Source organism: Schistocerca nitens, chromosome 1 (genome assembly GCF_023898315.1).
Source record: "Schistocerca nitens isolate TAMUIC-IGC-003100 chromosome 1, iqSchNite1.1, whole genome shotgun sequence".
Classification (NCBI taxonomy): Eukaryota; Metazoa; Arthropoda; class Insecta; order Orthoptera; family Acrididae; genus Schistocerca; species Schistocerca nitens.
Window position 1 is genome coordinate 910,321,060 of NC_064614.1, and position 72,089 is coordinate 910,393,148.

Sequence of the window (72,089 nt, forward strand, 5' to 3'; positions counted from 1 at the left end):
TCTTGAAGCAAACAGAGGATTAAAGAGCTTGGCAGCGTCTCGAACAAAGAAACATTTTCAAAGTTCCTCTGGATGTAGAAAATTTTCTCTAATACGTACTGCGCACGTCATATCTTGGGTCTGTTATGTGAGCACTGAACATGTCGGACTTATGCTGTAGTATTCAGTCCACCGACTGGACTGATGCTGCCTTCCACGCTAGCCTATCACGTACAAACCTTTTCACATCTGCATAAATTTTGCAGCATACATCCATTTGAGCCTGGTCGCTGTATTCAGGCTTTGGTCTCCCTCTACGTCTCCCACTCCCGCCCTCCCTACCCCTGACCCCCGCTTCCCACCTTCAGTTTACAACTGAATGATTCCTTGACGCCCCAGGTTGCTTCTTAATAACTGATCTCTTCTTTTGGTCAAGTTGTAACGTAATTTTCTTTTCTCTCCGATTCTATCCAGCATTTCTTCACTAGTTATCTGTTCGAGCCATCTAATCTTCAGCATTATTCTGTAGAACCGCGTTCCTATTCTATATGTGGGTCATTAGGAAGATAATACTAACTATGTTTGTACGAAAATAGGCGATGAAGAGGCATTAGACGAAGTCATCTATACATGTGACAATAGAGATTTAGTAATTAAACAGATAATCAAAATATACATGCAAGAATCTTAACTTGGTTCATTCCCATCTCCTATAATCGGCAACAGCTCCAAAACCAAACCAACGATGGTTGTATTTTGTTTGCTAAAAGTGTCTTGTCCATCATGTGAAAGGGGCATTTTCGAATCAGTTCTGTTAGACAGCCGAAATATTTGAGCAGTGTATTGCCTAGTCTTATGGTTCTGTTAAATACTTAATTGCAATCGAGAAGTTTCATATTTTCTCATAAAACCAATGGTAAGTTAATAATGTAAAATAGATAAATCTCCACAGCAGTTTTAAAATAAGGAAACCGTTAGGTAGGAGAAATTCTAGAAAACTAATCTGTCGAGAAAAATAAACAGGCTCAAGATTCTTGCATACTGAAGTGTGAAAAATATCTCTATAAGCCAATATAAGAGATTAACATGCTACTGGAATCGTGCAGTAACACAAACCTCTCTTAGAGTCAACGGACCCTGTTTAACCTGACAGGTTGCCCTGTGTTTCCCATGTATCAGTGTTTTTCTGTTAGGTTTCGATGAGTACGCGTCAGCGTATAAGGCGCTACATTCGAACTAAGCTTCTACAGCCACAGTTATTCTTGAAAGATTTATACAGGGTCGTACACAGAAGACTCAAGAGTGACACATGTCGCAAATGCCTCGGTGGGCAAGCTATTATTACCTTAGCTAACGAAGTCTCGTAAAACGGAGTCATTAAGTGCTAAGGTTACTTGCCCATCACACGAGCAAGCGTACACCTATCTGTCCTGCGAATATACTGCCTGTGCGCACACTGAACGCTAGTTTTACGACAAGAATAAGTACGTAAAGTTAACAGGAGACTGTACAACTGTGTTTTTAGTAAACCATAAACAATACATTACATCTCTGACATACTCCTTGCTCTACACCTATATCTATATTCCGCAAGCCGCAATAACGTGTAAGACGCAGAGTAGTTGGTGTACCACTGTTAGTTTTCCCCTTTCCTGCTGCATGGAATGCCTGATGGTAGTTTCTGTACAACAACGACTGAGATTTACTTGTCTGGGTGTGTTATGAACATACCGGTGTCCACATAACGTTCAGTATTTTTCAGTTTTCCTGAAGTAAGTGCGCCATCAATTTACTTTTTGCGTCTCAATAAGAGGACAATGGCATGTTGCAGTATCAATGTTTCGTTAATGTGCTCCATTATCGTATACATGTCTTATACACAGAAATAATTATTTACGTTATCGTCATTTGTTTTCTTTACACTGCATGAGATTTTCACTCTTTCGCGTTTTACAATTCCAGCAGAATAAAAATATGCCAAGTGGATTTACAGTTGAAGAAATTCTCAATAAAGTGTAGAGAATTTTTAATATGACTCTCAGTTTTGCCTATGTAAGGTTGAAACAAAGAGGCAAGGTGTCTGGCCAGTTCTTGGGTAGGAGCTCCAATTGCTCTGACTATTGGTCTCAAAGGAACATAAGGTTTATGTATCTTTGGTAATCCATATAATCTCGGAGGATAAGCCTCCGTTTTACAAAGATACTTTTTAACTTCTGTAGGAATGGAAGACTGTTTTATCCGACGATTGGTGGCATTCAGCACATTCGTTGTGGAATTCTTTTTCAACTTCTTGTATGTGCTGGGTTCCAGGAGATCACTGATCTTCTTGTGATAATCCTCAGTATTCATTAAAAGAACTAGCCAGACACCTTGCCTGAGGGAAATTACTGTCGGTCCTAATGACATTCTTGTCAGTTTTGATATAGTGTCTTTGTTCACGATGGTTCCAGTTGATGAAGCTCTCTCCCATATTGCCGATATGTTCCCTACTGATATAGTAGCCTTGTTCCAAAACTGTCTATCCTCGACCTGTTTTCAGTACAATGGTGAATTTTATGAACAGATCGATGGGGTAGCCATGGGAAGCCCCCTAAGTCCCGCAATTGCGAATTTATTCATGGAATACTTTGAACATCAAGCACTGCAGTCGGCCAAACAAAAACCCTCGAAGTGGTATCGGTATGTGGATGATACCTTTGTAATATGGAATCATGAGGAAGAAGACTTGAATGATTTCCTGGTACACTTAAATAGCATCAACCCAAAGATTAAATTTACTATGGAAAAGGAGAAGAATGGACAACTTAACTTCTTGGATGTATCAGTTATCAAACGGGCGGATGGGACCTTAGGCCATAAGGTCTACAGGAAAGGTACACATACTGATCGCTACCTCCATAAGAACTCTAACCACCACCCTAGGCAAAAGAGGGGGGTCATAAAAACACTAGTGTATAGGGCCAATAATATTTGTGAACCAGGCTACTTACAAGAAGAACTAAATCATTTACGAATGGCCTTTGCGAAAAATGGTTATACGAAAAACGAGATTAACCGAGCACTTCACCCAAATAGAAAAATGCCTAAAAATAGGAGACAGCAACAACCATCATCTGGAAAAGTATTTCTTCCGTTCATCCATAATATCACGGATCGCATTGGGAAGGTACTAGCCAAGTTTCAGGTAGAGACCATTTTTAGACCTACTAAGAAAATTAGTGAATGCCTAAGATCAACAAAAGATGCTCGTCACCCCCTAGCCACCCCAGGGGTATATGAAATTCCGTGTAGTTGTGGCAGGGTTTACATAGGAACTACAAAAAGAAGCATCAATACACGGTTGACGGAGCACAAAAGAAACTGTCGCTTGGGACATATCGACAAATCGGCAGTAGCGGAATATGTTTTTAAGGATGGAGATCACGAAATAAAATTTGGTGAAACAAGTGTGCTAGCGAGGACGTCGCACTATTATACACGTATGTATAGAGAGGCAATTGAAATCCACAAACATCAATACAATTTTAATCGTAAAGAAGAAGGATTAAAAATGGATACGATATGGCGGTCGACGTTGCATCAATCACGTGACAATCGATTGCCTGCAATCGAGAGAACAGACGATAGCCAGAGATAGCTGCACATCGACGCCACGTGACGTGTGGTGGCGCCCCCTACGATATCCATATAAGCGGCGGCCCCAGCTCCTAGCAGCCAGTCGTTGACTCACCTCGGAAGATGTTCTCCGTAGTTGAGAACGAAACGTCAGGGGGAAGAAGTTCTACAGATCGACCACGGCAACTTAGCCCGGAGGTGTTTACTGATGAAGATGCCGGCCGTGAAAGCCTACATGGAATGAATAACTCTGCTGTACATGATGTAACCGGTACGTTAGAACTTGTAACCAGCAGGGATGAAGCTAACGTTATCGATTTACCTTCGAAACCATAGACAAGAAAAGCATTAGGAGAGGGAGTGGAAAGTGGTGCGCTATCCACAAAAATACATAAACGTAAGTAGTATAAACGTGGACCAACGTATTCAAACACTAATGAACGAGGTAAGAGCAATGAAAATTATGTTGCAAAATGTCTAGCAAATAATACAGCGCCCTAGGTGTTTTAGGACTTTTTTCTGAGAAACTGGTGAATACTATTATTGAGCGAAGCAAAATCTACACCTGCCAATACAGAACTAAAATTCTTTGTTGGCAAACTTCTGAATGGATATCATAATATTCCCCACGAGAGTACTGGGAACGGGTTCCAGATGTTGATGTTCCTGTAATCTTCAACTCCATGCCAAGAAATAGCTTTCGGGAAATAAAAAGATTTATCCATCTGAATGACAACTCCAGAATAACTCAAAATGGCAAGACGTACAAACTGAGGTTGTACTTAAAGAATGGTGAAAAAGGAACTTGGTAAATTTGGCGTATTTCATTCAGAGATCTTCTTTGATGAAATGATGGTACGTTATTATGGCAAACATTCAGCTAAAATGTTTTTCAGGGGAAAGTCTATCGAACTTGGATATAAAATTTGGTGTCTTACGAGTTCCAATAGCTTTCTTCATAATTTTTCACCATACTGTGGCAGGACTGCAAGAAACAGGAGAATTTAAGTGCATAGGTAATAAATGGACTAAGCTGCATGATTCCAGAATCAGAGTATCCGAATCAGAAGCTTTTCTCTGATAACTTTCTAGCAGTGTTGACACACTCATCACATTGGGAAAGAAAAAAATGGAAGTTACTGGAATAAGAGGGATACAAACTAATGCAGGTCTCTTGTTTGACACGAAAAAAGTGCGAAAGAAAATGAACGAGGATTCTATGACTATACGTTTGACAAAGAGACTGAAGTTCTGGTAGCGAAATGGAGGGCAACAAACCAGTGTATGTAGCCACGAATTACGGCACTATTGCTCCTCTGAGTTCTGCCGAAAGATACTCACGGGTAAAGAAAAAGGAAATATCTGTTACAGTGTCACATTTGCTCGAAGAATAGAATGCCCATATGGATGGCGCTGATCTTCTGGCCAAGGAGATGTCACTTTATAGGACGAGGGTAAGATCAAAGAAGTGGTGGTAGCTGGTGCTGGCGGCTCCTCGGATTTTTCGTGGTGTAAATAAGCCGAAACCGGTTAATAAAGAACTATTATTGCGATGTCGACTGCTCATTTTTAAACAAAGTTTAGAACAATTTCACATCATTTCCTGTTCCTGCTTCCGCCTTAATGAGTCTCTCTGTCTATAGCTGGTAATCTGAAATCTTCATGTAATACTATAACATGGCCTGGAAATTTATGCAAAGTATCGTTCAAGCTTCAACTGAAATGTACAGTTATTACTGCTGCTAAGGCAAGAGGTCTATAAAAGCATCCGTTGACTTTGATTGATCCACATTTATAATTCATTATAACTTTGTACATTTTCAGGAAAGTATATCAGTTTCGTCACGTTGCGAGATTAAGACATACACTGAAGATCCAAAGAAACTGGTACACCTGTCTAATATCGGGTAGAGTCCCCGCGAGCACGCGGAAGTGCCGCAACATGATGAGACATAGAGTCAACTAATGTCTGAAGTAGAGATGGAGGGAATTGACACCATGAATCCTGCAGGGTTGTCCATAAATCCGTAAGAGTGCGAAGGGGTGGAGATCTCTTCTAAACAGCACGCTGCTAGGCAAATCAGATATGCTCAATAATGTTCATATCTGGGGAGTTCGGTGGCCAGAGAAAGTGTTTAAACTCAGAAGAGTTTTCCTGGAACCAGTCTGTAGCAGTTCTGGACGTGTGAGATGTCGCATTGTCCGTCGGAATGCAATATTAGACAGGATGCTTAAGCACGTATCACCTGTCAGACTCGTATCTAGACGTATCAGGGGTCCCATAGCACTGCAACTGCACACGCTCCACACCATTACAGAGCCTCCACCAATCTGATGAGTTCCCTGCTGACATGCAAGGTCCATGGTTTCCTCTATAGCCGTACACGTCCATCCTCTCGATACAATTTGAAAAGAGACTTACCCGACCAGGCAACATATTTCCAGTCACCAGCAGTCCAATGTCGGCGTCGACGGGCTCAGACGAGACGTAAAATTTTGTGTCGTGCAGTCATCAAGGGTACACTAGTGGGCCTTCGGCTCCGAAAGTCCATATCGATAATGTTTCGTTGAATAGTTCGCTCACTGACACTTGTTGACGGCCCAGCATTGAAATCTGCAGCAATTTGTGGAACGGTTGCACTTTTGTTACGTTGAACGATTCTCTTTTGTCGTCGATGGTCGAGTTCTTGTAGGATCTTTTTCCGGCTGCAGATATGTCGGAGACTTGATGTTTTACCGTATTCCTGAAATTCACGGTACACTCGTGAAATTTTTGTACGGGAAAATCCCGACTCCACCGCTACATCGGAGGTGCTGTGTCCCATCGCGGTACGCAGACTACAACACCACGTTCAAACTCGTTTAAATCTTGATAACCTGCCATTTTTACCGACTGCAGCGCCGTATTCTGCCTGTTCACACAGCTCTGTGTTTGAATACGCATACCTATACCAGTTTCTGTGGCACTTCAGTATATATTTGTAAGCCTCATCGACTTGTCGTCGAGTGACCTGGTGTAATGGTTCAACATTGGACTCACACTCGGGAGGACAGCAGTTGGTCCTTCTCCGCCCATAAATACTTAGATTTTCCATCGTTTCCTCGTATCACTTGCGACAAATGCCCAGTGTTTTCCCTTCCTTATTCTCGCCAATCCAAGTTTCTCCTCAGTTTCAGGTGATTTAGTCGTCGATGTGGCGTTAAACCCTAATCTTCCATTTCGTCAGTTTGAGCTAGACTTTAAGGCTCATCGTTGATAGGTTACCACAGTGAAACTAAATGTGTATGTTATTGTCTCGAAACGCTTTAGCTTATCTGTCGTGATGATATCCTACAACTGTATCACGACATTATCAAGCATCAGTTGTCCAAATGTGTGATTTGGTTACTACAGAAACGCAGCGTATTTCGGGAAGACAGGACCCCGTTATCAAGTTCTATAAACAAGGAAGTACCTGACAACCAACAAAAACTTTAATTTAAAACAAATGTAACAAACCTTTATTGAATTTGTGATTTACGAAACTTCACAAGTCATAGCAAAAATCTTAACACTTCAGCGGCTTTACCAAGCTATGTTGAAAACTTGAAATCAATAAGCATAACAGGAGAGACGTTAATCTGAAATCTTACGGAATCCTGACATAAGTAGTGAAGGCAGTTCGGTCTTCACCTCCACCCATGTGCACAAATGATTAGCTGCAGTTCTCTAAAACAAGGAAGAGATAACATTGTAAAACGATCACAAAATGCAGACAACATGGAGAAAAACCATCCTAAAACAAATCTAATGAGTTAAAAAAACATAGTAATAATCAGTAGGTGACTAATCATAAACCTTGAAAGAAATAGGTGAAAACGTTAGGGAACTGAAACCACTGTAGATGAGTAGCAGAACTGTTAAAACATTGACAATAAAAGTAGTAAAACTAAGTGATAGTCGAAGGTACAGATCTGACTTATACATTCTTTGGTCGGCCGGTGTGGCCGAGTGGTTCTAGGCGCTTCAGTCTGGAACCGCGCGACCGCTACGGTCGCAGGTTCGAATTCTGCCTCGGGCATGGATGTGTGTGATGTCCTTAGGTTAGTTAGATTTAAGTAGTTGTAAGTTCTCGGGGACTGATGACCTGAGATGTTAAATCCCATAGTGCTGAGAGCCATTTGAACCATATACATTCTTTCTGTTAGCACAACTGGGAACACAACAGGCAACGTAAAAGCTGTTGACTGTGCAATAGACGATTTACAAAAATTTTCAGCCTTATGACTTCTTGTAAAAGAAATCCTGTCAGAGAAACACGTTAAAGCAATCTTGATCAGCAAAGCATTAACCTTCAGTTATAGTACTAACACGGCGATACATCGAACGCAGGCGATGCTGACCTTTCATAAGAGCAGCGGAGCGACTTCTTCAACATGCTTAGATCAGTTCCAAAGCCCGTGCCAGTTATTAACGGCCAACATTCCGAAGATTGCAAATGGCGTCAAGTCACTTCGCACAGAACCGGAAACGCCCGTGAAGGTAATAGCGTAAAGAACTTGACCACGGTATCAGACAGACGTGTGGCAATGCGAATCAAAATCGTCACTACGCCACTTGCAGACAGGCAGTGTCGGTGCGGCACCGCTAAACACCCACTGACATTCGATAACAGTCTTAAGTCATGGGGGGTTAGGCACCCATAACTGACTGCGGGCGGGTGTCAGAGAGACCACCAGATGCCGCCCGTAAAACGCTGAGTCGTCTCTCAGCGTCACCGCCACGCCTCCTAGGTGGGCGCTGCAACGGGTGTTGGCCGGTGACAAAGTGCAGAACTGGTGAAAATCTATCCATCGCACTGGAGACAGTACCAGACTGGCTCATTATCGACGTAGTATTGCGTGTCTTTAAAGTGTTATGCCACTATGCGCAGTGGCAAATAAACGAGCAGCGCCGGCCGCTGCGGCCGAGCGGCTATAGGCGCTTCAGTCCGGAACCGCGCTGCTGCTACGGTCGCAAGTTCGAATCCTGCCTCGGGCATGGATGTGTGTGATGTCCTTAGGTTAGTTAGGTTTAAGTAGTTGTAAATTCTAGGGGACTGATGACCTCAGATGTTAAGTCCCATAGTGCTTGGAGACATTTGATTTTGAAACAAGCGGCAAACATGCATTGTCAAACACATAAGATTCCCCATTATCGTAATACTAATATCTGAACAAGAAATTAAAGTACAGATTTCTAACATTAATCATGAAAGAGGCCGATGAAACTTATATAATTCGAAAAGTACTTTGCCATAGATGTGCACAAAGAAAAAAAATCATGTGTTTATGTAGCCGTTAAGAGTGGTAAAAAGAAGTAGTGTTTCTCTGATGATACCTTCTGTATCACGCATTAAAATCTGCAGTTCGTGAGCATCGAAAATTTAAGCGCTACCAACTTCTGCCCTACATACTTATTAGGTGCTATGGTAGAAATGACACCCGAAAGTAACTAAATTTTGTGAAATCACTTTCTAGGAACGTTCATGTTCAAATGGTTCATTTGCTATAACACACGCATACAAGGTAGCTACAATCCGACAAGTGCAAGGTCGATGGTACTGTCAGCAGTGGAACTGAAAATATTGTAGTAACGAAGTCTCTAAACAACGTTGTATATTGGCGTTTTTATTTCGCTTACTTTTCTGTAAGAGTAACTATGTGATCACTCAACGCTGTTACCAGAAAATTTGAAATAAGTTCCTAATTTTTAATTTCTTAATTCTGAATAACGACAACTTCCGACTACCCTTATTGTATGGAAACTATTGCCTAGAAGGAGAATGCTGATTGCTCGAACTGAAAGGCAAAGAGTCAGAGAGAGAGAGAGAGAGAGCGAGAGAGAGAGAGAGAGAGAGAATTTTTGCGTAGATGAAGTAACAGTAATAGTTTTGGCATTGATAATGATAATTCTATTGTTGTTTTGAAAGATACATTTAAATGTTCACTGACCGTAATTGCAAATAATTTTGAGACTCTTAAATGCAGTTTGGCGTATTTGCGGTGTAGGTTTTGCAATGCAAAACAATTTGCATCTGGGGTTACTTTACGTGATACAACAGTATTCACAAAGTATTGTCATAAGGGAACAGTTTAGGTGTAGCCGTTGACCAAAATTTTTCAGCGGACTGTATCAAAGACTCACCAGAAATGATGGAACAATTAAAGAGAAACCAAAGAATTATTTCAATAATATTTGTAGGTACAATGTAGCAACAGCTATGGGCAGTTCTAAGGCTAAAATTCCAGACAAATTTTACATGAGTGTGTCACAACATTTTTTATCACAGACCAGGTCCAAATACTTCTGCATATGATTGTTCACCATATTATGTGCAGTTATATTTTTATGACATTGACACTCCTTGATCTTCGCCCTTTTCTTACTCTTTTCCTTATAGCGTTGAGGTAAGAACTAAAAATCGCATAAAGTCCAGTTAATTACATAAAGAAATCAGACATTCGTCGCGTTATAAACACAACTGATCGAATTTCGACCACAGGCGATACTAGAACATATCATTGCAGGACGTTCATGATATATCAGTCAGTAATATGTTCTGTCTAATCTTAACAGACGCAAACATTGTAACATAGGCGTAAGATCCTTCTAGGTTTTAATATGACGTAGATATAAAGACGTTCAAAGGTATCTGGGTCGACAGCTGTATCACTGATGGCACTGATACGTACGTAGCAAGATATTACAATCTTACGGTAGATGATTGACAGTTAACGATAGGTAGCCAGTAAACGGAGCTACCGTTAATTACAAATGGCAGCTCTCCTCCACTGTGTCTCGCTGAGCACACTCTTGGACGACCACTTGGTTGTATGAAACCTGTTGACAATCATAAACCAACTCGTGATGGTTGGCTCGCTGGACATAGCGCTAATACCGTCTATTACCGATAAATAAGAGGAGCAGTGTTCAAAAATGGTTCAAATGGCTCTGAGCACTATGGGACTTAACATCTGAGGTCATCAGTCCCCTACAACTTAGAACTACTTAAACCTAACTAACCTAAGGACATCACACACATCAATGCCCGAGGCAGGATTCGAACCTGCGACCGTTGCGGTCGCGGGGTTCCAGACTGAAGCGCCTAGAACCAGGAGCAGTGTTCCTGCCAGCGCCACGTGCCGGAGGCCCAGTCGGGTGCGCTGTCCAGACAGTACTTAAACAGATGCAGAGCTCGCCTTCTTTAGGTCAAGGTTGCGAGAAACGTGGCTTTCATACTAGCTTAAGAGCTGCATCTAGCCGTCGCCATGTTCATGCGCTACTGAATCCCCTAAGAGAACAGAACGTATTGTGAGTTGTGTGTGTGGTATAGGAAGTGAACGACTCCCATGAGCAGTGAATAGAAAAGTCCTGTTGTTTTACGCTAAGCATTAATTGTGCACTTGTATGCTACAGATTGTAAATAGGAACGCAGTCACACCTGAAATACACTACTGGACATTAAAATAGCTACACCAAGAAGAAATGCAGATGATAAACGGGTATTCATTGGACAAATATATTATACTAGAACTGACATGTAATTACATTTTCAGGCAATTTGGGTGCATAGATCCTGAGAAATCAGTACCAAGAACAACCACCTCCGGCCGTAATAACGGCCTTGATACGCCTGGGCATTGAGTCAAACAGAGCTTGGATGGCGTGTACAGGTACAGCTGCCCATGCAGCTTCAACACGATACCACAGTTCATCAAGAGTAGTGACTGGCGTATTGTGACGAGCCAGTTGTTCGGCCACCATTGACCAGACGTTTTCAATTGGTGAGAGATCTGGAGAATGTGCTGGCCAGGGCAGCAGTCGAACATTTTCTGTATCCAGAAAGGCCCGTACAGGACCTGCAACATGCGGTCGTGCATTATCCTGCTGAAATGTAGGGTTTCGCAGGGCTCGAATGAAGGGTAGAGCCACGGGTCGTAACACATCTGAAATGTAAAGTCCACTGTTCAAAGTGCCTTCAATGTGAACAAGAGGTGACCGATACGTGTAACCAATGGCACCCCATAGCATCACGCACGGTGATACGCCAGTGACGAATACACGCTGTCAATGTGCGTTCACCGCGATGTCGCCAAACATGGATGCGACCATCATGATGCTGTAAACAGAACCTGGATTCATCCGAAAAAATTACGTTTTGCCATTCGTGCACCCAGGTTCGTCGTTGAGTACACCATCGCAGGCGCTCCTGTCTGTGATGCAGCGTCAAGGGTAACCGCAGCCATGGTCTCCGAGCTGATAGTCCATGCTGCTGCAAACGTCATGGAACTGTTCGTGCAGATGGTTGTTGTCTTGCAAACGTCCCCATCTGTTGACTCAGGGATCGAGACGTGGCTGCACGATCCGTTACAGCCATGCGGATAAGATGCCTGTCATCTCGACTGCTAGTGATACGAGGCCATTGGGATCCATCATGGCGTTCCGTACTACCCTCCAGAACCCACCGATTCCATATTCCGCTAACAGTAATTGGATCTCGATCAACACAAGCAGCAATGACGCGATACGATAAACCGCAATCGCGATAGGCTATAATCCGACCTTTATCAAAGCCGGAAACGTGATGGTACGCATTTTTCGTCCTTACACGAGGCATCACAGCAACGTATCACCAGGCAACGCCGGTCAACTGCTGTTTGCGTATGAGAAATCGGTTGGAAACTTTCCTCATGTCAGCACGTTGTAGGTGTCGCCACCGGCGCCAACATTGTGTGAATGGTCTGAAAAGCTAATCATTTGCATATCACAGCATCTTCTTCCTGTCGGTTAAATTTCGCATCTGTAGCACGTCATCTTCGTGGTGTAGCAATTTTAATGGCCAGTAGTGTACTTAAGAGAATAGCCACACTGACTGACTGCGCGGACTACGACGTCTTGTCACGTTCCGCGCGGGTGCCCCCGTCGTAGGTTCGAGTCCTCCCTCGGGCATGGGTGTGTGTGTTGTCCTAAGTGTAAGTAAGTTTAAGTTAGATTAAGTAGTGTGTAAGCTTAGGGACCGATGAGCTCAGCAGTTTGGTCCCATAAGACCTTATCACAAATTTCCAATTTACTTAAGAGAATAGCATATGACTTAAGCGCAAGTGAAGCTAGATTTTACATAGCTGTCGTTTGAATATTAAGCGATGAGTAACAATTCATGAAGAAACTAGTCAAAAATAAAACAAGTGTTTGTGCTTATAGCGCCCTGCACTGTACTGCAATGAGGATGTCCCCTCCTACAGGCAATCATTGCCTCTAAGCGTGAGAGAAGTGTTGCATAATTAAAGTTAATATGCAAATTATTGTCAATAAGATTTCCATTAATAAAGTGCCAAAAAGCCAGTTACCTCTGTAGCACGTCTGGTGAGCGCCGATCACCGGAGCTGTAGCTGTCACCTACCTATCAGCAGCTGAAAGCTCATTTCTCACATAGAGAAAATAATTATTTCTGAGCTTGTGCACGTGCAACTATAATGCAGTGAGTATCGGTATATTCAGTGGTTAGTGCTTTGAAATCTCTGCCTTAGAGATGCAGTCTTATTTATAGTATTAGATCTTCGTGCTCACAGCCTGCCGAAGTGGCCGAGCGGTTCTAGGCGCTTCAGTCTGGAACAGCGCGACCGCTACGGTCGCAGGTTCGAATCCTGCCTCGGGCATGGATGTGTGTGATGTCCTTAGGTTAGTTAGGATAAGTAGTTCTAAGTTCTAGGGGACTGATGACCTCAGATGTTAAATCCCATAGTGCTCAGAGCCATTTGAACCTTCGTGTTCACAAAAGAATTTACTGTCAGTGAGGTAATAACACTAGGCCTCTGTGCTTCGCCAGCGCATTTTAATGTTTATATGGGCGACATCTTGAGAGAGTCAGAAAATATACTCGTAGTAACGATATCAGATTCAGTTTTATTCTGACACAATCCTAAATAATATTTCTTATGACAGTAACATGTTTGTTACAGAAATCTTGGGCTATTTGCAAACAGTACTGTGGCCGCGCGGGATTAGCCGAGCCGTCTCAGGTGCTGCAGTCATGGACTGTGCGGCTGGTCCCGTCGGAGGTTCGAGTCCTCCCTCGGGCATGGGTGTGTGTGTTTGTCCTTAGGATAATTTAGGTTAAGTAGTGTGTCAGCTTAGGGACTGATGACATTAGCAGTTAAGTCCCATAAGATTAAGCACATTTTTTTTTTGAAAGAGCACTGTAGAAAGTAAACCTAATGATTATATGATACTCTCTAAATATAAAGCACAAGTGATAGTAGTGCTGGGTGCGGATTCATTGCTTTAAAAACTTTTGCTTGAATGTGACACAGATGAACTGGTGTCTGATATATATCTTGGTTGCAATTTAAGTGAAACTGTCAGTCCTCTCCTTTTCCGTACTTTCCAAAAATGTCGTCGATGTGGCATTATCTCTGGTCTTCCTTACTTATTCCCATGTACTTTTCTACCCTTGGATTTCTTCTGTATTAGGTTGTCTGGGAGAGATGATATGTTGATTCAATTGCTTACTCAAGTCACTGGGCCCACTTTCCAAATGGAACCACTAGCCTTTACTAAGACAGGAGTTCTTTTACTCTAGTTGGAGTTTACACTTCGTTTATTCCATTCTACAATTCCGATACTGGCCTTGTGCAGGGCAGTTCCAATATCAACGTCCGAATACGCCCCATAGGCCGACTTTAACTTGCAGTGGCTCCTCTCTGTTCATTCCACCCTTGGCGATGGCTCTCTCGTGATGCTATGGGATCATTGCCTTCGGACGTCTGAGTACTCCCGAGTCTAACTAATTAATATCCAAGTTCAATTCCCTTTCTGGCACATTGTTTAACTTGACACGTATCGTCAATACAGCACATATTCTGCGCAGCCTACACACAAAAAGGGGAAGAAAACAATCTCAGCGAAAAATTTGAGAGTGTGCAGAAATTAGAATTTCCACTATTGTTATTATCCCGGAGACAGTTCTGCATCACAGTGGAGCAGACTCTTTAGAATTTGGAAGGGAGAGCCCTATGCTTGTAACACAAACTGATGCGTTCCGAACAGCGAGATCTTGTGGTTAGACGCTCTAGTGTTAGAAAGAAAATGAAGCTGAACAGTTTGGTATTGCCGTCGCACGGGAAGAATCGGAAGACGCGCTTCACAGCACCGTCGTATATTAGAAAACATTTGGTTCAAATGGCTCTAAGCACTATGGGACTTAACATCTGAGGTCATCAGTCCCCTACACTTAGAACTACTTAAACCTAACTAACCTAAGGACATCACACACTTCCATGCCCGAGGCAGGATTCGAACCTGCGAACGTAACAGTAGCGTGGTTCCAGACTGTAGCGACTAGAACCGCTCGGCCACCCCGGCTGGCGGAGAAAAAGTCAATTCTGCAAGTTTGCATGTACAAATCCATCTATCAAACACAGCCACTGAGATGCTTGAGACAGAGAAGGACCGAAAAAAGACAATAGAGAGGAAATCAAATGGTGGACTGTCTGATCTTAGATAAGAGCAGGGAAAAATATGCTGAAGAAACTGCTGCACCACCTAACATGGAGACATCTTGAAGTGAACTGTGACAGTTAATAATGGTAATTTTTAAATGAGATTAAGTTTTTTAAAGCGTAGTTGGTACAGTCCTGTCGGGGATAATCAAATATCACGAGCGCCAGCCCCAGCACCAGCACCAGCTGTTGTTACTCTGTCAGAAAAGTTCATTTTCAGAAGGCACACTGTTACAACATGAACGTCTCGTCCCTGTTTCCTAATTTAGACGCAGAAGTAAAAATCCGCGGTCTATATAACAGCTGTCGACCAATGTTCTTAATGTCCAAGTGAAATGCAGTAAGCACCGTTACTTGCTACATTATCACACACAGCTTCTTCCTGTCATTTCTATCACCGTACGTTTCTTGTAAGGAGATAACTGTCACGAGAGGGCAATGTATCTGTCGATTAATGCAGCGCCTTGTGTGTAATGCCCGTCGCTGATTTTATTCCCGAGGCTCTCGACAACTGCACAGTCGGCGGGAAGTGCCACATATATCGTGAGAATCACTCGGGCTCTTTACTGTCAGTTCGTCTCACGTAACGACTCTTTTACGGCGTGCCAGCTTGCGCTGCAGCTACTCGGCGATAGAGCAGTATGCGTGGTCGGTTAGAACGAGACAGGTTGCCAAAGGTCAGAGCGCAGCGGCGGGCGTCGCGACCCTGAAAGAACCAACCGACCAACAGCTCGCTGCAGAATCTCGGCTGCAGTCGGCTGTCCAGAGACTCATCAAGAGGCTCGAAACTGCCTCGGGGCGCACCGGCAGCTGTGCAAACGCGACGACGTGACATTCACAAAGGAAGCATACACCTAGTGGCCGCACCGATTTTGCTCATCTTATGCACAATTGTAAAGCTGCATGCTCTCGACGAAGAATTACGGCTGTAGTTTTCCCTTTCTTTCAGCCGTTCGCAGTACCAGCACAGCAAGGCCGTTTGAGGTTCACCGATGACAATGTAATTCTTTCAGAGACAGCAAAGGACCTGGAAGAGCAGTTGAAAGGAATGGACAGTGTCTTCAAAGGAGGGTATAAGATGAATATCAACAAAAGCAAAACGAAGGTAATGGAATGTAATCGAATTAAGTCGGGCGATGCTGAGGGAATTAGATTAGGAAATGACACACTTAAACTAGTAAAGGAGTTTTGCTATTTGGGGAGCAAAATAACTGATGGTCGAAATATAGAGGATATAAAATGTAGACTGGCAATGGCAAGGGAAGCGTTTCTGAAGAAGAGAAATTTGTTAACATCGAGTATTGATTTAAGTGTCAGGAAGTCGTTTCTGAAAGTATTTGTATGGTGTGTAGCCATGTATGGAAGTGAAACATGTACGATAAATAGCTTGGACAAGAAGAGAATAGAAGCTTTTGAAATGTGGTGCTACAGAAGAATGCTGAAGATTAGATGGGTAGATCACATAACTAATGAGGAGGTGTTCACTAGAATTGGGGAGAAGAGAATTTGTGGTACAACTTGACTAGAAGAAGGGATCGGTTGGTAAGACATGTTCTGAGGCATCAAGGGATCACCAATTCAGTATTGGAGGGTAGCGTGGAGGGTAAAAATCGTAGAGGGAGACCTAGAGATGAATAAACTAAGCAGATTCAGAAGGATGCAGGCTGCAGTACGTACTGGGAGATGAAGCAGCTTGCACAGGATAGAGGAGCACGGACAGCTGCATCAAACCAGTCTCAAGACTGAAGACCACAACAACAACAATGGACGACTGTAGTACGAGGAGAGTTCAGTAAGTAATGCAACACTTTTTTTTCTGAAATCAGATTGGTTTTATTCAAGATTCCAAACACCACATTATTCGCCACTATTTTGGTTACAATACCCTGTTTTTCAACGCAATCCCCGGTCAGTGTGACGCGCTCCCGCCACCGTGTTCGAAAGGCCTGTACGCTCACAATGCACGTTTCTAGCGGTTGACGTCAGAGTCAACGCCTTGCTGTACCAATCATCCACGTACTGCTTCAAGCGAAGTGTATCCTTCATTGGGCCAAACAAATGGAAGTCGGGAGGTGGGAGATAATGGAACGTCACTCCATGGATTGCCGTTTTGTTTCCGGTTCGAAGTGATGAAGCCATGTTTCATCGCCTGTGACGGTTTCTAGCAAAGAATTATCACGATCAGACCCGTAACGCGGCCGGCCGGGGTGGACGAGCGGTTGTAGGCGCTACAGTCTGGAACCACGCGACCGCTACGGTCGCAGGTACGAATCCTGCCTCGGGCACGGATGTGTGTGATGTCCTTAGGTTACTTAGCTTTAAGTAGTTCTAAGTTATAGGGGACTGATGAACCCAGAAGTTAAGTCCCATAGAGCTCAGAGCCATTTGAACCATTTGAACCCGTAACGCACAAGTAGTTCCGTACAGATGGTCCTTTGTTGCTCTTTATGGTCTTCTGTTAGGTGGGGAGAAACCCAGCGGGTACACACCTTTGAGTATCCCAACTGGTGGACAAGTGTGTCAACACTACCAACAGAGATGTCCAGTTGAGAAACGAGTTGTTTGATTATGATCCGTCCATCACCTCGAATGAGAGTGTCCGCACATTACAGGAGTCACGGCAGAGGTTTGCGCAGCCTTTTTGTGGTACGGTCTTATGGGACCAAACTGCTGAGGTCACTGAGGGAGGACTCGAACCTCCGACAGGGGGAGCCGCGCGGACCGTGACAAGGCGCCTAAGATTGCGCGGCTACCCCACGCGGCTGCGCAGCCTTATTGCGATGATCACAGACGCCTCGCCCAACGACTCACCGTGCTTTTATTCACTGCTAGGTCTGTGCATATCTAAGGTGCTCTGGTTGTCCGCAAAAAGAACAACAGCAACAGCTCTCTGCTTGGAATGCACCTGTGTCATAGACCCTGTTTGAATAGTACCTATCGGAAGTTGATGTAACTATAGGAGTTGAGGCGGGAATACTCCACGATGTGCAACAAGAAATTCCGCATTGTTTAAAACAAACTTGGCAGAGTAAAAAATGTTGCGTTATTTATTGAACACCTCTCGTACATATTTAGATGCAGCAGTGCTGCTCTGGTTCGATGTGCTTCTCAGGCGTTATCGAGAAATCGAGGTTCAAAGATTTACAAGACTGCTGGATACCGTACGAGATCGGTAGCAGTCGGGCAGCGGTGTTGGCGCAGAAGGCTAAAGCCGTCGTCATACGGACTATGCATTCGAACTTAAACGTCGAGTGTGTCTAGTTTCTGACGTCATAGCGCGAAAAAAGCACATTGTGAAGTCTTTCCCAAAGTGTGGGGCAGTATCAAACCTGTAGATATTATGAACGTGCATTTGAACGTACACCAGTGAGATGGAAGGGCGCCATCTATGTCATATGCTGGACGTCTCTCTTATCAGTACAGACTAGAGAGTTGGCCGGCGCCATATTGCATTTTAGTTCCAGCCCTTATTTGGTGGGTTTTACATTATAAATTACGTCCTATGTATATACGCCGTTTAAAAGCATCAGATCACTGAGGATCTCTCGAAACGAGTCGTTATTTTTTTCTGTTTGCTGTAGTAAAATGACGGGAATCGTCTAATTGTTGGTTAAAAGTATTCATTTTATAATATCTACATCTATACTTCACAAGCCACCTGTGATGTGTGGCAAAGAGTACTTTGTATACCACTCACATTTCCTCCTTTTGTCGTTCCAGTCACGAATAGTCTGCGAGATGAACGATTGCCAGTGAGCCTCCGTGTGGGCTCCAATCTCTCCGACTTTATCTTCATGGTCTTTTTGCGAGATATACTTAGCACGAAACACTATAGTTGTTGACTTTTCTAGGAACGTACGTTCTTGGAATTTTACCAATAAACCACACTGTGATTGAGAACACCTCTCTTGCAGCGAGTACCGCTAGAGTTTGTTGGTCATTCCTGTGACAGTCTCGTGCTTACTAAATGAACCTGTAACGAAACGCACCACTGTTCTTGGGATCTTCTCTGTTTCCTCTACCAGTCCTAACTGGTACGGATCCCATACAGACTAGCAAGTATTGGTCGAACAAGTTTTTTTGCAACGAACAGTCTTTGCTAATGGATTACATTTCCTGAGGGTTCTTCCAGTCTCTGGCATCCCGCCTGCTCACGATAAATTTTATGTGGTCATTCCACTTCAAATTGCTCCGTACGCGTACTCCTAGGTGTGGAAGGAAGGATTTCCACTGACTGTTCTGCGTCTTTCTGTCCATGTATTCGCGATACCTTACTCTTGTTTATGTTGAGGGGCAACTGCCAGCTGAGAATGACATGCTGCATTTTGTTTGCTAGAAACTGTTCGGTCTCTTCAGACAGTTCGTCTGATATTCCGTACGCTCCAATTTGGTACAACAGACGGTAGTGAGCAAATGTATCGAATGCCTTACGGAAGTGAAGAATGCGGCGTCCACCTGGGCGCCAGTATCTCCCTGCTTCTGGTTGTCGAGGACGAACAGGGCGAACTATGTTTCACACGATTGTTATTTTCAGAATCCATGTTGAATCCCACAGGGAAGATTTTAGCTCTCCAGAAATTTCATGATACGGCAGCATAAGAAAATGTTCCAAAATTCTACAACTGACCGAAGTCACAGACAGAGGTCTACAGTTTTGCGCGTCTGTTCGAATGAGGTATGCTTCCTTCCAATCATGAGGAACGCTTCGGTCCTCCTAAGATCTACGGCACACTGATGCTAGAAGTTCGCATACACTATGAATAGTCGTATTGGTCTCCCCTAATGTCCAGTGGCCTTCCCTCTGACGAGCGATTTTGGATGCTTTTCTATCCTATGGTCACTTATTTCGATGTCAGCACTTATTTGGATATCATAACACGAAGTTGCGTGTTCTGAAAGTATACCATTTCGTTGAATCGGCACATTGAAGATTCATGAAAAAATGTTCTTCTTCGTTAATTATATGCGATGTATTGATCTTTAACACATCTCTTCACGTCTAAGCTCAGATCAGAATCTACAAGCACGTACACTTCATAGTTTCTTGTACAACTGTACAAAAACAAAACTTCTGTTTCCTAGCCCATATGCCCTAATGTGCTGATAACATTAGCTATAAACGTTACACTACATATAAACTACTGGCCATTAAAATTGCTACACCACGAAGATGACGTGCTACAGACGCGAAATTTAACCAACAGGAAGAAGATGCTGTGATATGCAAATAATTAGCTTTTCAGAGCATTCACACAAGGTTGGCGTCGGCGGCGATACCTACAACGTGCTGACATGAGGAAAGTTTCCAACCGATTTCTCATACACAAACAGCAGTTGACCGTCGTTGCCTGGTGAAACGTTGTTGTGATGCCTCGTATAAGGAGGAGAAATGCGTACCATCACGTTTCCGACTTTGATATTGGTCGGATTGTAGCCTATCGCGATTGCGATTGATTGTATCTCAACATTGCTGCTCGCGTTGGTCGAGATCCAGTGACTGTTAGCAGAATATGGAATCGGTGGGTTCAGGAGGGTAATATGGGACGCCGTGCTGGATCCCAAAGGCTTCGTATCACTAGCAGTCGAGATGACAGGCATCTTATCCGCATGGTTGTAACGGATCGTGCAGCCACGTCTCGCTCCCTGAGTCAACATATGGGGACGTTTGCAAGACAACAACCATCTGCACGAACAGTTCGACGACGTATGCAGCAGCATGGACTATCCGCTCGGAGACCATGGCTGCGGTTACCCTTGACGCTGCATCACAGACAGGAGCGCCTGCGATGGTGTACTCAACGACGAACCTGGGTGAATGAATGACAAAACGTCATTTTTTCGGATGAATCCAGGTTCTGTTTACAGCATCATGATGGTCGCATCCGTGTTTGGCGACATCGCGGTGAACGCACATTGACAGCGTGTATTCGTCACTGGCGTATCATCGTGCGTGATGTTATGGGGTGCTATTGGTTACATGTCACGGTCACCTCTTGTTCGCATTGACGGCACTTTGAACAGTGGACGTTACATTTCAGATGTGTTACGACCCTTGGCTCTACCCTTCATTCGATCCCAGCGAAACCCTATATTTCAGCAGGATAATGCACGATCGCATGTTGCAGGTCCTGTACCGGCCTTTCTGGCTACAGAAAATGTTCGACTGCTGCCCTGGCCAGCACATTCTCCAGATCTCTCTCCAACTGAAAACGTCTGGTCAATGGTGGCCGAACAACTGGCTCGTCACAATACGCCAGTCACTACTCTTGATGAACTATGGTATCGCCGGCCGCGGTGGCCGTGCGGCTGTAGGCGCTGCAGTCCGGAACCGCGGGACTGCTACGGTCGCAGGTTCGAATCCTGCCTCGGGCATGGATGTGTGTGATGTCCTTAAGTTAGTTAGGTTTAAGTAGTTCTATGTTCTAGGGGACTGATGACCTAAGATGTTAAGTCCCATAGTGCTCAAAGCCATTTGAACTATGGTATCGTGTTGAAGGTGCTTGGGCAGCTGTACCCTTTTTGACTCAATGCCCAGGCGTATCAAGGCCGTTATTACGACCAGAGGTGGTTGTTCTGGGTACTGATTTCTAAGAATCTGTGCACCCAAATTGCGTGAAAATGTAATAACATGTCAGCTCTAGTATAATAATTTGTCCAATGAATACCCGTTTATCATCTGCATTTCTTCTTGGTGTAGCAATTTCAATGGCCAGTAATGTAAATAAAACGAGACGTCAGAGCAAACAAAATGTTTTCACTGCAGTTTCTTTGGCAGATGTCTAAGAACAGATAATCTACGAGTATTCGGTGCTCTGCGTGACGTTCACCGCCGGTAAGCTGCTTTCCAACCATGGCGTGACATATATTACGAATTTTCTTTACATGTAAAAGCTATCCAACGGAGAGCGGACATCAGTAGGACGTTGCTCTCCGTGGCTCATGGAAGACAATGCCGACTCCAATCAGCGCAATAATAGCCTTCATCTGCGAGTTGCAAAGGGCATTCTTCCTTCACTTCTGTTCTACTTGTCTCCTGCTACAGGACAGCGAATGGGTACCGCTTAGTTAAGAGTTCCACAGTGCACTGTTAAAATGGGACAGTACGGTGAAAGAAGCATACAGCTGCTTAGAACATACTTCCAAGAAGGCATTTGTACGGTATCCTTGTGGCAGAGTCCATTTACCTTGTTCGTCTCCGTTTAAATAATTATTCAAATTACGCGAGAGCGAGGAAGTCACTACAGTCGTTTTCAGGTCTTGCTTAAACATCAGATATGGCTCAGGAATTAATCACTTCATCTGTCAGTTATAAAAGAACTCGGGGAGTCTCTTAATTCGAAACCGGTACGTGTTGTACAGAGGTTAGCTTGACTGTAATTTACACACAGTCTTACATAGTCATCGACATTTCTTTCATAGAAACAAAGGAATCAGACGCCTACTGGACATGTTTTTGCTTATCATTTGCAATTACTAAGTCTCAGTTTATTACCTGTAGGACTAACAGTTGTCGACTTTATGTACCTCGTACGAAAATAAATACTATCAGAGTAACCGCATTGGCATGTTTTGTTAGTAATCCCTGTAAATATCCCTACCTCACAGGAGGACTTTACCACGGTTCGCGCGGCTCCCCCGTCGAAGGTTCAAGTCCTCCTTCGGGCAGACCGTTGTGGCCGAGAGGTTCTAGGAGCTTCAGTCTAGAACCGCACTGTTGCAACGGTCGCAGGTTCGAATCCTGCCTCAGGCATGGATGTGTGTGATGTTCTTAGGTTAGTTAGGTGGAAGTAGTTCTAAGTCTAGGGGACTGATGACCTCAGATGTTGTCCCATAGTGCTCAGAGCCATTTGAACGATTCCTCCCTCTGGCGTGGGTGTGTGTGTTGAGCATAAGTTAGTTTAAGTTAGATTAAGTAGTGTGTAAGCCTAGGGACCGATGGCCTCAGCAGTTTGGTTCCATAGAAACTTACTACCGCCATCTAACTCACAAGCAAGCACCCAGTGGTACGATTATAGACCACATTCACTTGAGCTTACTCGCTGATGTGAAAGTTGCACGGAGTGTGCCTGTTATTCATACAGCAGTTAATATAAGTAACATGATTACGCTACACAGCTGCGACAAAATTCTAATTTAACAACAACTAGAATGTATTCTGTCCTGGGGTTCCATGAGTAAACAAAATAACAGAGGGTCAGGATGCAGCTGGTAGCCTCACCTCGTGAACTGTCCTTAGCGCCCATGTAAAATACACAATAAAGTTGAGGCGCAAAATATGCTTTTACCAAGAACTCACTTCAATCCACTTTAAACTAGAGATAACTGCTGTCGAAAAGGGAAGGACAAAATGAGATCGTGTTAAAAAAAAGGTTTTATTATGTAGCATGTCACGATAATTCTAAGTTTACTGACTCTCCAATATGGTACTAAAGGACCAATGATGAAAATCGCTGACATTGAAACGCTCTACAATGACATGTAATGAAAAATCTCACAGAGACGAATGTCCCAAGTTACCAATTCGTTTATAAGTACTGCTGGTTAGGATAATAATGAAAGAAATAGTACAGTGCGTGATATGTAGTCCGCTTCAGCAGCTGAGCTACCTGAACGTGACCTGCATGTGGAGGACCCATGGACAATTCTCGATTTCCCGGTACTGGCACGGATCTTTTCCTATACGGGTGGGCTGGACCGGGGTACACTCAGCCTTGTGTTGGATCCAATTGAATTTTTTTTTAGCCTGCCGAGACTTTAGCTGAGTTTGCGGACTGAACGTTAATTTTTCCCCATTTGCTGTATCGACAAGAGTGTCTTCACTGACGTGCCACTTGCTTAGATTTCTCGTGATTCGGAGACAGGAGACGGCTGTTGTCTTGACTGAGGAGCCATCTTGGTAACCGTCCAGAGGCAGCGAGGGAAAAACTACGAAATGTCTGAATCAAGATGTTCGAACAGGAAGCTAAAATGTCATATCCATCATAGTGCAAATCGATTATCTTTCAGATAACTATTTTCGTTACTTATTGAATGATCTGTGCTACAGAAAATTTGTAGAATGGAAATGCAGATTCCACTCATAGTGAATTTAAATTTCTATATTCGCCTCTTCGCTCTCGGAGATAGCTGGTTACAGATTTTATGAAAGATATTTTTACTTTTTTATCATAGGAGAACTATTTGATTTCATAGTCTCGGAAGGAGCCTGTAATCCTGACTGTTAAATAAATCAAATAATCAAGATTTTTAATCAACAGCATTTGGCCAGCAAGGGAAAAAAAGTAGTGATTTAAAGTTTTGATCACCAGGCTTTGAGCCAATGACCTGAGTTAAATTTGAAAATCTGTCCGCAGAATCTCACGGAAAGATGGTATGTTACCATGTTGTTGATTTAGTCTGTCGGATACATTGCGTTTGTCGTTACGTTTCGTTCTTTTAGACACGTTTCATCATTTCCCTTCTCTCTGTGGTAAGTTACATCATGAATCAATACAAAAAAAGCGTCAAAAATGCGCACACGAATTGAACTCCATATTGACTATAGTGGTGTGAATCTAAGAAATGTGTGTGGAGGGTCGATGCATACATAATAACAAGGAGCCGGCCGGAGTGACCGAGCGGTTCTAGGCGCTTCAGTCCGGAACCGCGCGACTGCTACGGTCGCAGGTTCGAATCCTGTCTCGGGCATGGATGCGTGTGATGTTCTTAGGTTATTTAGGTTTAAGTAGTTCTAAGTTCTAGGGGACTGATGACCTCAGATGTTAAGTCCCATAGTGCTTTGAACCATTCTTCAGTGTACCACTTGAAGTTCCACACAAAACAGCCGCCCTTGTCCGTAGCATGTGCTCCGTGGTGCGCGTAGAACATTTAGCACTCATTTTCATACTGGTTCAAGTATATCGATAGTACAGAGCCAATGTAGTGTTAATTGTAGTTTGCATGAAGCAAACACGACAAGTGTTACCTCAAGAAGCACCAGCGAAAATTTTCTGAATGTAGAAATTGTTCTACGGAGAGTCAGAAATAGAAATAGAGGACCAACTCGGCGCTCACTCCAGCGTTGCCATTTATCAGGGTAGATACCGGCCGGTGCGTGAGGGGTGGGACAGAGAGAGGCAGCACTCTGACGACGCCGCCCTCTCTCTGCGCAGAAAGCATAACGCAGCTGCTGCCTTATTTGCACACCACTGCAATACCAGACATCCATGTTAAACAGCTACTCTTAGTACATTTGACTCGCAAGCCAAGGATACCACTATGCTGTGATACATACGTATAAAATTGCTTCATAAATTTAATAAAAAATGTGAAATATATAAGACATTATCTTATTTAGGAGTTAAAATTTGATAAAATTTGTTCTGTGTAGCAGTTACTAACGCTACTGCCACGAACCTCTCTTTCTTTCGGTTTTCATACACTAAATTACACCTTTATCTAAATTTATGTAAATATATTTTAATTTCTCAAGAAAATAATTTAAAATAAGGATATTACTTCATTCAAGCGTTATTTCTTCGTATTATAGTTATTCTTTTGTTACTATGAATTACGAGATAAAGATTTAGCATGGTGGCGATACCATGAGCGTTAGGCCTACTAGGGCACTCAAGCTAGTGTGGGGCTGGAAATAACGAAAAACTTATATCAGGATAGCCGGAAAATTACTACAGAGCTTCACCCAATCACGAGCTTTTCTTCTTTTGAAGTTATGACTTTGTTTATTGTTGAAAGCAATCAAGTCAGTTCATTACTTCTTTCGTTATAACCGACGAATTTACTGTAGACATGAATTAGTGGTTGATAGGTTCTTCATCACTGAGCTGTGTTTAAAATATATCGTTGGTCTCCATGGTGTACAAATCTTCTTTGAGGTGCGAGTCGCACTAGTATTCTCTCTGGCGACAGGTTTCCGGCCGCGGCTGACTGGGTAAGTCGCATGGTGCCATTCGTCTTCTGGGGCCTTAAAAGATTACTCGCTTGACATGCAGAGCTACAGAGAGGAATGGACTTGCAGGTATCGCGCGCAAAGCTAATTTGCTCCGTTCATTTTGACCTTTACCTTTGATAATAAGGGTGACTATTCGGTCGCATTCTGTTTCCAAAAACTGTTAAACCGACAAAGATGGACTAAATGCACTGCATGTTAACTTTGGCATGTTCAGGCCACATAGAGCAAGAGAGGAAGAATTTCACGCCCACCTATGCCTGCAGTATTTAAAATCACTTTTATTCATGTTGTGTAATTGATGTCAAAACAATATAGCCGATTCACGTCACTTTTGTCAAGTTATTTTATTTGGTTGCCACTTATTCTTAAGGCTGAAAGGACACGTGGCCTAACTCCGTATTTACGCTGAGCTTAGGCTAGCAGATACATTTTTACTCTTTATGTCTTATTGGTGTATCTAACAGCCATCTCCTTCGTTCGTCACTGCTACATGCAATTTCCATGGTTTTGTCCATTTGTCCATTCCTCTCAAATGTTACAACCACTTTACAGACAATAACTGTGCTTCCTAAGACTTGCGTATTGCGTAGTGTGTGTATATTAAACCGGGGACCTAGAAACGACGGAGAGGCTTCGTACCGCCGAACCCCTTAGTGGTTCACAATCCCACAACAGGCCACAGCAATCCACCCACCCCACCGCTGCCCCACACCGAACCCAGGGTTATTTCCTGAGCCTTAGTCGTTATGAGCATTAGTTAGCTTTGAAACTGGACATGGTGAGTTGATGCTAGTCAAGAATGTCCCTAAGGCGATAGGGATGACATTATCAGCACATCACCGAATTTGAACGAGGTTGTGTAATACGGCTATGAGAAGCTGAATGTTCCTTCGACGGTGTTACAGGAAGACTAGGCAGGAACGTAGCCACTGAACATGACTGGAATGTAGCCACTGCACATGAATGCTGGCAGCGGTGGTCACGAGGAAGTACAGTCGCAAGAAGAAAGGGCTCTGGAAGCTCACATGGTACGTGGGTCTGGACCATCGTGCTGCATCTGCAGCAGAAATTTGAGCAGCAATTGGTACCACTATGAAATAACGAACTGCTACAAATCTGTTACTTGAAGGAAATCACCGAGACAGACACCCTGTAGAGTGCATTCCATCTACCCCAAACCACTGCCATTTGCGACTTCAGTGGTGTCAAGCGAGAGTTCATTGGAGGGCAGCGTGGAGGTCTGTAGTGTTTTCTGATGAAAGCTGGTTCTGCCTCGATGCCAGTGACGGCCTTTATCTTTGATTAGAAGGAAGCCAGTTGAAGGCCTGCAACTAACATTTTTGCGTGCTAGACACACTGAATCTACACCTGGAGTTATGATCGGGGGTGCAATTTCATGTCAGCAGGGGCACTCCCGCTGTTATCACACGTAACTTGAGTAGAAATTTGTACATCTGTCAGGTGACTCGATCTGTTGTGCTGGCATTCATAAACAGCGCTCCAGGGGGTGTTTTCCAACAGAATAACGCTCGCCCACATACCGCTGTTGTAATCCACCATGCTCTATAGATTGTCGACATGTTGCTTTGGCCTGTTCGATCACCAAATCTATCTCCAATCGAGCAGACACGGGACATCACCGCACCATAATTCTAGTGTCATCGACAAACAGTATGAACCGTCCTATGACCGGCCAAGTGCGACAGGCCTGGAACTCCATCCCATAAACTGACGTCCAGCACCTGCATGACACAATGCATGCACGTTTGCAAGCTTGCATTCAACATCCTGGCTGTTACACAGTTATTAATGTACCAGCATTTCACATTTGCAGTTTATCTGGCGCTTGCATTAATCGTGTAGGCGCGCCGGCCCCGGATCGAATCCACCCGGCGGATTAGCGGTTAGGGCCTGGATGTGGTTTTTACGCAGTTTTCCGCATCCCACTAGGTGAATACTGGGCTGGTCCCCACGTCCCTCCTCAGTTACACGACCCACAAACATTTGAAAACGTTCGCACTATTTCATTGCTTACACTAGACGCAGAGGGTATGGGGTAGCGACAGGAAGGGCATCTCGCCACCCTCTGACACTAACATAGCCAAATCCATAGCAACGAGGCTGACACCGCGTTTAAGTAGGACAAAGGCCCAAAGACAATGATGATGATGATCTCGGGCTTACAGTAACTGTGAAACGGAAATGCATAAAATCAACGATTTATATATTAAGGAAGCAGGAAGGTACATTTGTTCAAACTAATTACAGAGAGAACTGAACATCTTGTTGTCAGTGTAAAAACACCGCCCGCATCCACACGGCTGAATGTTGACCGGTTCGTTGCAATCGATATGGCATTTTCTTAGTCTAACACTATTTTTCCCTAGATGTTTATGACTTCTCTGGCTGGAGTGACAACTGTTAAGCCGATCTATTACGTTATTAAGCTCTGTTTAAGAGCCTGACGATAGTACTCCGACGTTTTACTGTTCATATTGTACTCTGTCGCAGGGTGTACAAGCTTGTCCTCGCAGCGCCACACTCTTAACTCCACTCCTGCTGAGCACGTCAATCTGCGGAGAGCGCCGGCATCCACTGTCTCGGCCGTACTACACCCCCTCCGCCCCCCTTCTCAACCCTCTACTCCAGGGGGCCAGACAATCGAGTTCATTGCCAGAGGCGCGACTGGGAGAGATCGTTACGCCTCCGAGGTTAGAGCGCAGTGGGATACTTGGGTCGAAGCCGTAAGACGCGTACAATTAACACGAAAACTGTTATTTTTGTTCGCGGATAAAATAAAGCTGTGGGAAATACGATTCATTAAAATTTTTAGTGCTCCTGTGGAGGGCAGCAATTCCGCCGCCGGAGAGGCGATAAACACGAGATGAGCTCGCGGGAGCGCTTTTCCACACTCAGCTGGCAACCCCGTGCATACCTGACGGATGACGTTCCGAGCGGCCGGCTTCTGCACTTCCCGACACTCTACATAGGAATGCACTCTGCCTGTTTATTTATTTTAGGCGCTCTCAGATTTACAGCAGAAGATGCAGTCATGTTCGTCGCATCCAAAGTTTCCCGTGATCGTCGAAATCCGTCGCTTTACTATCGCAATGTGGCCATATGGCGTAAAGTTGAAGGCGCCGTTCCACATTACTTTACATTTAGAAATTCCGTCCGCTACCAACAACCACTCAAAAGTTTTGTTCAACATCTCTTTCTTCCCATTTCATACAATAACACGCAGAATATTAGAAAACCTTAATAACTCTTGTATACTATCCCTTGCACCCTGTGCTATGGATTTGGGGTAGGAAGAATACGAGGTGTGGCTAGAAAAAAACCGGACTAGTTCTGGTGAAACAATAAAACGAATGCAATAAGGCTGAAAGTCGCGTGGCCTGTCACGTGACTCTCGCTCCGCCTACTGCTCGAGTTTCATCTGCCTCCTGCACTCAGTCTGTCCGTGGCGTCTGTTTTAAGTAGTTGACGTTTTGTCTGTGCGTCGGAAAATGTTGAGTGTACAGAAAGAACAGCGTGTCAACATCAAATTTTGTTTCAAACTAGGAAAATCTGCAAGTGAAACGTTTGTAATGTTACAACAAGTGTACAGCGATGATTGTTTATCGCGACACAAGTGTTTGAGTGGTTTAAACGATTTAAAGATGGCCGCGAAGACACCAGTGATGACACTCGCACTGGCAGACCATTGTCAGCAAAAACTGATGCAAACATTGAAAAAATCGGTAAACTTGTTCGACAAGATCGCCGTTTAACAATCAGAGCAGTGTCTGAGTTAACAGGACTTGACAAGGAAACTGTCGAACAAGTTTACCGATTTTTTCAATGTTTGCATCAGTTTTTGCTGACAATGGTCTGCCAGGGCGAGTGTCATCACTGGTGTCTTCGCGGCCATCTTTAAATCGTTTAAACCACTCAAACACTTGTGTTCGCGATAAACAATCATCGCCGTACACTTGTAACATTACAAACGTTTCACTTGCAGATTTTCCTAGTTTGAAACAAAATTTGATGTTAACACGCTGTTCTTTCTGTACACTCAACATTTTCCGACGCACAGACAAAACGTCAACTACTTAAAACAGACGCCACGGGCAGACTGAGTGCAGGAGGCAGATGAAACTCGAGCAGTAGGCGGAGCGAGAGTCACGTGACAGGCCACGCGACTTTCAGACTTATTGCATTCGTTTTATTGTTTCACCAGTACTAGTCCGGTTTTTTTCTAGCCACACCTCGTATTTTAGAACATCTTTCCCATATTCAGTTACCCTCCGTACCTTACTGGTTTGTGTAGATGGCTGCCATGCAGAGTCCGATTCTCGTTACTGCCAAGGACTTTTCCTAGGTGGGAGGACGGGTTCGGGATGCACTCAGTCTCGTGATGGAGGACCTCTTGAGCGAATAGTTGCGGCTCCACGGCCTGGATAGTCCGGAAAACTTCACCGAAGGGTGATATGCCAACCACATGCCCCTCAATACAGCGTTCGCAGGACGCCGCTAGGCACAGGAAGACACGGCGCCCGGTCAACTTCTCTTGGGCCTTCACGGCCTGGCAAGGAGCTCCTTTTTCCTCCATTCGGATGGACAGGGAAACAAAGCATGTTTCAATCTCTCTGATGTAGATTGTCTGTGACTCCCAAAAAAAGAGGAAACCATAAATAATTCCTTAAGCTTCTTGTGTTTAATGTTGTAGTGAAGTGGTGCTGATTTCTGAATACTCACCAGGAGATACTAAGAGAGACATTCCGAAAGTAGGTTTCGTTATTGAAACATCCTGGCAGATTAAAACTGTGTGCCGGGCTGAGACTCGAACTCGGGACCTTTGCCTTTCGCGGGCAAGTGCTCTACCAACTGAGCTACCCAAGCACGACTCACGCCCCGTCCTCACAGCTTTACTTCTGCCAGTACCTAGTCTCCTATCTTCCGAGTTCGAGTCTCGGCCCGGCACACAATTTTAATCTGCCAGGAAATTTCATATCAGTGCACACTCCGCTGCAGAGTGAAAATCTCATTCAGGTTTCGTCATTGTTTCCTACACGGAAATTTTATTACCCAAAAGAAATACAACGAGGTTTTACGAAATATACCCCTTGCACTATTTTCTGACATAAACGCCACCGACATTGATACATTCATCGTAGCGTGCAATCAGTCTGAAGAAACCACTCTGCTAAAACTTAGTGTACTGCGATGCCAGGAGATGTCGCACAGCTTGCTCCGCATTAACATTGGTTTGAAAGTGATGTCCCGAGTGTGTAGCTTTCAATGCTGGGAACAGGCGAAAGTCTGATGGAGCAAGATCAGAGCTGTTGGCAATGCAGTGCCAGCTAGCAACCATTTGTCGAGACATGACCTCTTCATTATACACGTTCTGTAGGTGTTCCGGGCACACTAGACTCACGCATACTGGATAACATCACGCACTTTCACTGGTTAACACGTTTCGGTGTACGTCCGTCTGCCATCGTGATTTGTACTGCAATAACATCAGGCGCGCCGGTCCGCTGCCACTTTCTCTTCTTTGGGGCTCAGCCCTTGCGTCAGTCCTCATGCGCAGGCGCCCCTTCTGTCGTTGAAACATACAACGGGTGCGAGCCTTGGGGAAACTACAAGACTTATCGCGTGTTCGAGGAGTGCTGTAATGATTATCTCCAACACGTGGAGAAAACAAGGTAAACCACGTCCAGACGTCATGGGGATGGGCGGCCACCCTTCATTATACATATCAGACGTCGTAGGCTGGGCACACTGATAAAACGGTACAGGCGACGAACTGTGGCGGAACTAACATCAGAATTTAATGTTGGGCAGAGTACAAGTGTATCTGAAAATCAAAATATCCACGGGTGTGCTGCCGGTCTATAGTGTCCAACGGGCACAATATTTCGGCGATCATACATGTCGCCATCATCAGGTGAACTGACGGACTGAGCTCCTGTGAACGTGCCGGCACGGAGATCCGTACGCTATGGCTGCTCAGAGGGAACTGAGCACCTGATGATGGCGACATGTATGATCGCCGAAATATTGTGCCCGTTGGACACTATAGACCGGCAGCACACCCGTGGATATTTTGATTATCAAATACGCCGGGAGAAACTCAAGAATCACAAGTGTACCTGAATTCACAGTGCAAAAAATGGTTCAAATGGCTCTGAGTACTATGGGACTTAACATATGAGGTCATCAGTCCCCTAGAACGTAGAACTACTTAAAACTAACTAACCTAAGGACACCACACACATCCATGCCCGAGGCAGGATTCGAACCTGCGACCGTAGCGGTCGCGCGGTTCCATACTGAAGCACCTAGCACCGCTCGGCCAGTGCGGCCGGCAGTTCACAGTGCACCGAACAGTCTTATTGGTGGGCTTCCGCAGCCGACGACCCATGTGTTTTATGTGCCAATGTTAACACCACGACATCGGTAACTACGACTGAAATGCACACTTCACCATCGGTACTGGACGCTGGCGCAGTGGCAGAGCGTTGAATGGTCTGTGAATCCTGATATCTTTTATATCATGCCGATAAGACGGCGCGAATTCACCGTCTTCCAGAGAAACAGCTCCTTGACACCTGCACTGTGGGACGGAGATAAGCGGTTGGCCTCTCCACTGTGGGCGTACATGGGTCCAGTGGAAGTCGTGCAAGGCACCACGACGGTCAATGAGTTTCGTACACTCGTTGCGGACCACGGCCACCCCTTCATGACGATCATGTCTCCCGACGGCAGTGGCATTTTTCACCCAGATAATACGCCATGTCGCTAGACCAGGGATGTGATAGAGTGTTTCGAGGAACGCAGTAGCGAGTTCCAATTGATGTGCTTGACCCTCAGTCCGCGAGATCTGAATCCGATGGAATACATCTGTGATGTGATTGAACGGGGCGTCAGAGCTCGTGCCCCCCTCCGCGCAATTTACGGAAATGAGGTGCCTTGTGTGTGCAGATGTTGTGCCACTTACCTCCAGTGACCTACCAAGGCCTCATTGCTAACACGCCACGACGCGTCGTTCCTGTTACCCGTCCCGAAGGTGGACATATCAGCTGTTAGGTAAGTCTTCATTGTGATCTGGTTGATCAATGGCAATAATTTCACTCACCACTAGGTTCGAGTCAGAGTTTTTGAACCAGTTTTGACTCATCACGCGGTGGTTCTGTGCGCCGAGGGCTCCTGTGGGGCGCCCTGAGGGAGGGAAGGAGGACCACTATGAAGCGAGCTGCAACACATGACGGCGCTGTGGACTTTGCGACGGCCGGAGGGCGCGTCGTAAAACGCGGCGGGGGCGAGTTGGGCGGCGGGCGGCGGCCAGGAAGCCAACGGCGTGGCGAGGACAGGGGTCATCCGGCAAACGGGCTCGACGGCGACGATGATGGATGCCGCGTCTGGCGCGCGCGCCGCCTCTGGCCGCGCAGAGCCGCCCACAAAGGCCGGCCACTCCACTCAGCCCGCTTCCGCAGCCATTACGTCGTTACCGGGCGCTCCTTCCGGCCGTCTTTGTGGACGCCGCTGCCACCGCCTCTGCCTTCTGGCGTCTCCCTCATCCTCTGTCCACCGCTAATGTCCTTCGCGGCTGTCGAAGAAAGCTGGCGTTCAGCCTCTTTGCACAGGTTGCATATGCACCGGAACTTAAGCCAAGAAAGTATCGTAGCCGTTTCGTAAGAATTCTTTTTTGCGTGTTAAGTCTTCTTGTTATAAGAGGCGTGTTCAAAAAGAATCCGAAGTTCGAAACAGCTCGCCAAATGGGATAGCGAGCTGCGGCTTCTGGGCGCACACAGCAGCAGGTTTAGACAAACTGCGTAAACTGCAGTGGGAGGGAGGAGAAGAGAAAGGAAAGAGTTAATGATAACAACTGCATCGGGACTTTGTGCGGAATCGGCAGCGACGAGTGGAAATGTGTACCTGGTCGGGCCTCGAACCCGGGATCTCCGGCTTACTGGGCAGTTGCGTAAACAACAGCGCCACCCAGACACCGCAAACGCTCAGACTACCTCAGCACGTTCCACAGCCGACCTACATTCCCACCTAGCGTCATCTATCTTCAGTCCCCGTCCACGTCCTCTAATTTTAGAATACTGCTGGAGGTCGAGCGTAAATGGACATCCGTTGTGAAGGTTGTGGATTCATTGCCAATCACAGTTAGCAGACAGCACTCATTCATACTAAGGGTTAGACAACAAGCTGTCCCCTGCCGCATATCGCTGTGACTGCTAATTAAGCGACCTGCAACTGCGGAAGTGAGCACATGCACAACCTTCTTGTCGGATAAGTGTCAAAGTGACAATAAAAGAGCTTGAAGAACAAAGTGTTTGTGCATGGTGCAACCAGTGGCTCCTGAAAATCAATCCTTCCAAGACCCAGGTAATCATCATAGGTTGTACCATTCGCTCCTTCCGGCTTCTTGATTTCTCCCTTACCATCTGTGCCCGTCCTGTCCGCCTCTCCCCCACCCTCACCTACCTTCACCACCTCAATCCCTCATCTCTGCTCTATCCAATGCAAAGCCCACAACCGCCTCAGACTCCTCAAACTCCTCTCTGGCTGGACATGGGGGTTGAACCCCTCTACAATCCTCCACTCCTACAAATCCTTAATCTGTCCCATCCTCTGTTATGCCACTCCCACCTGGATATCCACTCCACCCAAATTCTATAAGTCCCTCCAGATCCTCGAGCGCCATGCACTCCACCTCTCCTTCCATATACGCCTCCTGTCCCCCACGCGGATCCTTTACGACCTGACTCCTTTCCCCCATCAGCTCCAATTCCTCGAACATATCCGCATACTCTACACCTCCCACCACCTTGATCCCGCTCATCCCCTGGTTGCTCCTCTCCTCTCCAACCTCCGCCCTCTGCCACGCCTTCACTGTTGTGTCCCCCCTACCCCCCATCTCTACACCCTTCATCTCCTTTCCCAAGGTGGCTTCCATCAACTCCTCCTCCCTTCTCTCTCCCTCCATTTATCCCTCCTCTGTTCCTCACCTCCCCCTTCTTTCCTCTGTCCTTTCCCCGGGCTCCCTCTTCCCCCCCCCTTCCATCCTGTTTTTTCCCCACCTACCCTCTCTCTGCTTCCTGTCTCTCTCTCTCCTGAGTCCTTTCTGCTCTCCCCTCCACTGCCTTTCCTACTCCTTCTCGTGTCTGCTCAGGCCCCCTTTTCAGTGTCCCCTCCCTCCATTGGCTCCCCTTTTTTTATTTTCCTCTCCTCTCCCCCTTTCCCTGTCATAGGTCCGGGTCCGCCTCCCCCCCCCCCCCATCTGCCGCCGTGTCACCTGTACAGTACTGTTATGAGTGAGTGTTCAGTGTTGTGCGTCCCCTGTCCATGTTGCGAACAGCCGCCATACTGTTGTGTTTTTTATCTCGTACGAACAGAAACCAGACTGTCGCTGTGTTTTTTGATTGTGCCTGTCTACTTCTTCATCCGCATCATCACCACAGGGGTTTTATATTTTAAATTCCACAACTTACCGGCATTTTACAGTTTTTTACAATGTCACCGTTTATCGCCTTCTTTGTTTGTTTCTATTCTCATCATGTTTTTTTTAACTTTTCTGTAGGCTGTAGAGCAGCATATTACGCTGCTGCCAGCCCCACCCTCTGAGAAAAAAAAAGTGTTTGCTACAAATTTGGCAAAATTTTCTTCACAGAGACACATGCAACCGCTTATCCAAGGATACGGGAGGAGTGTATGAGTCGCACACAGTGTTATGAGTGGTTTAAGCGTTTTCAACAGGGCAGAATATCAGCCTACGACGCCAATGCTGGACGATCTTCCACATCAACAGACAGTAATCATGTGGAGAGCAGTCATGGTGTGACTCGCGGAATCGTCGTTTAAGTCGTTTAAGTCTGAGAATGTGCTGATGAAGTGGGCATCAGCATAGGGTCATGATGTCAAATTCTGAGCGAAAAACTTGAGATGCCTTTTGTCAGGGCAAAATTGTTGCTGCATTTGTTGAAATGGAGGTCAGAAACAGGCCCATGTTGAAATCAGGGAGGAACTGCTTGACACTGCCAGTAGCAATGAAATTTCCGTAAGAACATCATAACAGGCGATGAGACTTGGGGTTATGGTTATGATACTGAAACAAAGCAGCAGTTATCGCAGTGGGTGGGCAAGAGGTCTCGTCCTCCAAGGGAAGCATGTATGAGTCGGTCAAAGATCAAGATGGTGTTGGATGTGTTTTTGACTACAAAGGCATCGTCCATGAAGAGTTTGTACCATGTGGTCAGATGATAACGAGGAAGTCTACCGGGGAAACCGGGGAATTCTAACAGGCCTGAGGGATGCTGTGTGCAGGAAGAGGCCTGAATTGTGGGAAAACCGGGCTTGGATGTTGCGTCATGACAATGTGCTGGATCACACCCTTGCTTAACGCCCTTAGAACAGGATGGAGATCACGCGGAAAAATAGGATGCGTAGATAAAACACCGTTCTTTCGTGTGTGTGATTCTCATTATGTTCAATAAAGAACTATTGAAGAAAAAAATGCGGTACTTTAATTTCTGGGCAACCCTCGTAATTCCTACCCACCACCTTCCAAGCATTACAGTAACAGAAATTCGCCTACGCAACAGAAGGAGCTGTCAAGGAGAAACTTTCTCAGGTTGTTTTCAAACTTCACTTTGCTGTTATTCAGACATTTTGTATCACTGGGTAATTGATAAACAATTTTTGTAGCAGCATTTTGCATCCCTTTTTCTTCTAAAGACAACCTTAATGTGGAGTAACTAATCTCATTTTTCCTTCTGGTATTGTAATCATCTACATCATTGTTCCGTTTGAACTGTAGTGGATTATTTACAATCAACTTCACGAGGGAATAAACATACCGTAAAGCGGTAGTCAGAATGTCCAGCTCCTTAAACAGATGTCTACAATGTAATCGTGGGCGAGCAACACATATTACTCTTGCAGCACTTGTTTGCGCAATGAAGACTTTCTTTCTTAAGAATGGGTTACCCCAAAACATTATTGCATACAATATTACTGAATGAATGTATAAAGAATATGTCGACTTATTGATTTGCCTCTCCCCAAGATTTGCGATTATCTTAAGCACAAATGTGAGTGAACCAGGTTGTTTTAAGAGTTTCAAAATATGTTTTTTCCAATTTAAATTCTCATCAATATAGACGCTTCCAAGAATTTTGAAGTTCCCACCCTATTCATTACGTTCTCACTATTTGTCACACTTGTCATTGGTGTGGTACCCCTAGATGTTCAAAACGAAATATGTTGTGTCTTTTTATACCTGAGGGTGACACTATTCGAAGAAAACCAGTCGATGATACTCTTAATAACATTGTTTACCATTTCTTCTGTTTCTGTACGTATGCTAGAACTGAATACAGTACTAGTGTCGTCTCCAAAAAGAACTAATTCTGTTTGTTGTGCACCAGGCGGAAGATCGTTTACGTATTTGAACATTGGGGAACCCAATACGTGATATCTCGCCAATCAAAATTATGCCGCTAGACTATTTTGTTTGGAATTATTAAATACAACTTTTTGCATTGGCTATACCATCAACCCCATAAAACGTCAATTTATTTAGAAGAATACTGTGATTCACACAGTCAAATGCCTTAAAGATGTCGCAAAAAATACTAAACGGCACTATTTTATTATGTAATATTTGTAAAATCTTTGCTTAGCATTCATTTGTGTGTGTGTGTGTGTGTGTATTCTATCTTCTGGGGTTATCGTGTGTGATGTAATATGAAATAAAGGTGCCAGACCTGTGATTCGGTATCCAAACACTGCAAGAAAGAATGCCGGACAAGGAATCAGAAGTGAACTGACCAATTTTTATGGCAGTCTGGTAACGGCGAACGATTCAGGCATGACTTTGAGCGCTGTGACTGGAGGAAACCAGCTACAAAACGTGAAGCGTCAATTATCAAGTAATTTTAATCGGGGTATAGCATGAAATTTGTATCTTGCAATAAAAGCAATTGAAATTTATATGGAACACTCAGGTCGCGTAGTCTATAACGTGCTCATTTCAGTCTAGGTCTACACCCACATCTACACAACTAATCTGCAAATCACACTGAAGTACCTGGCAGAAGCTTCCTGGAACCACTTTCACAATAAATCTTATTATTCCGCTCTACAAGAGCGAGCGGAAAAAACGAACACCTGTATTTTTCCGCCCGAGATCTGATTTCCCTTATTTTATTATGATGATCGTTTCTCCCTATGTAAGTCGGCGTCAGCAAAATGTTTTCGCATTCGGTGGAGAAAGTTGGTGACTGAAATTTCGTGAGAAGATCCCGCCGCAATGAGAAACGCTTGGTTTTAATTATGTCCACCCAAATCCTGTATCATGTCCATTAGACTCTCTCCCTATTTCTCGATAATACAAAGTGTTTTGCCTTTCTTTAAACTTTCTCGATGTACTCCGTTAATACTATCTGGTGAGGATCCTACACTGCGCAGCAGTACTCCAAAAGAGGGCGGCGAAGTGTAGTGTAGGCAGTCACTTTAGAAGATCTAATGCATCTTCTTAGTGTTCTGCCAATAAAATGGTTCGCCTTCCACACTCCATTTTCCATGTGATCCTTCAAATTTACATCTACATCTACATTTATAGTCCGCAAGCCACCCAACGGTCTGTGGCGGAGGGCACTTTACGTGCCACTGTCATTACCTCCCTTTCCTGTTCCAGTCGCGTATGGTTCGCGGGAAGAACGACTGCCGGAAAGCCCCCGTGCGCGCTCGAATCTCTCTAATTTTACATTCTTGATTTCTTCGGGAAGTATAAGTAGGGGGAAGCAATATATTCGATACCTCATCCAGAAACGCACCCTCTCGAAACCTGGCGAGCAAGCTACACCGCGATGCAGAGCGCCTCTCTTGCAGAGCCTGCCACTTGAGTTTGCTAAACATCTCCGTAACGCTATCACGCTTACCAAATAACCCTGAGATGAGACGCACCGCTCTTCTTTAGATCTTCTCTATCTCCTCCGTCAACCCGACCTGGTACGGATCCCACACTGATGAGCAATACTCTAGTATAGGTCGAACGAGTGTTTTGTAAGCCACCTCCTTTGCTGATGGACTACATTTTCTAAGGACTCTCCCAATGAATCTCAACCTGGTAACCGCCTTACCAACAATTAATTTTATTTGATCATTCCACTTCAAATCGTTCCGTACGCATACTCCCAGATATTTTACAGAAGTAACTGCTACCAGTGTTTGTTCCACTATCATATAATGATACAATAAAGAATCCTTCTTTCTATGTATTCGCATTACATTACGTTTGTCTACGTTAAGGGTCAGTTGCAATTCCCTGCACCAAGTGCCTATCCGCTGCAGATCTTCCTGCATTTCGGTGCAATTTTCTAATGCTGCAACTTCTCTGTATACTACAGCATCATCCGCGAAAAGCCACATGGAACTTTCGACACTATCTACTAGGTCATTTATATATACAGTGAAAAGCAGTGGTCCCATATCACTTCCCTGTGGCACGCCAGAGGTTACTTTAACGTCTGTAGCACACTGGACTCGCATTCGGGAGGACGACGGTTCAATCCCGTCTCCGGCCATCCTGATTTAGGTTTTCCGTGATTTCCCTAAATCGCTTCAGGCAAATGCCGGGATGGTTCCTTTGAAAGAGCACGGCCGATTTCCTTCCCCATCCTTCCCTCACCCGAGCTTGCGCTCCGTCTCTAATGACCTCGTTGTCGACGGGACGTTAAACACTAATCTCCTCCTTCTCTTTTTTAACGTCTGTAGACGTCTCTCCATTGAGAACAACATGCTCTGTTCTGTTTGCTAAAAACTCTTCAATCCAGCCACACAGCTGGTCTGATATTCCGTAGGCTCTTACTTTGTTTATCAGGCGACAATGCGGAACTGTATCGAACGCCTTCCGGAAGTCAAGGAAAATGGCATCTACCTGGGAGCCTGTATCTAATATTTTCTGGGTCTCATGAACAAATAAAGCGAATTGGGTCTCACACGATCGCTGTTTCCGGAATCCATGTTGATTCCTACAGAATAGATTCTGGATTTCCAGAGTTGTTCATAATCGTGATTCCTAGATATTTAGTTGAATTTACGGCCTTTCAAATTGATTAATTTATCTTGTAACCGAAGTTTAATGGATTCCTTATATATGTATAAGGAACAGCAGAGGGCCTATAACTCTATCTTGGGGACGCCGGTAATCACTTCTGCTATACTCGACAACTTCTCGTCAATTACTACCTCTCTGATAGGAAATCACGAATCCATTCGCATTACAAAAACGGTATTCCATGAGCACGCAATTTGATTACAAGGAGCTTGTAGGATACGGTGTCAAAAGATTTCTGGAAATCTAGAAATATGGAATTAAATTGAAATCCCTTGTCCATAGCAGTCAACACTTTGCGTGAATAACGAGCTAGTTGTGTTTCACAATAACGATGTTTCCTAAATCCGCGTTGACTATGTGTCAATAGACCGCTGTCTTCGAGGTAACTCATCTTAATGAAACAAACGAGAAACAATGAGAATCGCGCAAAACAAAGAGTTTCACTCACACTGCTGAACCGGCGCCGCAGGGAGCTCCGCACGGGCTGCAGAAAGACGTGGTAAGCCGCCGCGAAGAGCCACCCCAATTCTCCCGGCAGGGACGGCGCGTGCCGCCAACGGAACCACCGTTTTACGGCCTCCCTGAGAGTAAAATCCGCACATTTACGGCGCACGCGTAGGAAGCCGCCGGCGCCGTCTTTCCGCTGCGTAATTAGCGGCGGACTGCGTCCAACGGCACCTTCATGTACAAACCCGCCGCTCTTGCTCTCCTTCCTTTATTAGACGTGGGAGGAAACGCACCGACACCTCCTGAATGCAGGCCGGTGGACGCAATGGCGGCTGTCCGGGTCGCGTCATTTAGCGCTCGCAGATACTTCGCCCTTTTTTCTTTTTCTTTTACTGATATCTTAACGAAGCTCCAAGTGGAGTTTTTCAATAATGAGTGGTTCCCAAGTTCAGAGGTGCACCTGCCGCGCGCTTGCAGACCTGCGCTTGTCTACAAAAGACAATTTACGACGTGCAGCGAACGGCAGTGGGCCGTTTGCGTTCAAAAAGATTCAACAAGAAAACCGTACACAGCGCTCGCACTAGTAGTCGGCGAAACGTGTTCTAATGGATGCGTAATTGTATCCTTGCTCCACGCCATTACTCTTAATATTGGGCTTCGGCAAATAAATTACAGGCTATGAAAATGCTTTTCCCGAAGTCGTTTTTCTAGTGGCAGAACGTATACATACGAACATTAATGTGACGTAACGCCATTCGGTTTAGTACCTAAAGGAACGATCGACGCACACAAACTTCTGAATTCCAACGAACGTGGAAATAAGTTAAAAAGATTTAAAAGTTCACATATTAAAAATTTTGCAGAATGAAGCGAACAGTTTCTGTAACTCAAAAGGTCTCCTTTTTTGATAGCTAAAATCATATTATTACTCTTATTTACAAATATAATTTGAAGAATATGAGGTCAGTTTTATGCCTACGCTGTCAGACTACATATGATGCAGTTTAACATTTCTATCTAGATTATAAGTTTAATGTCTTTATATGGAGGAACAGTTTAATTATTCTGTGTGTCCTGTTACTCGTAATCTTACTCTTCTGAATGCATAAACTACATACATGTAATTTTAATGTTCTGACACTAGACTTATCGCCATTCACCTCCTTGCTCCCCAATACAATGTCCTCCTATCTCTTAATTAACTGAACAGTACATCAATATTTATTCAGATATGAAGAAGTACATGCTAAAATTCTTCATGAGTGAACCAGTCTTGTAACAGTGTGGAGACACGACAGGATGGACATTTAATGCAACTGGGCGGCAAAGCACTCATTTCCAGTAGTCAAGTGGAATATGACTACTGCTCCTCTTTTTGGTTCAAATGGCTCTGAGCACTATGGGACTCAACTGCTGAGGCCATAAGTCCCCTAGAACTTAGAACTACTTAAACCTAACTAACCTAAGGACAACACACACATCCATGCCCGAGGCAGGATTCGAACCTGCGACTGTAGCGGTCGCGCGGTTCCAGACTGTAGCGCCAGAACCGCTCGGCCACCAGCGGCCGGCGCTCCTCTTTTTGTTCCATCAGGTACTACCAAGTTGTCCATGAGGTTTCTCCAGAACTTTTCCTCTAATATAATTTAGACGATCTGGTATAGCCAGCAGGAAACAAGTAATATGTGACAAAAGGCATGTATATCACGGTGTTATGTTTGTACTTCCTTCAGGTTTTCTTTTGCTGTATCTATCCATTTTACTGTTTCAATTTTAGGTAAATTTTTTCAATTCCTGTATTAATCTACTTGATTGATTCATATCTGAATAAATATTCATGTACTGTGCTATTACTTTATTTGTTCTTAGTCTCTATGTTATTTCTTCAGTATAATTCAAGCCTAACACACACACACACACACACACACACATATATATATATATATATATATATATATATATATATATATATATATATATATATTCCTGGACCACATTCAAATTTTTCACAGAAACAGCTGGCCTCATGAGTATCAGCACTATGAGGTTATAATCACCCAGTTCCAATAGGAGTGGAGGTATGGGCGAACACTTGGTATTTCAGCCCCTGGTGTACAGGCTGTCCTGCATGTCAGGTATGTTGTGTGGGAAAAGTATCAGACTGCCAAATCAGTCTGCCTTGCAAAGCAGGCCACATATCAGGGGCAAGAAATGGTTTTCCAGGCCCTGCAAAGATTTAAATAACTAAGAGTGTGAGACATTCAATGTGCCTACCATCTGAATGGGTTTATGAAAACTAAATTCACCATGTAATGCCCTCACTGGACAATGATCATATGAAGACAAGTAAAGGAAAATCAGGGGCCTGAAAATGCTGCAAGTAAATATTACACCAACCTGTCAGAATGCAAGCTGCCATCTCGTCATACTTTAACAGCTTGTTGCTTGAGAATGACTGTCGGGAAGCAAGTCCAAATAAAGTTACTGTCATCCGTACAGAAGGATGGAAGCAAGACCCAGAGCCACCAGTAGAATATCAGCCGGGAAGACAGGTAGGAGCAGACTGGAATGCTTTGTATTGATCAAACAGGACACAACGCTGAGGCCACGTGGGTGCATTCGCTTAATATTAAGTCGTCCCTCTACTCGGCAAATTACCTCTTGTCAGGCATGCCTTCTCAACTCGGCCAAGACAGTGACACTTTCTGTTACGACGAGGTGAAACTACAGTCGTCCAGCCATAACTGTGAGTTCCTTGAATGCGCTGAGAGATGGCTCATGGGAACTACAACATATGGAATATTAGTTCACTTTACTATATGAATGAATGAATAGATTTACGTACCATCATTTTTTCCATTTTGCGTCGTTCCTTAGTTGCTTCAGAATGTCATGGAGGTGTGTTTCGTCCAAGCAACTAAATGAAATGCAACTTGTTTTTTGCCATACTGGTTTCGCTTCTTTTATTTATGAAGAATCTTCAGTGGCTTGTAGTACCTGTTTCTTTTTACACATGACGTAGTACTTACCATGTGTTACTACGTTACATTTTCTCATATTTTTCTCTTGTTTTTCAGATTACAAACAGGTTCTGTAACACAAAAGGAAACTTGTATTACAGGCCACTGAAGATGCTTTTTAAATAAAAGAGACGAAACACATATGGCAGAAAACAAACTACCTTCCAGTTAGTTGCATAAACGGAACATACCTCCATGAAAAATAAAATTGAGGTTTACTTAACTTTATAAAATCCTTTGCACAGGGAGACATGATAATTTATAACTGCTTATGACTATTTAAAGTGTCACCTGAAGCACAAATTAACAGACTGTTCTCTTGACGCCCAATGTTCAACATTTACAAAGGTGCATTTCCATATGAAACTTGAATAACTCTTTACTCCTACTGAATTATGTTGACTGCTTCAGCTGAAGGCACGAAGTGGGCAGCGCACTTCCATGCTCGGCTCTACATTGATCTCCATGTACGGCAGCTGTAGCGCTGAGAGAGAGGGCGTGTCCTCTTCCGCCCTCCCATTCGTTGTTGCCGATTACAGCGAGACATCGCTGAAGTATGTAGTATCGGTGCACGTTGCCGACTATTGTTTGGTGCCACGATCTTCGGACGATAACACAGCTACTGTAACCGATATCTTGGTACAGAACATCTTTACAGTGCTCTTGCAACTCAGAACACAGAGAAGAAGGAGTAATTTGAGAAGCTGACGTGGTGGCACTCTTTCAACGGATTTGCAAAGATGTGCACTTTTGTTTACCGGGTGATCAAAAAGGATAAATTTGAAAACTGAATAAATCACGGAATAATGTAGATAGAGAGGTACAAATTGACACATATGCTTGGAATGACATGGGGTTTTACTAGAACCAAAAAAATACAAAAGTTCAAAAAATGTGCGACAGGTGGCGCTTCAGCTGATCAGAATAGCAATTATTAGCATAACAAAGTAAGACAAAGCAAAGATGATGTTCTTTACAGGAAATGCTCAATATGTCCACCATCATTTCTCAACAATTGCTGTAGTCGAGGAATAATGTTGTGAACAGCACTGTAAAGCATGTCCGGAGTTATGGTGAGGCATTGGCGTCGGATGTTGTCCCTAGAGATGTCGGTCGATCACGATACACTTGCGACTTCAGGTAACCCCAAAGCCAATAATCGCACGGACTGAGGTCTGGGGACCTGGGAGGCCAAGCAAGACGAAAGTGGCGGCGGAGCACACGATCATCACGAAACGACGCGCGCAAGAGATCTTTCACGCGTCTAACAATATGGGGTTGTTATAATAAAGCCCCATGTCATTATAAGCATGTGTGTCAATTTTTACCTCTCTATCTACATTATTCGGTGGTTTATTACGTTTTCAAATTTATACTGACTTTTGGTCAGCCGGTAAATATCACATTGGAGTAATTCCTTTGTTCGTTCCATGATGCTTATTCTTTCATTCTCTGCTCTCCTTCAGCCTACGATCGCAGATATGCAGGTGGCGCGAAACTCTTTTCGAGCAATCTATGTGGACGTCCTTATGCGGAATGAGATAAACCAGTGGTTGAGAGCGGCGTGGAGGGAACTTCAGTCGGCTCGGAAAGTGCAAACCGGAGCAGATCGGGGCAGGGCTGCAGGGCTTGCCCCGGTGGTCTAGGGTTTCCCCAGCCCTCCCCTCTATCCCCTCCACCCCCTAGTCGGGGGCAGACGGCGGCCCAGACAGGCAGGAGCGGGGAGTGGCGAGGTGCGGCGGTAACGGCGCGCACTTTACGCGGCCGTAAAGTCGCTGCGGCGGTGGTCGCCGCCTCCCACCCCTGCCAGCCGCCCCCACGCCGGCACTAAAAACGTCTCGCCTCACCCCGCAGCGCTCTCCTTCCCCGCGATTAAATAACCCGACCCCCTCGGCAGTCCACCCGATCGGAGGTGCGTCTCGCTACTACAATATCAGTTTTCCTGTCCTTACCTGTATTTCAACATCCTGCCTGTCCCACTTGCACGATAACATCTCGAGATACACGCACTCACGCGAGGAACTAGCTCCATATTGTGAGGAACACTGCACTTCGTTTAGACCGCTATTCTAATAATGCTGCTAGGGGCCGAGGCTGGCAGTGTATTTAACACTAAATTCTTCTAGAGTCTTCATATCGAAATGATGCTCTAAGCCCCCCCCCCCCCCCCCCCTTTTCTAACTCCGACTTTTGCTGTTGCACATGGATTAAGAAGAAACGCGAACTGACTGTAATCGACCCTGCAAGTGGAGTAAAAAAAAGTTTGGCACCTGCAATGATGTAATTTGATAGAAATTAATTAGATAAAGGAAAGTTTCACTAACGTAGTGAGAAATGAAAGGGTTGCTCTACCGATTAACAGAATGAAAGTTCTGTCCAAAATAACTATTTGATTTATTATGACTAAACTCAAAATAGTAAACAAAACACATGAAACATTTACAGTACGTCAAATTGGATACTCAAATAAATGCTGTGAAGGTGAGGTTGTCCATAAACTAGATTGTGACATTTATGACCAAGTGGTATGTGGAGCCAATTCCTTGCAACTCAAATCTTAAGAGAATCACCCAGCCAACCCAATATTAATTGCTGCTACAGTAGTGAGAACTCAGACAATGAACATCTAAGACAGAACCACGTAAGAAAAGACAGGAACAGGCGCGCTCTGCTGAGCTCTGATTATCACAGAGCAAATTCCCTAATCTGCCAGTGCTGCGGACATACATTACCAAGCTGTCTTCTTAACTGCAGGGACACGATCTGGCGTACCGGAAGCGATGGCTTGTTGCTTCGACGTCCCGTCGTGGTGATGATAACGTCGCGAGTATAGCCCGAAACAAATTATCCTGGTCTGGTTGTTCCAGACTAAAGACTTCCTATAAATACATATGCGCCTCTGAGGGAGACGAAGAAGGCACGCCACACAATCACTGACGGTAGTGATTGATTTTAACAAGCGAAGTCACACAGTAACTCCAATACAGTCAATTTTAGCCAAAACTGCTCAAGACGGACAACATAGGCCGCTTGTATGCAGAACGCTCAATTGCCAACTGTACTCAGAAAGTTACGTTGAAGTCGAAACTTCCGCAACTTCGTCAAACAGTTACAATTAAATGAAAGTATATTAGACAGCCAACGGAAGGCAGGCTGTCCAGAGCAGCGAGAGCTCAGTCTTGTAACCTACCCCGACCAAAAGGCGAGAGCCGACACTCTCAAGAGCACCTGTACAAGCCGAACACAGAACATTCCCGCCCTCACGACAGTGGCCGTGGTTAAACGTTCCAATCAGCAACTCGAAAACCTGCGGAAAATTCCACTCTATTGCCGACGCACTACTATTTCACCAATGGAGATACTTGGCGCCAATTTCTGCGCCGATTTTGCTACATCACCGAGCTATCCCCTGAGCCAGCCAATCGCAGTTATGATTTTGCAGAAAACGCGGGAATTTGCCCCCCTCCCCAAGACTGCCTGGGAAAACAAGTCATTCCCACGCCTCGCTGGTAGCCCACCAGAAAGTGTTTTCAGTAAGTTTCTGTGAAGTAACGGAATCTCTAGCCCAGCCGCTCCGTCAGACCCCTGTGGGCATGTCGCTTCCGTTCTTATGACAATGTCGGCGTCTGTAAAGCATCCACTCGAATCCCTCACACCCGTCGGCTCAACCCTTTCAAGTTCAGCAGAACCCTCCTGTCACCAGACCACCCGGGTGACGAGAGACGCTGCGTGGGAAGTCCGTGTGTGAAGGAATAGCGACTTTTCACCGCATGCAATTAGAGAGGAAAATCGAATTACTCGGAGTGAGATAGAAATATGAGAGGGGGCTCATGCCACTTCTCAATGCGAATCGATGACCTATATAAAGAATCTTGGTTTCCTCCTTGGAACGACCATTAGCAACAACAATTGAAGGCGATTGATTAGCTGACGGGACAAATCTGTAATGTTAACTTTACATTTGTTGTACTTAGAAGAATAATGGTTTAAAAAATATTTACATTAATACATTGATATGTGGTTTCAAAAAATAGACTAATGAGTCATCTATGTGCATTACTATGCATGGGTTCAGTGATTTTCTAGGCTCTCGAAATACCATGGAGCACCATGATAACGTGCGATAAGAGGTCCTGTTACTGCATATTTGGCTCCATCACTTATCCTCATTTTCTAAGTCCTATTCAGTATTAAGAGCCCATTCTGCAACGATCTCCTTCACTGTATTAGCAAAGTAAATAACATCTCCTGCTGTAAAAGAGAGCCATTGACATGTCTGTTAAAATGTCTGAATTTGTTCTGTACATATCCCTTACCTCCTTACAAGCAAGCACCTTTCTCTCTCCCCAGTCAGTCCTCATTTCCCAGGGCGCATAGCTGGTGCAGTCCGTCCGAATTTCTCTCCCTCAAACCTGTCTGTGTTGTACTTCTTCACACATAAACATATTGTGTATCTTCTACTGTAACCATTGGTAACCACAGGTTCATGGCGCACAGTCTAGACTGCGGGTTGCCTACCTAGCGGCTTCTGGGTCCAACAAAATTTTGATTTTCAGTACCTCATACAATTATTCACCGAATTTAGAAATATAAGGTACTGTGATGATATTCTCATTAAGAGATACAATCTTGCGTTAAAGATTTAACACATGAAGACGATTATTACAGTTTGAAACTGCGAATGTGTCCTGGGGAAGCGTAGTTCACGACCGACGTATTACGCAAACTATACTCAGCCAGTATTTGAGAATGACAGCACTTAGCGACCTCCAACAAACTTGAAACCTTTTTCTAAACTTTTTCTCCCTTGCATTCTTAACATCAAATGTTTAAAACGTTAACTCATTTGTAAGTTAATCAGATGCTTTAGGCTGTTTTATATATGAGAGTTTGATTCCTGAAAGAATCTGGGACCAGGGCTTTAAAGCTACTTGCTAATAGCAATAGTAGACGTACTGCTACTGTAAAATTATTGCAGTTAATTCTTAGTCAATACTATCGTTCCAAATGTCACATTAATTAAGACATTTTTAAGCTATTTTCAATTCTGTTAGTATTTCATTACAATGTATCACAATAGAATTATTATTATACTTTAAGTAATGGTGACGTTAACACCATTGCCTGAGGAAAACCGTGGTTCGATTTAATTTTTAAAAAAATTATACGATTTGTAATTTATTATTACAACGATTCATTTAATCTGTTGCGTGAAATACTTTTCATCTATATAGCTTATTTAACAAACACTTTGCAACAGTTCTTCACTTTTATTAAACCTACTTACAGAATTTTGGAATTTCCTGTATATGAGTGGGAAAAATATGCGACGGTGGGAGGAGCAGGTAAATTTGGAAGTGCCACCAGCGGCTTAGGTTCATCTGGCCCATCTCTGCGTTGTGGTTTACAATAAAATTCTGAGAGAGTAAGTTCGTAGAAGAGTAACACATCATAAGGTATCCTGCGAAGTATAGGTGTAGATGTATTTGAATATGACTCTCAAACTGACGACAACCACTTCTTTTAGGTCAATTGATTATTGTTTCCCCATGTTGTGCGTCATGTGAAGATGAGGTGAACGTTGGCACTAAGATTGTCTGCTCCATTTTGATTTTGTCGGAACTAGTCATCAGCGAAAACAAAGTTTTCGAGTCTTATCTGACTAAAATGTTGTCACTAAAAATTATTCTTACCTACTAGCTGCGGAATTTACAATTTTAAAACTGTTGATAATAATTCCATTTATAGTGTAATTAGGTGTAGTGTACAATAGTGACATATAGTGGCGACCCTGTTAGTAGTGCAACCTTAATGATGGGGGAGGTAGTTGTGATGATGATTGTAGTCTCAGTTAATAGTAGAAATAGCTTTGGATATGGCAATTAGCAGTATATTAGATGTGGTAGTACATGTAGTTTCATTATTGCCGGTGTATATTAATTGTGTATAGTAATAATTTTAGTAAGAGTGGGTGCAGGTAGTGTTTAGGTTGTAGGTTACGGGCCACAATGTGCGAAATAAATAAATGATGTGTTCTCATCACCTCGTCTATCACTGCAGTGACAGGATTAGCTCCAGAGCAATGACGAATGCGTCTGGATTAATTCAGTCCAGCGTTGTTTTAATGTTGAGACTGTGAATCATGCGTCACTTCGCCAGGAGATTCATCAGCGCCACTGCAGAAGACACATGGAATTCTGTCACTCGGCTCTTATGCGACATCAGGACAATTCTCTTTACCAATGAAGCAGTCTATAAAGTAATGGAAAATTGAATGAGAGAAATGTGCAGTATTGTGCCGCTAAGAATCAACACTGGTCGAGGCAGCTTGAGCATCAGTGCCAGTGGAATGCTGAGTTCGTTGTAGGCCCGCATCTCGTGGTCGTGCGGTAGCGTTCTCGCTTCCCACGCCCGGGTTCCTGGGTTCGATTCCCGGCGGGGTCAGGGATTTTCTCTGCCTCGTGATGGCTGGGTGTTGTGTGCTGTCCTTAGGTTAGTTAGGTTTAGGTAGTTCTAAGTTCTAGGGGACTTATGACCACAGCAGTTGAGTCCCATAGTGCTCAGAGCCATAGTTCGTTGTAGGGTACGTAAGCACACCAGACAAAAATTAATCAATGAAACTTGACGCTGACAGATTGGAGGATGCGATCTATCTATTTGAGATAGACTCGCTAATTCGCATATGCCTTTATAGCATTTGGCTTATATCAGGTGTTGGCGGAAAAATGCACTAATCCTTGGGAGAGCACTTTGAAGTATTGCATGTTACAGGTTTGATTAAATTCAAAAACAAAAACACAAATACTGTAAGACAAAACAGTTTATACAATAAGCAGTATTTTCTAGTGGTACATAGGGAACTACTTGTTATTAGAAAGTGATCCATCTGAAAACAACATATTACGTTTGTGATCAGACTGTATCTTACAAACCAAATCCGCCGATTTCTTCAAGTTTCGACTCTAATGAATCATCTTCAGAGCTAAAGCCTAGAAAAGACAAAAATAAAAAATTACTATCAAATATAAAATTGAAATGCACAAACTAAACAGTAAAATAAAAATATTCCCATCGTCTTTGACGTGTTACTTCCAGAACAAGATACCGGGTGCATTTTTATTTAACCTTTGATGTGTTATTTGCCGAAGTAGATAACGGATTTATCTTTATTTCTCTGTTTAGCTTGAACTTTTTATTATTTTTAGAGTTGTTTATACTCAGTAGATACTTTACATTTTTGTATTTTCTAGATTTTTAGTTCTGATGGTGGCTCATTGGGGTCGAAATCTGTTAACTGTAGAATATCACCCAAATCCCAACAAGATATATGTGAATGAAAGAGTGTATAAGGGGTTAATCACATCAGGCTAACACCGGCAGCACAGCCTCCTGCCTTGATAATGGCTTCCATTCTACAATCACGTCAGAGACAATTTAGTGTTGGATTCTTAGCATCGGCGGCTGACGCCCACCAATTCCAGCCGCACAATAAGTGATGACCTAAAGGGACAGCCAGCTGATTTCTCGAGCCGGTAACCCAGCCGCTTGGCGGCCGAGTTCCAACTTGGATGAGCTATCGATTTGTCCAGTCCAGCGACGGCCGTCAAGTTGTACTCTGCGAATGCAACTCTCACGACCCGCTTTCTTCTTTCTTTCTTCCATCGGCTCGACAATGACCCTCCATTCCCCCCGAGAGAGGGATCGAAATCTGATAATTCAGACAACCGATATGAAGTTTTTTTTTTCCTTTTGTAGGAAGAGCGACGCACAGTTCTAAATACGACGTACAGAAACGACAGCTTTTTGTGTGTGAGTAAGCGAGTGCAGGCGCGTTGGGAGAGTCTGAGGAACTAATTAAATCCGGAGAATGCGAGTTAGTCCGGGCGCCGTCCATTAATTGGTATCGAATGGAGGCCGCCGCCGGCGGGGAGGGAGTTGGTCGTCATTCCGGCCTTAGCCCGCTATCTGGGGACCATTGTATGCTCCGAGCACAGCTGTGGACCATCTGACGGACCGTGCGGCCAAGCACCAATCTTCTGCCAGGCTGCTCCACTTCCGCTCCGGCGGCGCTTGCTTACCTTGTAAAAGTTAGTCAGCAGGCTCCCGAGCTGTCCAGAAGCTGCTTTATAAAGATGTAAATCCCACATCTTCGTTTTAATTCTCCGCGTGACACTGTACGGTGCATGGCTCAATACCTATAGTGAATCCTTTTCTGCTCTCCCTGTTCTAGGTGTGTATGTTGCACGAGGAAACCTAAGACTGATGGGCTACAGCAATTCTCTATATTTTCTCATAAGAGCATTACGGCTGACTTGTGTAATAAGTTATGATTTGTTTCTTGACTCTCTTTGGGACTTAAATTGGAAGGAACACACAGAAAATGTTGTGGGGAAGGTTAACCAAAGACTGCGTTTTATTAGCAGGGCACTTAGAAAATGTAACAGACCTACTAAGGAGACTGCGTACACTACGCTTGTCCGTCCTCTTTTAGAATACTGCTGCGCGGTGTGGGATCCTTACCAGATAGGACTGACACAGCACATCTAAAAAGTTCAAAGAAAGGCAGCACGTTTTGTATTATCGCGAAATATGGGGGAGAGTGTCACAGAAATGATACTGGGTTTGGGCTGGACATCATTAAAAGAAAGGCGTTTTTCGTTGCGACGGAATCTTCTCATGAAATTCCAATTACCAACTTTCTCCTCCGAATGCGAAAATATTTTGTCGACACCGACCTACATAGGGAGGAACGATCACCAAGATAAAATAAGGGAAATCAGAGCTCGTACAGAAAGACATAGGTGTTCATTCTCTCCGTGCGCTATACGAGATTGGAATAATGGAGAATTGTGAAGGTGGTTCGATGAACCCTCTGCCGGGCACTTAAATGTGATTTGCAGAGTATCCATGTAGATGTAGATGACGTATGCTTTCAGGATCTTAGAAGGACGTCAGTCATTATGGGTTCCAAAGTGGCTAAGAATTTGTAAAGTTGTCATCAGAAATTTAATTAATTCATTATTGTTCGCTACAGGCGTATTTCAGCTGGTACGCCACTGCCAGGTAATACCTCAAATGTAGACAATGAAATAAAACTGCCCCGAGAATACACTGCGTGGCAAAAACAATCGGTCTGATGTCATTTTAATTTTGTACACATACACGCCATCGGCACCAATGTAAATGGTTGTAGAGTTTCCACTAGAACGGCCAGTATAGTGCATAGTGTTGTTCGAGTTTAATCATGTTACCAAGCCTAGTGAAGGTGTAAGGGACGTGACCAGCGTCAGATGTTAAATGGTCACCATAAAGAACACAGAGATACCGGGCACACGAGTGAGACAGCGTTATCACAACCGTGAAGGGGGCGTCTTCGTGGGTCTCCACTTTGCAGCCAGGTCGAATCGTACAATATTCATATTTGTGGAACGTTCTGACGTGACAGTGGACCGACCTTGGACTGTTTGGGAACATTTGTCATCAGGATTCTGTTCGATCACGTCTGTCGATCATAATGGATGATCGCCGAATTGTGTATCATGTACATAGTACCCATTCACACCTGCGCCTGCCATCCGAGAATAAGTAATGGACTCCCGCAACATTCTGTTTGGACCAGCACGATTAGCTGAAGACTGGTGGTATCTGAACTGAGGAATTACCGTCCCATGCGTAGGTTGCCGTTAACACCACGACACGAACGACTGCGTTTGGAGTGGTGCCATTATCGGAAAGCAAGGACTGCCGATGAATAGCGTCGCTACGTGTCCAGCGATGAATCGCGTTTCCAAACTACTCCGGATAATCATCGTTAGCTAATATGATGGCTGCCTGGAGAAAGATCCCGTTTTTCCAATGTTCTGAATGTTTTGGAAAGGCACAGTGGAGCTCCTGTTTGCGTCATGGTGTGGGGAGCCATCAGGTGTGAGTTCAAGTTCAAATGGTTCAAATGGCTCTAAGCACTATGGGGCTCAACATCTGAGGTCATCAGTCCCCTAACTAACCTAAGGACATCACACACATCGATGCCCGAGGCAGGATTCGAACCTTCGACCGTAGCAGCAGCGCGGTTGCGGACTGAATCACCTAGAACCGCTCTGCCATATTGGTCGGCGTTGACTTCAAGTCACGGCTGGCATGACTGAGGGAAATCTAGTGGCACAAAGGTACATGACGGGGATCCTGCGTCCTCAACATACAAGCGGAGCGCCTGAAGGCGACTCTAGTCTTTGCAACGCTGAGATGCGATAACGGTACCATAACAGAGGGATGGAGAAGTTCAGCGGAATTCCTGCTAAACGAACTCCTCATTGATGACGAGCAGTAGTCGGATGCACAGATTCATGCTGGATAGCCAGCCTTAATGAACTGTCGGTATGAAAATGGTACCGTCATTATTGTATCTGCGTGTGAGGAAGACGCACTTGCGATTGCCCAGGCCAGATGGCATCCACTCCGAGACACCGTAAATTGTCGTTCCGCAGATTGTTCCATACCTGACGGATCTACTCAACGAAGCGCTTCGGCTGGTACAGATACCTGCGGTCTGCAAAACAGCAAATGCCATCATAACTAAAAAGCCAGGGGACAAGAATTCCTCGGATCCTATATGCTTGATCAACACCTTGGCCAAGGGCCAGGAACGACTTCTATGGGATCGCTTGAAATCGCACAGGGATCTCCTTGGCCTCAGTCCACATCAGTTCGGTTTCAGGGTGGGTGAATCTATAGATGACTCACTAAATAAGATACTAACCATTGTTGATAGCATAGGAAGCAAATACGCAGTTGGCGTTTCGGGCGCCTGCGGCAATCTCTGGTGGCCTGCAATGTTTGCAAGACTCAGAGAGATGCAGGTAATCTAAGGCTCTCTACGACAGGCTCTCGGACTACTGTAGGAACAGGGTGATTGAATGGCGCAAGGGAAGTCAAAAACTGACGAAAAGAATCACCAAAGATTGCCCAGAAGGTTCAATCTGTGGCCACGTCTTTTGGGATATCGCCTTTGAGGCCCTCCGATATCAACTGGATGCGGGTAACCGGAGCGACAGCATAGCAGATGACCTTCTGGCCAACACAGCCATTCACAAGCATCAGACAGCGGTACAAGCAAAATAAACTTCAGATGGCTTTGCACAAAACAGTTTGTATACTAGAATACTACGAAGTATTCCAACCATGAAACTACATGACATTAGGTTACACAGGCGACGGAAAATACGATATCTTGGTGTGAAACTCCACGAACGACCGTCCTTTGACGAACACATCAGAACAACGATTGACAGGGCTGCCAAAACCATGCACAAGCTGGCCAGACTCAACACACTTAACGGTACCATTACACACCATGAGAATTTACCGTTGCGCGCATTTTCAGTCTGTGGTCTGTTTTGTAGGCAGTGCTTGGGCCCAGCAAGAACGTGTGGTGTCGAATAGGATCATCGTGTGGCGAGGGCAGAGAAGTGCCCTGATAAGGCTGTCAGGAACTTGCAACACCGCGTCAGTGGAATCACTCTGCGTGGTGATCGGAACCTTCCATGTCGACATCACCATTCGGTTTTAGTCTGCAATGTGCTGGCCGTGCGGTTAAAGGCGCTGCAGTCTGGAACCGCAAGACCGCTACGGTTGCAGGTTCGAATCCTGCCTCGGGCATAGATGTTTGTGATGTCCTTAGGTTAGTTAGGTTTAACTAGTTCTAAGTTCTAGGGGACTAATGACCTCAGCAGTTGAGTCCCATAGTGCTCAGAGCCATTTGAACTTTTTTTTTTTTTTTTTTTTTGTGCTGGCTGATGAGGGGAAGACAGGATAAGGTAACTGAGATTACCGGATGTCACCGAGAAGTACTAACTCGTTAAATGGCAGGGGGATACCTGACGTAGGGAATGGGAGTTGAGTGATAGGGGCCATAGGATACATCATTTCTTCCCGGACATCAGGGAAGGTCTGAGACTGAGGCATATCAGTCCCAGCCGGGGTATGGTTCACTTTCTGATAGGTCACGGTCCTTACCCTGCGCAATTACACTGCGTAGGTCACAGCCAGGGTACCACTTGACATGCGGGGAACATGAATCCCCAGAGCACATACCTTTCACAGTCACCGATACAGACGAGCACACCTGACACAAACGCAATATGACAATGACGTGGTACAGCAATGAGAGACAAAGAGGAGTGAGGGACAATAAGTAAAATAGCTGATGGTGTCTCAAAGAGATTACATGACGAATACAGACAGACACGTTCATACAGCAGGACACTGCAATACACACTAAGCACGTGAGACAGCAGTTCCAATTCGCACACCAACACGGACAGCAGCACTGAAACACACACGCCTCAAATAGCGAACACTTTCACCAACACGTACCACAGACAACTTTATACATCTATCATAATTAAACTGCATTAGAATAAACATTGTAATGCAATCAACCCGGTAAACCTGTTATAGCTTAAGTATAAACAGCAGGCACATCCATCCCGCGGTCATTATACCACTGTTTAGATGTAACACTTATAACTGAACATTTAGTTTATAAGCAAAATAATAGGTAAAATTCAAGACATGTAAAAGAGGATCTGAAGGTTAATTAATAACCCCAAGAAATAACATACTTTACACTCACACACTACGGAGCTTGCCACAGTGTATACAATAGTTATAGTGTTTTTGTAAACAGTGCTTAGAAGTATTAATCCTTAAATTAAACTATAGCGTACCGGGACTGCAAGGCCGGAAGTAGTTTCGAGGCTTTCAGACGAGGCTTGCTCAGGTAGGGTAACATCTCTCTCTCTCTTTCTATCCAAGTCTTTCCTGTAATCTTTCATAATATCTTCTTAAAATCTGAATATTTTTGTGTTTTTTGTTTCAATTTCTAATGTATTTTTAATTGTTATTACTTCCATTGTAATTGCTGAAAACAATAATTACTGTTTATAATATAGAATATGTTTTGTAATCTACACGCAAAGCTGGAAAATGAACGACCTGTTATAAAATGTAAGGCACCATGTCTCTAAATGAGAACATGCCGGGTTGGGGATTTTTCTCTGCCCGGGGACTGGGTGTTTGTGTTGCCCTCATCGTTTCATTCTCATCATCACCATTCGTGACAGTGGCTCGAGTGGACTGTGCAAAAAATTGGACTGTGAAAAAATTGGGACTTTGTACGGGCGCTGATGACCGCGCAGTTTAGCGACCCACAAACCAAACTTTATCATCATCATCTAATTGAGCAATAAATCAAATCAAATCAAAACCAAATAAAATCCTCAAGTGTTACCTTTCATGAGACAGAATCATGGTGCAATTTTTCGACAGGACACGTGTCTCTGGGAATTGTATGCATGATGCTGAGGTGGTCCCGAGGCCAGGAAGATCCGCAGATCTGTCTCCGATAGAAAATGCATGTGGAACCAGCTCTGAGATCATGTCAGCATCGTATCAGTGCCAGTATCCATGACATCGAGGGCCAGATACAATAGCTGCGCGCCAGACTGCCTCAGGAGAAGATACAACGGCTGTTAAGACGTCCTTCCCAGTCGAAACAGTGCATGTATATAGACCTGAGACCCTACGCTGCCCTACTGGCAAGTTCTTTGTAAATTTCGCTCGATTTTCTAATCTTTGAAATAATATTACATACCATCTTCTTCCTCACTTCAGGAAACTTCACTTTTTTTGTCAGCCACTTCACTTCATCTACCTTAAGGTAGGCAACCTGACTTAAATCATACTATCCCAGTAAGGACTGTGTAACTTGTAATGCCTATCGTAAGGTGCACAGAATATTTTCCAGGTCAGTTTCATTTTGACCTTTCTGTACAATGAATCTCCATCGTATGTTTCCAGGTGTATAATAACTTGTGCATTGGGCTGTCACAGTCATAAAAAAATTTGTCTTTTAGGATGAATCACTTCTTAAGCATTATAATTTATAATTACTAACATTTAGATGCTCGTAAAAGCCATGTCATTACATCCCCAAGCGTTTATTTTTGTGCACATCTATAGCGCACTTGAGCGTCTGCCTAAAGATAACGGAAAAAACATGTAAACAACGGAAGCGATTTGCAGAAACGAGTGATGGCCGACAGGAATTTGAACACCGGTTCTCACGAATGAGAGTCCATTGTCCTAGCCACTACACTATCTCACTTGCTCCCTATTCATTCAAGTTACGATGTTGTGTGAATGAGTTCACTGAAGTTGGCCCGCGCTGCTCAGAGAGATTAATCTTGCGTCCTGTTACAGGGCAGTTCAATAAGTAATGCAACACTTTTTTTTTCTCGGCCAATTTTGGTTGAAAAAACCGGAAATTTCTTGTGGAATATTTTCAAACATTCCCGCTTCGTCTCGTATAGTTTCATTGACTTCCGACAGGTGGCAGCGCTGTACGGAGCTGTTAAAATGGCGTCTGTAACGGATGTGTGTTGCAAACAACGGGCAGTGATCGAGTTTCTTTTGGCGGAAAACCAGGGCAACTCAGATATTCATAGGCGCTTGCAGAATATCTACGGTGATCTGGCAGTGGACAAAAGCACGGTGAGTCGTTGGGCAAAGCGTGTGTTATCATCGCCGCAAGGTCAAGCGAGACTGTCTGATCTCCCGCGTGCGGGCCGGCCGTGCACAGCTGTGACTCCTGCAATGGCGGAGCGTGCGAACACACTCGTTCGAGGTGATCGATGGATCACCATCAAACAACTCAGTGCTCAACTTGACATCTCTGTTGGTAGTGCTGTCACAATTGTTCACCAGTTGGGATATTCAAAGGTTTGTTCCCGCTGGGTCCCTCGTTGTCTAACCGAACACCATAAAGAGCAAAGGAGAACCATCTGTGCGGAATTGCTTGCTCGTCATGTGGCTGAGGGTGACAATTTCTTGTCAAAGATTGTTACAGGCGATGAAACATGGGTTCATCACTTCGAACCTGAAACAAAACGGCAATCAATGGAGTGGCGCCACACCCACTCCCCTACCAAGAAAAAGTTTAAAGCCATACCCTCAGCCGGTAAAGTCATGGTTACAGTCTTCTGGGACGCTGAAGGGGTTATTCTGTTCGATGTCCTTCCCCATGGTCAAACGATCAACTCTGAAGTGTATTGTGCTACTCTTCAGAAATTGAAGAAACGACTTCAGCGTGTTCGTAGGCACAAAAATCAGAACGAACTTCTCCTTCTTCATGACAACGCAAGTCCTCACACAAGTCTTCGCACCCGAGAGGAGCTCACAAAACTTCAGTGGACTGTTCTTCCTCATGCACCCTACAGCCCCGATCTCGCACCGTCGGATTTCCATATGTTTGGCCCAATGAAGGACGCAATCGGTGGGAGGCACTACGCGGATGATGAAGAAGTTATTGATGCAGTACGACGTTGGCTCCGACATCGACCAGTGGAATGGTACCGTGCAGGCATACAGGCCCTCATTTCAAGGTGGCGTAAGGCCGTAGCATTGAATGGAGATTACGTTGAAAAATAGTGTTGTGTAGCTAAAAGATTGGGGAATAACCTGGTGTATTTCAATGCTGAATAAAACAACCCCTGTTTCAGAAAAAAAATGTGTTGCATTACTTATTGAACTGCCACGACACATGCATCAGACTTACTTCAAACGTTATATTCTCAAAGGGGCTTCCATTCTGCTATGCTGTAACGACACAGTATCGGTTAGTAGGGGAGAATGCTGTACCCCTGAAGATAGTGTACACCTTTTTTTCTGTCGGTACGTCAGTGGAGTGGCTGGTATTGGAATGAAATGAAGGAATGTGCACTAGAGGCCGCCATAATCAGTTTTCACCATATTCTACAGTTTTTATTGTTGCTATACATGAGATTTATTTTGTGCAGCATTTGTAAGTATTTCGCTTCAAATGCTGTATAATATATGAAAGTTATATGGAATCCGAGGCATATTTCAAAAATAATACGCACTATTTTTTTTTACTTACACGCTTTTTTTCAGTATCTCTTTCAGATCCTTCAGTATAGTCTCCCTGCTTCTTTATGACTGAATCCCGACGTCTCGAAAGCTCTATTATTTCATCCAGGACACCTCTTCTGTTCATCTGGGGAATGGTCGGGTAACCGTGGTTGAAAGCTCTTCCAGAGCAAAGTAACGACGTCCACGCCATAGTTTTTTTCAACTTCCGGAATAAATCAGTGTCTGGTGTACTCATGTCCGGCCTGTAGGGAGGATTCGATAACACTTGCCGTCCGTATTCGAGCAGTTTTTGCGCTACTGTATTGCCGATACGCGGGCGAGCATTTCGTGGAGAATAAGTGGCCCAGCCTGGAGCAACTGAGGTCGGGATTTGTGCTTTTTTATGAGCAGGGTTTGCACGTAGTTACGATAATACACTGCTGTGACACTTGTTACACATGGGACCTCTCTGTCACCATGATTCCATGATGATCGCAAGAAAAAATCACCATTAACTTGAGCTTTGACTGACGGCGTCGAAATTTTTTTAGGCGTGAAGAATCTGAAGCTCACCACTCATTGCTCTGTGATTTCAACTCCGGTTCAAAGTCTCTAATCCACGTTTCATCAGTAGCGACAATTCGACACAAGAATCCGTGACCTTCACGGACGAATAGTTGTATGCACAAGGTTGCAATGTCCAGGCGTTTCTGCTTCTCTTCAGCAGTCGAACAGTGTGGGACCCATCTCGCAAAAAATTTTCTCTTCTTCAAATCATTTATGGGAATACAAAATACTGATGTTGAGGGAATTCTCGTGGTTTCACAAGTCGCACTGCGATCTTCTTCAAGGGCACCTGTCACAAGTTTCAAGTTTCTTTCATCTGTTGACTTTTTGGTCTCCAGATCTTCGATTATCATCTATGCTCATACGACCACCGCGAAACGATCAACCCAACATGGAACTGTAGTACGGTCCACTGTAAACTCACCACAAACTTTACTTAAGGGGGGTAGGACGTCAAACGGGCCGACTTGTAGCAGGAGAGTCACCACAGGACATTTTAATTTCTACTGTCTATACTTTTACAATTAAATTCATAAAACTTTGTCACCATGACCAGGAAGGATTGAGGACTCACACTTATCGCAGTGGAAGTTCAAAAACGTAGCAAAGTACCTTTTTTTACATGTGAAATTTCATCATTTTTGCACTTATTACTGGCTGCATTTGTTGCTATAGGTACACTTTTCTTCCTAAGTAAGAGAGATTCTTCGATGAATTTTTCATAGCATACAAACAGTAGTTACAGGTGTATGAAACTCTAGAATTTTCCAAATATATTAAAAAACTGTGGAAAAATTGAGATAATTAACTATAAAACTTGAATTTTTTCTGAACATGAAGTTTAAAATGTAACAGTTCATTCATTTTTTCATAAAATAAATAACTCCAAGTCGGTCCGTTTGACGTCCTACCCCCCTTAACGCACCGTGGATTTCTGTCGGGTTTTTGCTGCTTACAGTTTTGATCTTGATGTGCGACCTCTGGTCTTCAACAGTCACAGCGCTCGAGACCCCTGCAGCGTCCATTTCTACCTCTCACCAATTTTATGTTAGAGAACACAGCGAAACAACAAATACACACGGCAAGAAAAACTGTGTTCAGTGCAGTATCTTCGCTGATGTTGAACGTAGTCCTCACTTGACAAAGATATCGCCGTCAATGGAATAGCATGTTTTCGCATCATGAGACACATCGGATATCTATGGGGTTTAACAAAGTACATTGGAGCGCAATATGATAGCCAGAAACAGCACGCTGTCACATCCACCGACTATGTAGGAAAAATCCTGATGGTTAAAATTTCTTTCTCCGTAGGGACATGAACCGACCAGTCACAAATGGCCAGAACAAAAAATCAGCATTTAACATTCTGTCGACATCGACATAAAAGCTTTAGCTTATTTGGAGAAGAGTGTAGCGCATCAAATTCGATCTGGCCTTCAAGAAGTTTCTAGGAAGTAATTTAGTAACGACAGCCAGATGAAAATTAGCTCTCTTTTGTGTACTGTTGAAAGACAGTCTTATAGACCAATGCAGGAAAAGTGTGCAACAGGCGTAAAACAGTCGTGAAGAGACAGAATAACTAAACTGGCTTGGATCGTGCAGCGCACAGGGAATACAGAGAACTGCGTACGCCTACTCACATTCACTACGTTTACACGGGGCTCCCAAAACCAGTTTTCGTAAACCGATTTCACAATCCCGTTTCTGGCTGGTCATGTAACCACTCCAAAATCGGTTCTGGAAATCGGTTTCTTGATAGCGATTTTCCACTTCGACAATCGAAAAATGGTTCAAATGGCTCTAAGCACTATGGGACGTAACTTCTGAGGTCATCAGTCCCCTAGAACTTAGAACTACTTAAACCTAACTAATCTAAGGACATCACACACATCCATGCCCAAGGCAGGATTCGAACCTGCGACCGTAACAGCAGCGCGGTTCCAGACTTAAGTGCCTAGAACCGCTCGGCCACAGCAGCCGGCTCGACAATCGATTTTCGCTCCCATGTAAGCGCAAAACCGTTTTTGGAACGTGCTTCGATTGCCCGGTAATGTTTTGTTTTCAAAGTATTCGACTAATATGGACGAGATTACTTATTGTGAAGTGAAGGAGAAGCAGCAGTATTAGACTGAATATGAAGCTGTCAACCTCTAATGCTTAAGTGAAGAGAAATAGCAATTGTGCTGACTAAATCATGAAATAGAACAGCTGTTCCCTAGACACCATATTTAGCTGAGTTAGCAAATTTCTTTCACACCTTAACATGTAAACAAGACAGCGAAAAATGGTTTCCGAAATTCGGTTTTCGGCTTTCGGAAGACGTGTCGCATGTAACGTAGAGGTTATTAGTCGACATCAAGGCAGGACAGTTTTAAAACTGAGAATGACACCAAAGTAAGTCCTAGTACGCTGCAAATAATGTGTGTAAAATGTAGCAGAGGAACTTGAGGAGAACCATAAGCAAGTACTAATCCAATGCGGTAAGTGGTCGTAATACCCAGTTATAGAAACAGTTGGTGTAACCATTGAGAAGAAAACCACGGAGAGAGAGATGTATGGGGCCACGCTGCGGCATATATGCTCAAACGGGCCAGAAGTTCTGTCAAGAGAACAGTGTGATTGCAGCGGTGCACCTATCCTGCTCACCAGTTCGGCTGACATGTGAAAAGCATAGGCCGAGATTCCGATTTCAGTAACCTCTGGAGCGTCGCTATCCATCGTAGTTACGGGGTGAATCAAACAGTCAGTTGATTAATCAAGGTTAATCAAGGATATGGAGTTCAGGAAATTCAGGAAGATACTACGTGCCTCTCTATAATTAAGTATGTTGTACACCAAACATTTATGTGTATTTCAGAAAATGAATGTTTTTTATTGAATCCGGGGGAAAATAGTTGCCTAATTATAGCGGGGTAGCCGAGCGGTCTATGGCGTCTTGTCACGGTCCGCGTGGCTCCTCCCGTCGGAGGTTCGAGCCTTCCCTCGGACATGGGTGAGTGTGTTGTCCATAGCGTAAGTTGGTTTAAGTTAGATTAAGTAGTATGCAAGCTTTGGGACCGATGACCTCATTAGTTTGGTCCCCTGAGACTTTACCACAAATTTCCAAAATTTTATTATAATAGCAAAGTAGATGTAAAAGGTGTGGCGAGCGGGGGAAGGGGGAGGGGGCAAGAGGTATGTTGACAGGAGTGAGCAGCGGAAAAGTGTATGGGAGCGATAACTATTGTGATAGGAGATGTATCACTAGCTGTCTTTTGAAGTTCGAGAGGAATTTAATTTCTCTGATTTTTGTGAAAGATTATTCCAAACTCAGGCTTCTGACACAGGAAATGATTTTGAGCGGCTGGAGGTGATGTGAAGTGGTATAGAGAGGATTTTAATTTGGTGACAACGAGTATTTCCGCTGTGTTGCTCAGACAGTAGTGTCCGAGTTGAAGATAAGCAAGAGCGACTGAGAAGACAGTAGAGAAAGCACGGTGTATGATAGTGTCTTCGCTTATTGGCATGTACCCATAATAATCGTTTGTAGGCAAGAGTACTGTGGTCGAAACAGCGAACTTCAGAGATTTATATCGCACGCAAGCACTAAACTCGAGTTAAAGCGGGCGTAAATTCTCATACGAAGGTCCTTAACCCTTTGTTTCCTGACATAAGAAAAAAATTTACTTTTTAACATTTTCTTTGCAGAATTTATGCTATTGTGGCCTCAAATGACGGTAGTATTTTTTGGAAAATTTTATTTTATTTTTCACATCTTTTTCTCTCCAGGTACTCTGAAGTACCGTCAGATTCCATGGACAGAATCACAACATGCGCAGAAAAATGCTCCAATTTTTATAACTTGTACTTTATTCCACATAAATATATCTCTGATTTTTTTTTTAAATTTCGCATGAATTTATTCTGGAGCAACTTCACAATACATAGTAACTTAGCTATACATTTTTGACAGTATATACATATCACTTATTTAGTGATACCTCATGAAATTGTAGGAAACAGTTCTTTTTCTCATTGCAGCACAAATACACTTTACATGTACTACATTGGGAATGTGGTCTCGACTGAATTTTATTTTTCGCACACATTTCGCATCGTCCTCTTTTACAACTGAACACTACAAAATGATTTCCTCGGTTACCAAGACGTACACCCTTCGGAACGGAAAAGTTATCCTTCCTTCTCTTTGGGAGAGTTATTTCATCTTAACCAGAGTTTCTCTTTTTGAGATTTGGCACTTGCTGTTCATTCATTAGCCCTAGTGCCACAGCACGCCTGAATTCCAGCAGTGGCGGTGCCCCATGTAGATCACTGAAAATGAAGAAAGCATTGACAAAAGCAATTTCTATTGCTCCCCAGAAGAGACGGTGCCACCATTTCTTTGATCGCTTGTCAAGACCATAAGTTGAACGTAATCTGTCTGCATGATCCACACCACCCACGTTTTTATTGTAATCACATACAATAACTGGACATGGTATAGTCATACTAGTTCCATCTTTCTGTTTTCTTGTCACTACGCTCTGTTCAGTGCCATGGAAGTTTGACGCAAAATACACTACTTTATTTTCCTTCCATTAAAATACTGTTAGGTCTAAAGATGACTCTCTGTGATTTGATTTAGACATTTTTCTTTAGGTAAATTCCCTGGCAAACCTTTCCTGTTTGTTCTAATTGTTCCACAGGCAAATGTATTTACGGATTTCTGTGTGAGAAAAAGTGGACAGAACAACTAGTGAGAGGTAACGCATTGTTGCTACAATAAAGTGTTCGCACAACCTGACGGTACTAATAAGTCCGCCTTATATTTTCCACTTTATCTCATTCACTTGTGACGTAATGCTTCAAACTATTATAAAAAACAAAGAAGGTAAGTACGTACAATGGAAAACTCAACGGAAGTTTCAATAAATTGCGCACAAATTCAGGCAACATCATAGAAACAAGCACATACAATCTTCTGTTTTCACAGCAGCGTGCGAAAAACAATTTCAAGCTCTGAGCGCCAGAGAGGTCTATGTATTGCACAATAACATCTATGATACAGTAGAGCACAGTTACTGTTACGTACCGACAGGCTCTCAGATCACGAAACTGCACCACGAGAAAATAATGAGAGTCAAAACTTACTGGTACTTTTAAGTAGCGTCAGGCAACAAAGGGTTAAATAAGGGGGTCACTATATTCAAGTATGGGGAGTATTAGTAATTCTACGAGTTTCCTTTTAAGCTACACAGAAAATATTTTTCATATTTCTGTACAACTGAAGTAATGCTGATACCTTCTTCCAGACTACAGTTGTGTGTTCAGTCCAACGTTAATGATGGTCCAGAACTACCCCTAAGTTCTTTGCAGAAGGAGGAAATCTTACCTATATCCTATTTACCGTTAAGGGTGGTAGAGATTCTCTAAAATGATGGGTAATAAGGATTTTGTGAGCAACTAAGATCGCCTTCGTTTTAGATGGGTTAAGTTTCAAACATATGTTCTACGTCCACTCTGATAAGGCAAAGAATTCAGCATTTACCTAGTGGATGCCTATGCACAGGTTTTTTGGCTTTCACTTAGGTTTAACTGAAGGTCGTCAGCGTACAAGCGATATTTCCAATGGGACAGACAAGTCGACACATCATTAACAGATAATCGGATTAGTAATGGACCCAATACTGATCCTTTTCAGATCCCTGATACCTCATGACTCCACTGTGACCTTTTTTTCCGATCATTACCCACTATTGGTTCAAATGGTTCTGAGCACTATGGGACTTAACATCTGTGGTCATCAGTCCCCTAGAACTTAGAACTACTTAAACCTAACTAACCTAAGGACATCACACACATCCATGCCCAAGGCAGGATTCGAACCTGCGACCGTAGCAGTCGCGCGGTTCCGGACTGCGCGCCTAGAACCGCTAGACCACCGCGGCCGGCTTACCCACTATTAGCGGGACGTAAGATATTAGTGAAACTGTTGGACAATTGAACAAAAATTTAGACTTGTGGGAGTTTGCAAGTAGACTGACAAACTCGACAATGACGAAAGCTTTCCTGGAGACCAAAAGGCACATAATCGTCGTCTCTTTTTTGTCCATAGTTTACTTCAATTCGTCAGTCACTTCTATAAGAGCAATAGTTCTGCAATCGTATTTAGAAACCTGACTGGTATTCGTCTAAAAGGTTAGCCTATCTTTAACTATGTATTCTAAGGCCTTATATAACGCTGGTAGAAAGCAAATGGGTGGGTAGTCGGAGGGCTGTTTCGCTGCTTTCTTTTTAGGTAATGGTTTAATGAGCCCCTGCTTCTAGGCTGCCGGGAAGGTGTCGGAGATCAGAGCGTGGTTATAAGGTCATCACTTTAAAAATAAATGATGATTTCCAAATTGAATATCTTATGATATTTACAAACGCTCTATAAGGTTGAGATGAATGAGAGAGACAAATGAGAGAAATGTGAAGCGACAGTAGATCATAACGGAGTGTTACCAGCCTTTTGTTGGTAACATATCCGTGTGGAACATATCCGCGTGGAGCTGCAGCCTGCTATTGGTGCCATCGCGCAAATTCTGAAGGTAATTTGCGCCTCTCGAACGGTGAACTTCAAGTTCTGTGTTAGGGATCTTGCTACTCACCTGAGTACGTGTGGTTTCAGTAAAGGACTTCAGGCAACGTGGCACGTTGTGGTGGACGCTGACTACACAACGTGGACAATTCTCTTTGGCCGCTTTACAAGAACAGAAAAAAGTTAGACTCAATGATTTCGCTGGATCCTCTTTTATGACTCGGTCCCAGAAAGACAGTGATTGGCACCATTTTCGGCTCCCATCCTAAATTGGTGGCTACTGTAAAAATGTATATCACGTTTACAAACAAGCTCTCAGGCAACCTGTACAGATCTGTTAGGTTGCCATTTACTGTCTGCTCCTGAGCGCTGTTACCTCCCCAGCAGACATTTGCTGGTGGTCGTAGTGTCTTTCATTCTTGAACAGAGGAAGAAATGAAGTAGCCTGAGCCATCTTAATGAATATTAATAATTACAGGTTGAGAAAAAAGTTCATTAAAATTATCGTCGTCTATGAATGGTTCCAAATCTGATGAGAATAATATTTTGTAATTCCCATTGTGGATGGTTAACTCAGCTTTTGACATACCCCTGTGGTTGTTAGGATGATTCGCGTCGGTTGGACTGGCCGAAAGTCAGATCGCTCCCCATGGGTCCATATGCTTTAATAAAAGCGTAGCGCACTGATAACGAATAGGACAGTGGTAGCCCTGGCAAACATGAGAGATCGGTGTTGCATGACACAAAAGACAATTAAAAGGAGTCATCTGACTAAGAAATGAAACACTGGTCCAAATTAACTCCTATTTCTCATAAAATTATAAATGTACAAGAAATAATCACAGGATCAATACGATCTTGAGAAACGTAGAGAACACGAAAACTGATAATTTTTGTCATGAAATAGTTGTAATTTAACACTTAAGTGAGCTGGCAAAGGCTGGGTAGACAAGACCAATGGTACAAAACTGGTATCCTACCAATGAGCTATGGAAAGACATATTCATGGTGGACACACAGTGATTGCCTGATTTCGCCACAAGAATGAAAAACTACGACATGCAAATAGCATCTCTCATTATGGAAACGTAACTGATGGAGCCATGAATGGGCCTTCACTCACTCGCAAAAATCATAAGAATCCTACTTGACCCCTAAAACGCGGCTACATACGCTCGGTAAGTCTCATACCTAAGCTACAATTTCTTATCATGTTCTGCGTTCATTAGTGTGGAAAGTTCCAGCACCGTGATCTGCTGCAGCCCTCAAAGCGTCAGCTGTTAACTGAGGGAACATGCTACCTCTACGTCTCCGGACGAAGTATATCGCCAATGCCTCCCTCAAGACCCCCAGGTGATTTCTTCTCTTCGGAATCCCCAGATCAAGCGATCTCTACGGAAACAGACTTCCCTCTGTCTCATCTACAACTCCACGCAATTAGCCACAGCCAATGAAAAACCCTGCAAAGTGCAGGCCATTTATTTTGTTGTAACCAGTCGTACAACTCCCATATTCGCAGGTCTTAAACAATTCTGTGTTACACTCCCACTTTTCAGTTAAGTTTTTCATTTCAGCCAAAACGCAAGCCACCTCCGAATTTCTTGAAAACTGGTCATCTCATTTCCGCTTCTCTGCAATTTTTTTTTTTAAAGATTAACTAGCGAAGAGCACTCATACAACTTTATATACAAGAGGGGTCTCACCCCATGTAAAGCGGCGCCAGAAAATCAACCCACGTTATACGACTTTCGGACAGAGACAAAGACCCCATACTGCACAGGGAGCATTACGTGAAAAACAGCCAGAGTGTCACTCCCCACACGGTCTAAACATTACTCCGGCTCTTGCGATGTACCGGCCGCGAGAGGACACATAGCCTCATTCCTCTCTGTTTCTCCTCTGAGAGGCGAGAGAAATTCCCAAGGTGAGGGAGGTGGGAGAGGTGGTGTTGGTGGTGCGGGGGGGGGGGGGGGATGGGGGTAGCTCTCGACTAGACCGGACACCGTGTCACTGCATTAGGCCTCGTTGTACACCCTACACCCAGCTAAACTACAGAGAATGTCACATGCAAAAATAATAGCAGGAAACATGAGAAGTTAATATAAAAGTAGATGGCTTAATTCAGGCAGTTCTTACAAGCATTAAATATTTACTAATTATCGAGGATAGAACATGCGAGCCAAGCAACGGACTGACAAATATCACCACCATTCTCTTCTCTCAGCAACAAATAGAAAAATTTTATGCGATGTTGTGAACACATGAATTAATAACTCACTTTTTCAACAAATTATGATTCCCATTAGATGCCCATGTACTTCAGCCATTTAATTACATTAAAGCTGTATTGCTTTGGACATGACGCTAGACGGTGACATTGTCTCTACCGATGCAGCGTTCTTCGGACAGTGGCGTAACTAAAGCATGACAAGCAAGGGTACCAAGGATGCGAAAAAAAGTGATGCGCACAAGAAAAAGCAAGAGCGAGAGGGAAGAAGCAATGCCATTGTAAAAAGAAGAAGAGGGGAATGGACTGAAGGGCACTAAGGGGGCATAATATACAGGATGTTTCCGTAAGAGCGTGCAAAAATTTAGCAGGACATAGAAGATGCTTTACCGAAAAATATGAGATAGGTAACCTGGGGTAGGAGAGGTCAGCTTAAGGAGGTAACAGGAGTAAAATAACAATACTGTGTACTTTTTTATTTACATTAGTTAACTGCAAATACCATCATTTACACAACGAACGTTCCATTTATACTTCATCTTACAAAATGTGCTGATGTTAAAGGCTGATTCTGATGCACCCTGAGAAACGTCCCTGGTGTGTTTCAAATCACATCACAGGCAGCTCAAATTCTGGCAGCTACTTCCATCTCCGTATCCACTGGGGCCTCATAAACAATTGGCCTTAGATATCCCCTCAGGAAATAATCAAGGGGATTCAGATCAGATGACCTCGCTGGCCATGGAATAGGAGCTCCACTTCCAATCCAGCGACTAGGAAATACTCATGATGTCCTTAGGTTAGTTAGGTTTAAGTAGTTCAAAGTTCTAGGGGACTGATGACCACAGATGTTAAGTCCCATAGTGCTCAGAGCCATTTTTTTTTAATAAGTCTGTCATTGATTCAAAGCACATTCTGTCATAAGGCCATGTAAATACGATACAACAGAGCCACCTTATGGGCAAATAAAGTAGCCAAAACCTGCATCATGACTTCATAACGACCAGACTCGTCCTCCTTCTTTCCTTGTAGGAAATTAAAGGATGCACTTGTAAATAAACAGCACAGTATGTGTACATTTGTACGCATGTTAGTTATAGATAAGTTGACAAAGAGTAATGGTAGACAAAGCGGTAGACAAATTTACTTCCGTGTCTCCTTAAGCTGGCTTCTCCGACCACAGGTTCCCTACCTCAAATTGTTCGGAGGAGCATTCTCTACGTCCTGTTACATTTTTGCACGGTCTTACGGAAACACCCTGTATGAAAAGAAATCTTAAGGATATTCGGAGTGGTCTTTGTCGAGCAAATTCCATAAGACTTACCTTCGCTGCTGCAGACACCTTGAATTCGACTACTTTGTGGAACTACTGTCATTATGTCAAGTGAGCCAACACAACGAAAGGGTAAAGAGTATATTTTGAGATTGTTGTTTTATTTATTTCTCCTTTGCAGTGATCGTCAATGACACAATGAATAAATGAACCACTTATACTGTTTCAAGCATTTCGACTTTGAATTGTGTGTTATTAAGTGTTTTGAAATGTATAACACAAAACAGAATTACTGAAATCTGCACGTTTTAGTTAATGTTGATAACGGTTCAATTTGTGTGTGTGTGTGTGTAACTGTTTATTTCGACTTGTTGAGAACCTGCATGTTAACCTAAGGCGCCTGTGTATTTAGTTATGTGTTATTTACCACGTAAACTAAGTTTATGTTTTAAATATTCGTATCTTAGAAGTTGTTAAAACGGTAGATTGAGATTTTAGAAGGAAAGGCAGCCCAGTAAGTTTGTCCTGACTCTGCCACTTGGTGTACCCAAGGGGCATTAATATAAAAAAAGAACCAGGCGATGTACAGATGAAGAAACAAAAAATTTGGAGATGAAGAAGGGGCAGGCGGGAGACTGCAAAATTGAAGTTTCCCCTGGGCGATAGGTACCCCAGTTACACCACTATCCTGGATGACGAACGTTTCCATAGGCTCCAAAAATATTTCTTGAATAACTAGTTGGGCTGCAAAAGAAGCCACTCCTCCCCGGTATCACCACTGGACCACTTCTTTCAACAGCGTGCTTCTTGTGTTCCCCATTATTTAAATGACAATTCCGTAGTGCGCCTTGTATGTGGATCAGTCAGACGAAGAGCGCCGTCTTGGACTCAAGAATTCCAATTATCTCCTGTAACCGATACTTGGAAACTGTTCGGCGAGATATACCGGTGGGCCCGTTTTCCCCCAGGACGTGCGAATTCAGTGTCGCGGTGAATGGGGGGGTTGGTTGGCGAGGGACTGGGAGATTGCGACGGACAGGCGGAAGGAGGCAAGTTTAATTGATTGTGGCCGTCCGACAGTGCACACGGCAGCGCATGCGCATTAATTAAGGCTGCTGGCCGCCGAGGAACGCCGGCCATTAACATACCGCACGCTCGCCGCTAGGAATGCCAGCAACAGGTCCCGCCCCCTCCCCCTCACTCCATCTGACGCCCCCGACACTTCCGCTACTTCCGCCGCCGCCCCTTGATACACACAGCGCTCAAGCACCTGCGGGAGTCGCCTCCCGCGAAACGCCACAGCGGCGATACAATCTAAATCTATACTCCGCAAACCACCGCGAAGTGCATGGCAGAGGGTACATCCCATTGCACCAGTTATTAGGGTTTCTTCTCTTTCCATTCACGTACAAAGCGTGGGAAGAATGATTGTTTGAATGCCTTTGTGCGTGCAGTAATTATTCTAAGTTTATTCTCACGATGCCTACGTGAGCAATACACAGGGGGTCGAGGTATATTCCCATAGTCACCATTTAAAGCCGGTGCTTGAAACGTTGTTAACAGTCTTGTCTATCTTCAAGAGTCTTCCAATTACGTTCCTTCAGTGTCTCTGCGACACTCTCGTACGGATCAAACAAACCTGTAGAAAATTCGTGCTGCCCTTCTCTGTACACGTTCAATATCCCCTATTAGTCAAAAATGGTTCAAATGGCTCTGAGCACTATGGGACTCAACTGCTGTGGTCATAAGTCCCCTAGAACTTAGAACTACTTAAACCTAACTAACCTAAGGACAGCGCACAACACCCAGCCATCACGAGGCAGAGAAAATCCCTGACCCCGCCGGGAATCGAACCCGGGAACCCGGGCGTGGGAAGCGAGAACGC